This window comes from Pinus tabuliformis, chromosome 3_1 (genome assembly GCF_031772625.1).
Source record: "Pinus tabuliformis cultivar Carrire ecotype Pingquan chromosome 3_1, CPIR1, whole genome shotgun sequence".
NCBI lineage: Eukaryota > Viridiplantae > Streptophyta > Pinopsida > Pinales > Pinaceae > Pinus > Pinus tabuliformis.
In genome coordinates, this window is record NC_142301.1 from 553,297,029 (window position 1) to 553,369,117 (window position 72,089).

Here is a 72,089-nt window from a genome sequence, read left to right on the forward strand (position 1 = left end):
GTCTCCAGAGTAGTCACTTTCGTTCCTTTTCGAATCTTTAAAAGTAAAATTATCATCTGAGCACTTGTCATTTCAGGCTCGTTAAAAATCGAAGGCAACTAGAGTCATCTTTTTCTTTTTCTTGACTCTTTAAAACTAAAAAAGCAAAGTTGTGCCCAAGTGTAGTTAAAATTAATTGACCACAAATAACATACTTTTTCCTTAGTTAAGTTTTAAGTTGATTAAGTAATCCACAATCATTGAAGAAAGTCAATCCAAACCCCGTCGTTCACGGAGAATAGCGAGTCAACCGTCTTTTCCTCCCGAAGCGACACTAATTCAAACAAAGCAGTTTCGTTTAACTGAGTCTAGTACATCGAGAACTCCTAGTTCTTCATCTGGTTTGTTTGAGACATTTGTTTCAATAGCTTCAGAGACTCCAGTTACTCCAATTATTTTTGGTACATCCATTTTTAAAGAGGAAGTTCCACAGTTACCTAAGGAAATTAGTATTGATCCTAGTGTAACAGTAACCGAGGTTGTCCAACAACAAATTGATCCTCAATTTGAAATTGTTCAACCAGAAAATTCTTCTGAACTTGAAATAACTCCATCAGGAGTTGGTCCAGAATTTATCCTGGTTCAAACCGAAGTTACATCTAAACCAGAAGTTGTTCAGGAACCTCCCTTTGAAACTGTGTTCATTTACCTGAACATCTGGACTTCCAATTTCATCATTCAGAAGTTGTTACCCCTCTGACATCAGTCACTATAGAAACTACACCTTCATCAACACCAACAATATTTTATAGACTTGACAGTCAAGCTCTTCCACCTGATTTGATTGCCATAGAAGAGATAGTAGAGTATACCACACCTGGCACCCCGTTTCATTTTGGAACTAGGATTAATATTTATCCTGCTACTCCTGATTACTTTGTCTCATCTAATCCTACCTCACTGTAGGTTCCCGTCGAATATTTAGGACAACTTTTGGGCCAGTTAACTATGGCTGAACAACCGTCAACATCCAAGAATGTATCATTTGATGTAGCTACAGCATAATATTTTGTTGTCACTCCTTTGATGTTTTATACCACACCTGAGTCACACCTATATGGTGAATCGTCTGTCCCGGTTGGTTACCAATCATTGTCTGGAACCCACTCAAGGGTTGCTTCTACACCATGATCAACACCCATTAACTCATCTAGAATTCTACCTGGTTTTTCTCACATGGGAACTCAACAATTTGATCCCACACATCAGTATGAATTTGGGCAATCTAGTCATCAAAGACTGGTGTATCCATTAAACACTAGATTGCCACCATATGGAAAGCAATATGCTTATTCACTATTTCCTCCCTTTTCTGGGGAACAACCATATGGTAATTTCCCATAGTATTCAAGTCAAACTCGAGTTAAAGTTTGTCAATGACAACCAATACTACCAGATCAACCAAAGCTTGTGTATCCAACACAACCAATGAAAATTGTCTCCAATATTCCTACTATACCTGTTGTTACTACTGTGTCCCAGTCACAAGCTCAGTCTGTTGTATCTCAACCAGTACAAACTGATCCTTCTTCCTTGCAACCAAAAGTTTCAAGGAAAGAGGTTTAAGTTTCTCAAGTTGTTATACAACAACCACTTGTTTCTAGAGCTCAACAATAGCCTCAAGTTAGTATACCTTTGTCTAGAATGACCCAGGCATACACTGGTATAGTTGATCCATAGCTTGGTCAATCTTTCATTACTGGGCAGCAACAGTTGGTTCAACAACCATGGTTGTCGCAATTTCAACAACCTTAATTCCAACAGTCCCAACCCCAGTTTGGACTTGGTTCACAAGCTCAAACTAGTTTTGGTCAATATCAAGCTTACCAAGGACCTAGGCAAAAAGGTTTTGGAGGTTATGGACAACCACAATTCCAATCAGGTTATCAACAACCACCTTATACTGGTTTTTTCCAACAACCTTACCAAGGTTACCAAATGCAGATCCCTTATGCTGGTATGCAAAGACCTATTGCACAGATGATTCCATCCTATCCTGGGTATGCTCCACCTGACTTAAATAGATAGTTTCCATTCGTAGAAACTTTAGAATTACCAGACTTAAACTGACTCACTAATGATCCAATTGCATATGCACCTTGGTGGCCGGTGATTCCACATAAATTGCCATCTGACATTCCAAAGTTTAATGGAAATCCAGGAGAAGACCCATCGAATCATGTTATGAATTTTCATTTATGGTGTTCATCCAATACCTTAAATGATGATTCAATCAGACTTCATATTTCCAAAGAATGCTTACTGGTCTAGCTACTAAATGGTATATTGAATTACCTAGAGCTTCTTTCGATAACTTCACCATTCTAGCCACTACCTTTTTGACCCACTTGCGGTTACCTATCAGGCACAAGACTAGAAAAGAACTCTTGACCAATTTTAAACACACTACCTCCATGCATATATCAAACAATATTCATGAGTGGCGCGGCATCGTTGTCGAATGGTTAAGACATATGTTCCTGATCAGCTTTTAGCTGAGTGGTTCATAAAGTCCTTGCTGCCATAAATCACCGAGGATGTGGAAAAAGGAGGAGTTATCATGGAAAAGCAAGTTATTGCTCATGCTAAATATTTGGATTTGATTTACACGCAACCAGGAACGCTCTATGATAAAATTCCTAATGCACCTAGACCAGCCTTCACTATTCCACCACCTCCAAAATCAAGTAGGGACTCTCATGCTGGCAGTGGTGTGATTGGTTCCTCAAGCACACAGATGGCAAGAGGACCATATGGTCAAACCGTTGCTATTTCGAATCAAAATGCAAATCAATCAAAAAACACTCTTGCCTCGGAGATTAATGTTGTGTCATCTGACAAAGGCAAAAAACCAAAGCAACTAGGAGGTAAGAAAAAGGGAAAGAATATAAAAAAGAAACAGGAGAATTCCACTCCTGAAAAATCATTTGAATCCCCTACTATAGCTAGGAAACCTTGTTATCCATGTCCAATATGTAATGATGAGCATTTTACAAGAGATTGTCCACATCGATTTGAGGTCTCTAAACTTCTAAAGGCTTCGAATACCTCAACAATGTTGACAGATATGTTTCCAACGCTGGAAACACATTTGGTTGCAACTAATAATGCTTCCACATCCCAAGTACTCATGTTGTCTATCAAAAACATGAAAAATGATGTTTTGGTGTCAACAAGGAATAAATACTATGGAAATTCATCATCGTCGAACAACCAAGCTACTAATCAACCTAGTACTTCGACCTCGACTTCGCGAGAAGTTGTTCCACCAATTATACCTAAATTAACAATAAAGCCACCGAAGGGAGTTGTGCACAAATTGACATTCAACCCTCATGCTCGAGCAGCTCAAAACTATAACATAGTAGAACATCTAGCTCAATCACCTCTCGCTATGTCGACACTTAAGGTGTTGCAAAACTGTCTCTCCCAGAAACAAGCTTTATTGTCAGCAATAGGTGGAATCGATCCTATGGATTATAATCTTGTATTTTTTAACCATACGGGATATACACCACAGCTACCAGTGAAATTAGCTTTTTTGATACAAGTAAAATCTCTCAATAAAAATGTTCATCGAACTATTATTGATGAGGGGCCATCTACTTGCATTATGTCCATGAGCTGCTAGAAAACTCTTGGTTCACTACCCTTGTCATGATCAACGTCTACATTAAAAGCTTTCGATGGAAGAACATACACTCCATATGGGATTTTGAGTAACCTGCAAGTTGAATTAGGGGGGAAAAAATAAATGTTGAGGTCGAGGTCATTGACAGACTCCTTGATTACAACATTTTACTAGGAAGCCCTTGGGTATATGCTATGGCTGCCGTTGCTTCCACATACTTTCAAACGATTGCATTTCCCTTCAAGGGTGGAACCACTGTCATTGATCAGCTAGCCTTCTTTGCCAATAGTCCACAGGCCATGGGAAGCATTCCATTGATACACAGAAACTCACAGTCACTTCAAAATGTTAGAGTAGGTCTCCTAAAAGATCCTTCCTTGATGGGCACTTTTACCCTCCCGTCACCATCTGGTTTCGCGGAAGTGGCAAGAATGGAGACCTGCAATATGATTTCTTCTACATCATCTAAGTTTATGAATAATTCTAACTACTTTGAAAGTGATGATTATGGTGAGGTGATGCCGCCAAGCCCCATTCAATCATTATAGCAATAAATCTATTCGACTTGTGTGGAAAAACCTAATCCGCACTCAACAATTGTATGAGTAGATAGGTACTTAGAATATGGCACCTCTTCGGATCCTTTTTCGTGTATACATTATATGGATGAAGGAATCATCCAATCAATGATGATAGGAGAGACGGCGTGGGAAGATTATCATCATCGTTCCCACCTTCGAGATGACAATGAAGACTATTCAAATGAACTCAACCACCCATCAATCATTGATTTCTTGTAGAATTCTGTAAATGTTGTACATTCTGGGCGTAATCTGCCTAACATAAAAGAAATAGTTTCTATAAATATTTTGACCAAGCCTAACATTGTAGAAAATATTCATGTTGGAAAATCTTGTTCTCCATTGGAACTAGATAATTACTGTGCTCTTTTCTACGAATTTTGAGATGTCTTTGCATGGTCTTATGAGGAGATGCCAGGCATTGACTCAAGCATTATTGAACATGAGATTAAAATTTACCTTAATGTCAAACCAGTACGACAACGTCTTCGACCTATTCATCCTAAGAAATCCGCTACCATTAAAGTAGAGGTTTATAAACTTTTGCTTATTGGCTTCATTTTCCCTATACCTCTTACTGATTGGGTATCTAATTTTGTTCCAGTGATGAAAAAACAAGGGACAATTCGAGTGTGCGTTGATTATAGAGATGTAAACCAAGCATGTCCAAAGGAAAACTATCCTACACCTTTTATCAACCGGATTATTGACGAATGTTATGGATGCGAAATGTTTTCGTTCATGGATGGATTTTCTGGTTACAATCAAATCAATATCCGCCCACAAGACCAATAAAAAACTGCATTTATATGTCCGTGGGGCACATTCGCATATCGAAGGCTACCCTTTGGTTTGAAGAATGAAAAGGACACATTTTAGAGGGTGATGAATTATGCCTTCCATGACATCAAACATATTTTTCAACCCTATCTTGATGATATGCCTGCTCATTCGCGAAAACGGACTGATCACCCGCAACATTTGAGAGCAATATTTTAACGTTGTCGACACTACAAAATAAGACTCAATCCACACAAGCGTGTGTTTTGTGTTGGCTTTGTTTCAAAAGATGGAATTCGACTCGATCCCATAAAGGTTCAAGAAATTCTTTACATGCCTCCACCTTTAAATTTGTTACAGATACAGAGACTTCAAGGGAAGGCAAACTTTCTCAGGAGGTTGATTCCAAACTATGTTGAATTAGCTAAAGGTTATACATGTCTATTGAAGAAAGGGGTACCCTTCCATTGGGACCAAGTTGCGCAAGCTTCTTTTGATGCTCTCAACGATTCCCTAATTAAAGCATCATTAATCTATGCCCCAAACTATCAAAAATACTTTTACCTGTATCTCGCTGCTGCAGATACAACCATTGGTATGGTTTTAGTGCAAGAGGAAAGTGGAATTGAACATCCTATATATTATTTGAGTCAAAATATTAATGATACAGAAATTAAATATTCATATGCTGAAAAGTTAGCCTTGGCAGCCGTTCAAGCTGTGCAGAGATTTCGTCATTACATCCTCCTTCGCAAAACTACCATTGTATTAGATTGCAAGCCTATGACATATGTCTTGTCACGTCAATTGTTGGGGGGAAAATATTCTAAATGGATAGTTATCTTGCAAGAGTTTGATTTGGAGTTCATCAAATCCAAGTCAAAGAAATCTCTCGTCTTTACTGAGCTACTTTGCGATCTTCCCTCCTCCTCCAATGACTTAACATTAGAAGCATCAATCTTGGATGAGTCTCTATTTCTGATTTCATCAAGTGATCCATGGTATGGAGATATACTAGTTTATCTCCAGACCCATGTTTTTTTGCCTAATACCTCTAGCTTTGAACAGTGACATACTCGATACCAAGCCAAAGATTATCTGATCATTGGTGATACACTTTATCGGCGTGGTGTCGATATGATCTTACGTAGGTGCCTTACTCATGAGGGGGCCGAAAAATATTTGAATGAATGCCATTCAGGTGCTTTTGGGGGGAATTTATCTGGTTATGCAACTACACAAAAAATTCTACGAGCTGGTTACTTCTGGCCATATGTATTCAAAGATTACATACTTGCTGTCAGAAGGTGCCATGCTTGTCAAATTTTTTATCATAAAACCAGATTACCACTTGCACCACTGCATCTAGTCATTGTTGTTGGCCCATTTGCAAAATGGGGCATTGATTTTATGACATGTAACCCCACCTTGGATGGGGGGCATGGGTATATTATAGTCGCTATTGACTATTTTACCAAATGGGTCGAGGCGATGCCTACGTTGAACAACAGTGGCGAAATGGTTGCTCTTTTTTCTTTTTTAACCATGTGGTTTCTAGGTTTGTTGTGCCGCAAGCTATAGTTACAGATCATGGGTCGCATTTTTTCAATCACATGATGATCGAGTTAACTACCAAATTAGGGTTGTCTCACGATAGTTCTACTCCATATTATCCACAAGCTAACGGACAAGTTGAAGCAATCAACAAAGTCCTTAAGTGCATGTTGCAAAGAATGATTGGAGTCCATAAACAGAATTGGCATTTAATCCTGTACTTAGCTCTATGGGCATATCAGACCTCAATGAGAAATGTGATTGGATTTACGCCTTTTCAGTTGGTGTATGGTTTGGAAGTAGTCTTACCAATCCAATGTGGAATCTCGTCCCTCAAACTCGCAATTGACCTGCGACTTGATACTTTTGAAGAAGAAGCACATTTCTTGGAATTAATCCATCTGGATGAAACTCATCGTGATGGCACATTGGCTAATGAAGCACATAAGAAATGCATCAAGGCACAATATGACAAGAATGTTAAACATCATGTCTTCTCAGAAGGTGACCTGGTCTTGCTTTACGATCAAGATTCTGACAATCTAGGAGCAGGGAAGTTTGAACCATTATGGATAGGCCCTTATATTGTTAAATGTGTGTTGACAAAAGGAGCCTACAAGTTAGTCTATTATGATGGGATTCCATTGTCGTAGCCCCAAAATGGGTTGTATCTTAAATGTTACTATGCTTAATTAAGTGTAGTAAACCTCATTGTACATATGCTTTGATTGCATTTTTGTTTGTTAGTTTTCTTTTAGATTTGATTTGGTTAGGTAATCCTATTCACATTTGTTGTAGATGTTGAACTTTTCAAAACCATTTGTTGGGTATGCCGATGGGGCTAGTCGTAGTACGCAGAACTTATCTTATGCAGCGTGGGCCATTTTCGCTCCAAGAAGTGAGTTAGTGAGTCTCAGGGGGATGTATTGGTCGATCGACAAACAATATCATTGAGTATAGTGCATTTATTGAACTCCTCTCTGATGCCATTTCACATGGCATACACCGAATCATTGTTAGGCTAGATTCACAACTTGTCATTCTACAGCTTACTAGCGTCTATTCCGTTTGAAACCCATCTATTCATCACATGTTCCTAAGAGTTCAAATTTTGTAAAGACATTTGAATTCATTTAATATCAACATATTTCTAGAAATTTAAACACATTAACTGGCTCTCTAGCAAACTATGTGTTAAATAGACATTTGCAACATATGTAAAGAAAGCATTTTTTCAAATCACATCATCATTTGAATAGGATTTCATCACTTAACCTCAATATAACTCTGAAATTCAAATAGATAGTTGTATAAAAGTTTTTACAAATAGTTTGTGTCCAAAACAAAATGAGTCATCTGACCCAAAAACTCAAAAATGAATGCAGAAAATAACCTATACTAGTGCTGCTAATGATTACAGGACACAGCCTGTGCTGTCATATGTAGGAGTCTCATCCAATGACTCGGCACGCCAGTGGTATGGCGCTACAATCTCATGGGTAACTCATCAATCTGGACATCCAGAATATCGAGGGTTAAACCCTCTATGTGATCTTGTAATTGAGCCAAGGTCTCTGCTATGTGCAAATCTATGAGGACTGCCCTCCTGATAGCTCTCTCCACTGGCGCATATGCTTCCTATGGGCGTACCACAGGCCAAATGGATCCAACATCTACATACATATATGAGTTTATTTAGTCTTGGTAACAATAAAAAAACACAAAACAAAGTGAAAACTTAAAAGGAAAAGTGTGGTCGAATCAATTTACTGATAGCACTCCACTATGCCCCAACTGGAAATACGAGATGTGGATCACCAAAAAAGTCCATCCTAGGATATGGATATTCCATGAAGGCCATCTCCTGACAGTCAAACCACTCGAAGAAAGTGGAGGAAAATGAGATCAGTGACTGGCTAGCATGCCTAGCCATAAGATCTACCCACCGCTACATCTATGGGTCTCTAGGTCTAGGTACCCCCAGAGAAATGTGTTGTGGTTGCATAAGTGGGATTCTTTCCAAGGCAAAGGAAATCAAGATAGACCCATAACTAAAATTTTTTGTCTTTCTAGCCTTCACCTTGGTTAGTTGTTCTCTCATAGATGGAAAAATTGCCTCACACCAGCTGAATACCTTTGGTTCCAGGCATTCTAAGTCACATTGCATATAAGATCTATTTGCTAAATGTAAACCCACACTTCCAGCCAATCTAGCAAGGGTAAATAGGATTGTTCTCAAAGTTCAATCACTAACATCTCAGATATGAATCTTTCCATATCTGCTGGGTTGAGATCCTTCTTGACAGAATTGATGAATATAATCTCTCATTGACTCACCTCCTTTGGTGAATTCTGATAGTGAAATAAGGGCACCCCGCCTCGATAAACCCATCAGAAAGTAAACATCCTCAATGGTAAAGGGGATCACTTTACCCCTAATGTGAAAAACCTTGTCAGTAGGGTCCCAAGCACGAACAAGATATTGTAGTAGTTCCATTTGTTGCCGCATGTTGGATAAGCGAAATAACTTCAACAACCCACAGTTATTTAAGGCATCGACTGTTCCCTAGTCATTTAAAGCAATCATGTCTTGTTACTCATGTTATCATTCTCACCATACAATGACCATTTTTATCTAATGAATATCTAAAACACAATCACTAGATAAATTAGGATCCAACTTGGGTAAAAATCCGTTAAAAATTTGGGGAAAACAACTATTTAATTTTAGTTTATGCACCCATCGCACTCACCCTTTAGAGACAGTGCTATGCATTGCATGCTACCTATTAGAAGCCTGAAATGCATCACACTTTTCGATAGGGAAAGGGTGCATTGATCCTAAAAATACAAGATGAAACCCTGGGGGCCTGAAAAACTAAGAAATTTTACTCAAAATTGAAAAAGAATGGAATAGAATGAAAGAGCACAGGGATAGCTCCTACCTAGTCCTGGCGGCATGAGAAATGATCCACAAAATCATTTGCAATCAGCTGGTGAAGTTTGGGGTAAAAAACTTCTCCAGAGCTCCAAATCTAATGGTAAAAATGAAATGGTTAAAATGAATTACCAAAACTTGTTTTTTATATTTACTTTTACATGTAAATCAAGTAAATGTTGGTTTTTATTCATTTTTTATCCATGAACATGTATTTTTAATCATCTTTGGTGGAGTTTTGAGCAGGATGAATGACTGGAAACAGAATCCGATGTACTAAATGGCGAATTGAGCATCTTTGACCACAAAGAAAACTTTTTGTTTTCTTTTAGAGCTTTGATGAAAAATTAAAAGAAACCATAGAGTCCTCTTTAAACTCTTTTCAGACTCTCTAAATAAGAAAATATTGTCGAGCACTTGTCTATTCCAGCTCATTAAAGTATTGGAAACAACATCTCTCTTATATTATTTTATCCTTTTTCAGACCTGAAGGATTATTTTACAAAAAAGAAATTATAGAGTTTTCTTTTCGTCCCTTTTCAAACTCTCTAAACATGAAAACGACTGAGTTATCTTTGTCATTAAACTCATTAAAATATCATAATAGCGACAAACTTGTCCATGTAGACAAGACTGATTTTTACTGTCATTAGACTAGTTAAAACATCAAATAACGATGGGTTTGCCCGAAGGGTAAATTATAGAACAAGCATATGCTATCCTCCTCAAGCTTGATAAAAAATAAAGAGGTACTGGTCAACAATGACTGGGGAAAATGAGAAAAGTCTTGAAAACTTATGGTAGCGAGTCACTCTTGAACAGGACACTTTCACTTCATCTCCGTGAAAAAGTTGGGTTGGGTCATTCCGTTTGATGTTCATCATACCGTTGGTCTATCATACCATACATCACTTGTGTTTTGGGTTAACGCTACCAATTCATCTCAATGTCGTTGATATGTCCAAGAGAAGTCATCCAGTTAAAACTTCATCCATTGCAATACCGTAAACCTTCATTTTCATGACCGCCATTCCTGAACTTTGTGTCGTCGATTGATTCTTATCTCCAAAATCATTTACTTCGTTTCATGTTGTAGATGTAGGATACATCAAGGCCCTCGTACGATGATTTGCTTCTTGTCGACATCAGCTCATCATCCAAGAAGTTGACTTAGAAACACCCTTTCAGTGCTTTGAAGCTTGCATACATCAATGGCAAGTTTCTCGCTTCTGGCAACAGGTTGACATCAATGGCCTTCGACCGAAGATTTTGCATGGTGTTCAACATCAAATCATTTATTCACAACATGAAAAATGTATTGAAGTACCTTGAGGATCATTATTATCATCGGTGATCCCTCTCGCATCTGTTAACAGCTTACATTATTGGCTGGTAATCAGGTGATGTCTCTCCATGTTTGACCTCAAAACATCTATTCACATGGTTAGACTTGTACATTGAGTGAGCATTGAATGAGATTGAAGACCCCGCATCTAGTTTCATCCATCTGGGTTGCGATATATTCAGGAGTACCAAATCAAATGTATAAAGGATTTACACAGATGGTCATCCTAATCATGGATAACAAATCTATATCTGTAGAATCATAAGTCTATATCTATAGATGACCATCTGATCTATGTACATGTAATGAAACTTTATAAGCTAAGCATGGGAATTCCTCCCTCAGCTAATTCATAAGAAAAATTAGATTATCATGATATATTGTATTGTAATTTATGTAGGTCACCTTCCATTTCGAAACTTCTAATCCTAATTATAAAGCATTTCACCCGACATAGATATTTACGACCTCATGCTTTAGGGGGCAACTGTTATAGATTTATTTGGGCACATCAACCCCAACTTACATGTCGATGTTATTAGGGTTCATCAACCCCTAATATAGTTGTTTCATGCCCTAAAGAACTTAGCCATCTAAACGCCTCACTCACAAAGAAGTTCCATCACAAAATTCATCTAAAAAGTGTCTCTAAAGAGATCATTGTAGGAAGCCCTTCATTAGGCTGCAATGCATTACAGGTGCCACACTGACTAAGTGCTATGCATCGCACTTAGGCCCTCTTTAGCCTATGATGAGTGAGCTTGGGAAAATTTCCAGGAGAGTTTGAAGAATCAATTATTCATGGAAACCTATAGAAGCTTCTCAAGTGCCACCTTCCCTCTGAGTTCACCCAAGGATGACAGAAGGAATTAGGAAACATCAACCTCCTATCTCCCTCTTTCATGGAACCAATTCCTAAAAATAGAAAGGCATTAATAATCATCATTGATTACCCAACTTCCTTCACTAATCTACAAATGGATCAGTCATCCAAGGGATTTAGAGGATGAATAATTTTTGAGATGTAAGGAGGTGCTGATGGTTTTAGTATTGAGGCTAAGTATTGTGGTAATGTTGGAATTTCTTGCTATTCATGAGGTGAAGAAGGTTTGAAGCTGGAAGGATGGCACTGCATCGAAATCATGGGTTATAATACTTCTTTATATTAATAAAGCTTTTCAATCTTTTTCCCCTATGTTTGTGTAATCTGTCAATGCATTCATATGTTTATCATACTTTCGATTTTATGTTATTTATGAATTATGGATCATTATGCTTTGACAGATCTTTGTTTCTGTAGTTGTGCATGTACTCTCCAAGCATGTTAAGTAAAGGGAGGAGCAACGATATCAGTTAAAGGAGAGAGGGATCAAGCGAGGAATCAAGTAGAAGTTGCAGGTTGGCTCCTTAAAATCTTTCTCTTATCTATCGTTTATAGGAAAAATAGTGAATTGTTTTAACTATTGTTTCTAGGTTAGCTACCAAACCTAGAGGGTTATAATTTCTTATAAATACTAATTATTGCGAAAACACTCATGACGCGAATGCCACAAATCTAGGAAAAAGTGACACTTGAAGGAACATTTCTAAAATGATCTTTGCATGTAACCTTCGACTGCTAAAAATAGCTCCCTAAAATCTAGGGATGTTGTCTTCATGCTTCCCTTTTCTATTTTAGGAAAAAGAAGCCCATGCATGCAAGTCAAGTTTTCTTGGTCCTGGGTGGAACTGGCCAACCCGATGGCAGATACAATAGCCTGCTTGCCTGAGGGAGAAATTTGTGAATTTCTCAAAAGGAGCTGGGTTGGCTTCCCATGGGGATTGTGAAATTTTTGGGAGGAGTAGTCATGTTGGGCCAGATTGTGTAGTTTTCACTGGGAAGGTTTCCAGTCAAGATTGTGCAATTTCTGGAGGGAAGACTGGTTCCCCTCCAGAATTATGCAAGTTCTTGAGGGAGTTGCTCAGCTTATAGCTAGACCAAGTCTGGAGAACCAGCCTGTGAGGGGTGTGAAATAATCTACCATACAAGCTAGAAATCTACTAGAAAACCATTGAGGCTCATGTACTTGACAGTGAAAAACATGTTGCTGAGGATCATTGGTAGGGAGGCTGCAAAAAGAAGCTAAGGAAAATTTTTTGAGGGTAGTTGTAGCCTCTACAACACGTTGTGAACATGATGTAATATTAGTTACAAGAAATATGAAAACATAAATTTAGTGACTATCTCGTGATAAGTATGTGGAAAAATAATATTTCTTGAGTTGTTCATTAAGAAATAATCAGCTTTATTATTTTTCAAAATTTTAAATGTGATATAGTATGAATTTTATATTATTTAACTCATATAAATTATTAAAAAGAGTTAAATTTAAACCAGTACAATAACAAATAAATAACCAAAATAGCACCAAAATGTTACATCTTTATTACTAGAAAAAGCTTCACTTGCCTCTTTAAGGGAGAACTTCCAATAAAGTAAATCCCCAACTACAAGTAACTTCGCACACCTTATTTTACAGTTCTTGATCCTCGTCTTTAGAGAGAGAAATTTCTAATTTATACTACTTGAAAATATCATCACTTTAGTAATAAATTAATTTTTTATAAAAATAGGAATTTTTAAGTTATATTAAATACAAATTAATTATAAAAAATTATGACTTGAGTTTTTAAAATATAACAATAGACTGAATTTTACAAACAAATATTAAATTATTTAAATTTTATTTCTGAATAATTTATTATTATTAATATATTCTATTAAAAATTGGATGAGCTACATGATTTCATCTTATTAAGAACTATCTAAATTATTTTACCTTTAATTATTTTTTCCTTGTGAGTATTGAAATATTTTACTAATTATGTTAGAATGAATATGAATGAACTATGTAAGCAATAGAAAAATATTTATCATAATTTTACAATCATAGTTTCAACCATACTAAACATTGTAATTTATAAAAATATCTTTGCAATTTTTTTTTTAAAGTAAGTAATTTTGCATGCAATTTCATATATAAAGTTTTGATATAAGTTCACCACTACATAATCTAAAATACATATTATTTCATAAAAATAAACATGATGATGATAACCATCTCACAAACATAAACATCATGTAATATACACATTCAAATTCAGTACCATCATCTAATTATATACACCTCTAATACATATAAATGTCATTATCTTGCACACAAAGATAATAATATAATTAATAATACTGCATCATCATCGTGATCACATCTAACAAAACACAAACACTGTAATCTAAAATCATCACCATAGATATCTTCAAATTAATATACATCTCATGTCATATAATTGATATTACATACACATATATTTGCAAACACATTAAATGAGCATATCTAACATGACCTAACAATATACACATCAACAACAACATATAAATTAAGTACATAAATGTGAACAAGACAAATGCACCATTAATCTCTCTCTCTCTCTCTCTCTCTCTCTCTCTCTCTCTATATATATATATATATATATATATATATATATATATATATATATATATATATATATCTGTGTGTGTGTATATATATACATATGTATATATATACATATATATATGTATGTATATATATATATGTGTGTGTGTGTGTGTGTGTGTGTGTGTGTGTGTGTGTGTGTGTGTGTGTGTGTATATATATATACAATCAAGTCAAATAACTACAATCAAATATTTGATACAACAGATGTAGTAGTTCCAACCTGGTATGTAGTAGAAAACAATGGATGGTCAACTACTATCTCAATGTCTATCAAACTCTGAGGTGGTTGGTTTGCAACAAAATACAATCGATGGTTAGCTAATTCCTAAACTTCTGTCAAACTATGAGGTGTAGGAGGAGGTGGCTAGTTTGTTTTGTCAGGAGAAACATAAGGCACATCCTCTAGTTATCACATCTCATCATTAGGAAACTAAGGAGGAGGTGTATTACCAAAAGGATCATCTAAATTATGGTTCCCATTATATAATGAAGTAGTACTATGAGAATCATCATGGTCAACACCTTCATCATGATGATCATGATCACCACTCTCATCATCATGATCATGATCACTATCCTCATCATCATGATCACGAATCTCATCTAATGTATTTGTCATCACATTTTCTTCTTCCCTCATCACTACCAATAGCCTACGAGCTCCAATGATATGATGCATAAGAGAAAAAATCTCTCATGGACAGTGCCTGTAGAGATCTATGAAACTAGGATCTATGGTGATATCAAAAGCCCTTGTAGGGAGGACTCCCTCCTCCACCAAAACACTGACCAATCTATCATAGTCATTCATCTAAAATCATAGACTAGCCCTATGGCCATGGACACCCATGATCCCTTGAGGATGTGCCTCAACCTCTTGAGCCTCATCCATCTCCTCATCTCCTGCATCTTGTGGGGGAGGAGGCATGTCCCCATCGAATGTGCCAATGTCTAAAAAATATAGAGTCCATAACAATAATTAGATAATTTCATTAAAAAATTTAATAAAACAAGTTAAAGAACATGCTAGAATAATTTTTTATTAAAATAAATTAAAACAATAAAATGGATCTGGATTAATTTAAAGAAAACACTAATATTACTCTCTCAAATCAATACCTGGATATGAAAATGCTAGCGAGGCAAACACATGGCCATCCTCACTCAACAGTAGCATGAGTTCCTAGGTGGAAATCCTAGTTTGATACTTATACATGCCCCTCTTGGGCATGATCTGCCCCCACATGTGAATCCATACCTCAGTCATCAGCCAAGGAGGGTGACAATCAAATGTAGGCCTCATCTCTCGGAACCTCTCAAAAATCAAACCAAAAAGATATGAATTGAAAGGGAATATGGCTGACACATGTATCACCACACGACATATATTGAAATCCATAAGAAACTCCCTCAATTAATGGCTGGCCACCTCATACAAAATAACACCTGAATCAAAGAATTGATGTAACACAAAAGAGGGTAACTAATGAGCTGAAAATCACTACTAAAGTGTGCAATGGAGTCAACAATAATGAGAGGCACCTAACCTCCTATGTACCAAAATAAAAAATGAGTAGTTCCCTACCATGCAACTGAAACTTTATCTAACGGACTACATGAGGCCCAACATATATCTAAGAGTAGGTAAGCTGACTCTCAACTACAACCCCATGCAGGACATCAGGGGAATCAGGAAAATACTACCCTCTCCTACATAGGCTAGTGATAAAGTACGTGTTCTCCTTAGAGGGCCTATACCACACCCAAGGTCCAACATGGAGACCTTGCTCCTAGAAACTCCATCAATGGATTAGAGCATCAAGAACACAGAGTGTGCCTTCAATAATGAAGACTCCTCATAGTACTTGAGGAGGCATATATTCCTTAAGAGCGCCTGGGTTGTTGTAGTAATAGGGTGAGTGTATAAATCCATCTCCTTCTCTCTGGCCTCCCATGTTTGGACCACATTGTATTGGTCTTCCATTTACTCCTATTGTTGCTACTTCTCCCTCTGTTGACGTCTTTGTTGATGTCTCTGCTACATAATTGACATATAAAATACATCAACCCCACACACACACACACACACACACACATATATATCATTTACTAATTTAAAAATTAATTTATATATATGGAAATATAAGTTTCAATTAATAAAAAAATACTTGGTGCCCCAAAAAATAGATATGCATTATCTTTGGTGTGTTGTGTGTTATCACTCGTCCAGATCTCCAAGGCTGAAGAAGAGTCCAACTGAAGTAACCAAAAACCAACCTTTTAACTTGCTAGCTAGCCCTACTAGGCTTGAGAGGTGTCTCTCCAAAGAATCACAGCCAAGAGGTCTAGATGGATTAGGGTTTTAGGCTAGGTATATAGTGTAGAAGGGTTTGTTTGTTTGAAATTGGGTTGTTAGATGAGGATTAGGTCAAGAGGCTAGGTGAAGGAAAATAATATTAGGGTTACAGTACATTCAATGGGGAAAGGTAGTTAGGTAGGTTAGTAAATTTGGTTTTCTTGAGATGAGATGAATTAGACAGGTGAGGAGCTAGTAAGAGCATGAAATATGAATACTTCCTAAACTAAAGAAAATGAACAGACTATGAAAACTTCCCCAAAACAGAGCGTGTGAGATGATTTATTTTTATCAACTTGAAAGACATCATACAATATAAATGAAATGGAATATGGACCAAAAATAAATTCACACAAATGAAACTGAAGAAAGAAACAATGCTAGACAACCATATCATAGGTATCCCAAGGAAATAGCTGCAACTCATCTATTAAAACTGGCCAAATTCTGATACAGTAATGTCTCTTGATCAATCTAACAACATCCAACTGAGTCCAACCTTTCAAAAGACTGAAAAATACAAGATATAGGCCTCAAAACAAACTCCTCCTAGCCTCAGGGGTGAAATCCATGAGAGGAGGAGCAGTTGCACCAAAATCTGAACTGATAGCTAGAGTGGAGGGTGGTCAAAGTGACTCATCCCTAATTACAATGAAACTGATTCATTACACCTCATAGAGTGTATTTACCTAATGCATTTACTATGGGTAATAGTAAAATTACCATAATTACATTTGCATTATGAATTTCATGAGTAAAAAATTGATTTCAGAATATGAAAATCAAATCTAGAGAAAAACAATGAAAAATCAGGCAACTTGTCGAATGCGCCATCTCTTTGTCAAACACGCCCTCTCTGTGTCAAATGCGTCATCCATCTTGAATGATGATTTTGACTGCCTTCTCGATGTCTAAATTGAGATCAGAATAGGTCATTGGAAATACTATCCTGTATGTTTCCATATCTACCTTTAGTTTGCAAAATGGACTTGATTTGACCCCCTAGAAGTTGATTATCCCAAGACTGGTCAAACGCGTAGCATAACACACAAACGTGCAGTGTAACACTGAAATGCGCCCTCCATGTTGAAGCTTGACTTTGAGTTCCATAGTGGCATCCAAATTAAGATTTTTATCTATCTTTGGAAATATCTCTCTCTAGGCTACATAATGGACCTATCAAGCACTGAAAATGATCAAGTTTTGCCCCTCAAAAATTAATTCTCCCAAGACTGGTAAAAACGTGCAGAATGAGGGTGAAAAAATGAAGTGTGCTCATGAAAGAAACATTTGGAGGCCTTTTGCAACTCCCAATTGTTCTCATGATAGGCCATTCAAAATCTCTCTCTATCTCATTATCATTTGACTTATCAAGAAACTCATTTGGACACTCCAGCTAAGAGAAAAAATGATTTTTCCAAGGTCACTGCAGAAATGCAGAAAACCTCTTGTAGCAAATGCATTTTTGACATTTCACCAAATCCATGACACCATGTAAAAATATGAAGGAGGTTTTTCATACTTGGCCTATTATGGAAAAAACAATCTCTCACTCTTGTCAAATTCAACTCTGTTTGGTCAGAAACATAGTTTGAAGAAAAACTAGCCTTATGTGTGGTAACTGATTTGTCCCTTGGAATGGATTTTGAAAAATAATTGAGACATGATGTTTATGAGTTGGAATGGCCTCATACTCTCTAAAATTACCTCCCTTATGCCTCCTCTACTCAGATGTCTCTGATTTCATAGCAAACCCTAGCTCAATGGGAGAAGAAATTAGGGTTTAGTGTAGGAAAAACAAGGGATTTGGGAAATTTATAGGAATGAAGGGAAATAAAGGGGATAGGAGGCTTATAAATTCTTAGGAAAATTTTTGGAGGTAGGGACAGATGTTAGGAAGTAGGGGAAACTATAATTTCAAGTATTGAGTGAGGGGAAGGGGTCCAAAAGGGAACAACACGGGCCTAGTCTATAAAAGTGTCAAAAGCGTATCAATAGGGTAGGGTTTGTAGGAAAATGATGATTGCGAGGGATGGGAGTGATGGGAAGTGTTTAAGAAGGTATATTAAAGATAGGGGAAGGCATAAGAGCATCAAGATACAAGTTGTTTTGATGATTTAACCATGGAGGTCATGAAACATGAGAGAAATGCCCTCAAAACCGCAGGAGAGTGAAATGAGAGGAATGGGCATAGGAAAAGGTTAAGGGAGGTAGATGGAGAGTAGAAGTGTGAGATATTGATGGATAATAGTGAAAATGAGCCTTTCCTTGGTATTTCATGGTCTTTATACCTTGTTTAAATTTTCAAAATTGATCTTCGGACCCACTTTCTTCTTTTGTCATTCACCTTACTCTTGGAAACTATACCTTTACATTTGAATTTTTCTTTGAAAAAATGATCACTTGATATACATTGAGAACAATTTGACCTTTGAATTTTTGGTCCTTTGGCATTTTGGAACTCTGAATTAGTAGCTTGGAAATCAAGTTCTTATTACATTTGGAAGACATAAAATTACATAGTGAAAAATAAATTTACATCTCTGTTTTTTGGAATAAAATTACAACTCAGAATGAAACTCATATATGAAATCAAAATTATAAATTTGGAAAAAATCTTCACATGTTTACAAATCCTCTTTAAATGAAAAATGGATATTATTTTGTTCACTCTCATACTTTTGCTGGCCTTATGCAATAAAATGGTGTTTTATTGGACCTTAAAAGAATGAAACCCAGAGACCTAATGAAAACCTTGAGCGAGTAGACTTCATGGTGACTTGAATGACATAAAGACATGATGAAATGAGCTTTCATGATTGAAGTATGCTTAGTAAGACATAAAGGTGGGCTAGCAAGTATAGATTTTTTAGGGAGAGTGAGGCTTTTGACTAGGGCTGCCATCAGTGAGTAAAGTTTTCAATGAGGACCTAGGTGGAATGACAAAAATTTCTGAGTGGGACCCTAATATGATATGAAAAGAGAATTTTTGATCACTGATGGCAAGATGAAAATAATGACACTAACATTGTTAAACACAACTGCACCGGCATTTGTTCACACATACGTATCACACACCATTGCTGGTTTTCAGATTAAAATTTTCATTCTGATGCATCACACTTATGCACTAGTGCACACATATAACCTTTTCGCAATAGTATAAAATGTTCAAGTTATCAAATGCACCAAGCTATAAATATATTTTAAAATATTATCTTTGAGGTGCGTTTGGTAAATATAAATGCACCAAGTGCAAGCTAAAAAAAATTCACACTAACGTACAATTTATAGCTTTCATGTTAGGTTTTCATTTACGAAATGCACCGCAACAATAATGGTGTGTTATGTTCATGAAACGAATGATGGTGCACCCTGTAAATTTACAGGGTGACCACTATCAGTACAAGGCAAATATATCGAGTGCACTCAACAGGAATTAGAACAGAAATCAAAATTTTAAGCTAATTTGCAATTCTAATCTACAAAAGAATTAAATTAGATAGATACATAGACATTACCTAAACATTTTCTCATCGGGGAGGCATTGTTGACATGTAAAGGATAATTTTTTTTCTTTTAAAAACAGTTTGAAAAAATTGGAAAGTCAAGTAGTGAACGCAGTACGTAAGGATGGTGAGTAGGAGAAGCACCGATGTCATGACACTTGCATGAGGTAAAAGTGGTAATAGCTCTTCATAGATCTCCACCACTATAGATGGTAAAAATGAAATTTATGCCTAACAGGTTCATTTTTATGTAAGCCTCCTCCGATGCATTATTATAAGATAATCGGTGTTGAATATATCCAAGAGCACCGCTTTTTTTCTCAAATTAAAAAAAAATACGCTGGTACTTTTGTTAAGATGCCCTCGGAATTTCTAATATAGGTATCTTACAGGTTCCTTGTTTGACTATAGCACCTCTCTTTTATTAAAAGATAAAAAATTTCTATTGATTCTCTTTACAATACGCCCCAGGGTGTTTTCATACATTTAGAACATCAGTGCATCACTGGAAAATTACATCACATTTTTTGAAATTTACAAACTATAACACCACTATTTCTTAGTATGAACCGAGGAATTTTACTACACAAAGGGCACCTGTTTAATGGGTTTATATCACATCGATAATTTTTAATTGTTAACCTTTTTATGGTGCTATGGATTATTCAAGCACTTATGCATTTTATTATTTAGAACACTGTGTTTTTCTTTTTATGAAAATATATTTTCCATGATGCACCATGTTTTATGCGAAAATGATGATTGTATGGATAGTAAATCACTAGTGTGTTTGTAGATATTAGATGCATTGTCCCAAAAACATCTGCTAAAACATGCACCCACACGCCTCCACTACAAACATATTTTTGGGCTATTTTTATAGGGGTTTCCACAAAAACGTCTGCTAGAAGGTATTTTTCTTATAGTGTTTGTGCATTTACTTATGATTTATTTATTTGTGACAATTATTGTTACAGATCCATTTGGGCACATCACTCCCATCATCTAGATCAGTGTTTTAGGGCTCATCAAATCCTAATTTCAGTTGCTACATGCCCTAAACAAGTCAACCTTTTTAATGCCTCCTTCCCAAATAGTTTCATGTCCTAAAAAGATCCTGAAATGACCTCTAGAGGGACTAGCATAGGTGGGCCCATGCGAGGGTGCTCTACAAAGCACTTAGCCCCACTATGACTTTCCCTAGGCGAGATTGAGTGAAATTCACATAGGGTTTGGGGAATATTCTTATCTTCTGGAGCCTTCTAGAAGATTCCAACATTTATCATCTCCTATGAGATTGAAAATGGATGCAAAATGAGTTAAGATACCTCTTTTCCTCTCATCCCTTCCTCCATGGAACTAATTCTAAGTATGGAAGGCCATTCAATACCTTCATTGATGACAAAACCTCCTCCATATTCCTATAAATTGAGCACTCATCTAAGTGTTCAAGGGGTTGTACTTTGATGAATTGTAAGGAGATAATGTTAGTTTGAGAATTGAGACTATTGTAAGTGTCGTTATGCTGCTGGATTGTCATGCTTATGATGTGATGTGGATGGAACCAAAGCTGAAGGAGTGACTTGATGGTTGTAATTCCTTCTTCTATTCAATAAAGTATTTGAAGCTTTTTCTCATATGTTTGTATTGATATATGATTCTTATATGTGTGAATGTATCTGATTCCATTTACTTGTACTCAATAGATATTTTTCTTTGATTAGTTATTTGTCTTTTGTTTCTATTTGCAGGTACTTCTCAAGCGTTTTAAGTACCGGAAGGAGTGACAAGATCGATACAAAGGAGACAAGATGAAAGATGAACTACAATTAGGTATTCTCATCTTCTTTGTCTTATCTATTGCTTATAGGAAAAGGCTAAAGTGCTTTAAACTGTTGTTCTAGATATGGCTACTTATCTAGGGAATTAGTATTTAGCCATAGATACCAAATTCTTCATAACAATTATGAAACCTTTAATTTCCAAATTTTTAATTAAATTTGTTTTAAGGACTTTATCCATCATCATAAATTCCTTTATTAATTACATATAGTCTAATCGCTATGGGTCTAGTACTCCACAATGATTATAAGGAAAGGCACCAACCATTGATCAAAGTGATGATTGAGTGGATCTCATTCATTTCATAATTGTAACATGCATGATTTTTAATCCACAAATGGGTCTATAGAAGAAGAAATTATCTTCAAGAAAATTAGACCAATGACATTCATTTCCACATGTTTCAACATGGAATGAAACCACCTAGATACTAACTCAAAACTGTAGATGGTATTTGTTTGGCACCAAATCTGCCTATCTTTTGCATACATTTTCACCTATCCTTTCATCTTTTTTGCACCAATAATATGGATTAATTGTGAAAAACTTACAAGGTAAATTCACTTCTAACATCTCTTTGGGATATTTAATTGATGAAGTATGGTCACGGGGTTTTTCCTATGCGAACAACTAAACTTTGCTATTTCTGCAGATTTTGGTGAATAGGCATTGTATTCGTAGCTCGCTGCAGTAGTCCCACATTTACAATAGTTTTTCTACAACGTTACGATAGCATAACCAACTCTCATATGCTCCCAAGCTTATTTCAAATCTTTATTGTTCTCTCTTTCTCAGCAATTAGTTGTTTTTCTAATAATTGTATATTTTTGGGCATTAGTTACCAGATTTGGGGAGATATGTCTTTCCCATGTATTTGTGTAAAAGGGGTTTTATTCCTGTACAAACGGGTTAGCTGTGTAGAGACAAACATTGTAACAGTTCTTCATATATTAATTGAATGCAAGAAAGTTTTTTTTTCTTCTCATAGCTGTGAGTTAACGCATCCCTGATCAGAGAGTTGGGCCCGCTCTCCTCATGAGGTGTTGCATATTTTCTTTATGTGTGCTATTTCTTTTGTTGTGTGTAATTTTCTTATTGTTGTTACAACTCTTTAATTAATTGCTATCAATTCCTTTTTAATTTCTGCAATTTATTTCTAATTACTATTATGGCGATGCTTTTATACTTTAGCTATGAATCCTTGGTTTTTGTTAGATTTTAACCTTTCCCCTGCATATACCTTGTGTGTTACCTTGAAAAATGTACACACCCACATTGATAAATTAATGTGGAAAAGAGTGGAATAATATATTCACACCTAGACGCCAACATTTTGGTGTCGTTGCCATGGAAGGATAACAAGGTGCAAGACATGATCTGCATTAACCAAAGGATCAATCTCTCATCTTAGGGAGGGAAGTGCTACCCTGCTCTAAGTCCTGAGCTTAGTATTTTGATTTATGTTACTTTTTATTGTTTTTGGGCCGAGTCATTTTGTTTTGGTTGATTGTTCTGAATTTTCTTGAGTTGTTAAAACCCAATCTCTCGTCTTGGGGAGGGAATGGTCCTTTGACACCCTGCTCCAGGTCCTGAGCCTTAGATTTCCTTTCATGCATTTTCTTTTCTTATCTGATCTCTCGTCCTAGGGAGGGAATGGTCTTTTGACACCCTGCTCCAGGTCCTGAGCCTTAGATTTCCTTTCAGTCATTTTCTTTTCTTGTCTGCTAAAACCCAACCTCTCGTCCTAGGGAGGGAATGGTCCTTTGACACCCTGCTCCAGGTCCTAAGCATAGTGATTTAATTTAGATGTTTCCCTCTTACCAATTTGCATGAACAAATATTTGAATAAAAGGGGCAGAGGAAAATCCCCAAAGAAAGGAGAACAGGATTTGGGAACGAACACTTACATCCAACAAACCATTGCAAAAAATCAGAGGCATATTCTCATGTTGCTGTGAGGGAAAGGACTCGAATGAAATCAGAGGGACAATCTGTTGAATAACTAGTGCTATCTATAGTACATCCTATTGATTTAACACAACAAACCCTTCCAGTAGTAGAAGAAGTATGCAACAGTGTACCTGATTAAGGAGTACCATTGTTGGTAACAAAGGAAGAAGAAGTTGCAAGCAGAATATCTAAGGAACCAACCCATTCCAGTAGGGAAGAAGAACCTAAAAGAAAGGGGTTTGAGTAATTAAGCCATTATGGCAGGGAGGAAGGAGCTGAAAGGGTATTCATATCACCACAGGATAGGGGGAGTGTTGTTAAGGAAACTCAAACTTCCGTGATAAGACCCCCTCCATCATTCCCTGTAGAACCTGCTGAAATTCCCAGTGACTATTGGAGAATATTTATGGCACCCCCAACCTCTACTATTGACTTCCTAATTGGGGATCTTGGGACTGGTGCACCAACGAAGCCCATTCCTTTGACAACTTTACCTAGCTTTCATGGGTTGACTTCTGAAGACCTCGACACATTCCTTTTTGAATTTGATATTGTGTGTCGGGGATATGACTACATAACCAATGAATAGAAACTGAAGATCTTCCATGCTACATTAAAAGGGACAGCCCTCTGATGGTTTATGGGTATAGGAGGAAAGACTATCTCCACATGGGATGGGATGAAAACCGATTTTCTAGAGAAGTATTAGGATTATTGCAAATATCGGGATATTAAGGAAGCACTTTTTAAGTTCATGTAGAAGGAAGATGAGAATATGGAGGATTGTGTGGAACATTTTAAGTACATGTTACAGAGGTCAAGTCATTTTAACTTGGATAAGGACACTTTGGAAATTATCCTTCTCTAGGCTTTTCAAGAAGACTCTCTGGAACTGTTAAACATATTAGGAAAGGGAGATTTATCAAAAGAGGAATTTGGTACCATATATGAGTTGCGCATACAGTGCTTGAGGGGAGTTGCAAGGAATAAACAAGGAATTTAGTCAACAAAAGTATCTAGCAGAGGTTTCACAAAAGTGGAAATTGGAAATCTATTGGATAACTTAAGGACTGATATCTTGAGTACCCTGTCCACACAGATGGACACACTACAAGTAAAGCAGAAATAGATGGAAATGGAAAAGCCTATGGCTATATTTTATTCGAAGTGCAGAAAGAAACATCCACCCAAAGAATGTCCATTGAACTCCATGAAAGAATGTGCAATCTGTGAGCTGAGTCATGCAATAATTTCATGCCCCTCCTTGCCAGGATTGAAGGTGGTCTTTCAAGGGATAGGAAAAGAGGTGGATCAACTATACTTCATGGGATCCAAAAATCCATGGAAACCTTGGCCACCAACCATAAATCAAGGTATGTTTCAGGATCCATCTCAATATTTTAACAATTTTAATATGGGTCCTCAGTCCATGCCTTATTCACCTATGTGGCCTCAATACCAATATCTACCATGGCAACAATGGGCTCCTCAAACTTGTTCAAATCCTTCATACGCCCCAGACTGGCATGGACCCTCTCCTCCTAGACAGTTTCCTCAATCAATACCATAATAGAAACTTTAGTTGCCCTATAACACACCTCTTGGTAATCCGCCTATTCATCATCAACTTCCTATCTAACCCAATCCAAATCCTAACAATAAAGGGGCTCAACAAGCTGACACTCTCAACATGCGTTCCTATAGTATCTTTACCGCAGAAATTTATGAGATCGACTTGAGATCCTGGTGGGTAGTAGATGCTCAACCCTCACATATTATTATTTAACAAGTTAACAGTGAGGTTAAAAGACCAGAAATAGTTGAAGAGAAATCAAACCAAGCTACCAACAATCAAACACCTCCTCAACTGCTGATTACTCAAGAACACCGAGTTGACCCACCCTATCCTAAAAGGTTAGCCTTGAGTAAATAGATCCCTCAAGCTGAGTTTGACTTGTTAGGGGAGTTACAAAATATGTTTGTTAAGATTCCCCTATTACAAGCTATGAGGGATGTACCTATATATGAAAAAAATCTTAGGGAATATTGTGCTAAAAAGCCTAAAAATAAATCAAGAGACCCACTCACTATTCATGTGATGGGAAAGTTATCAAATTTTTTGTTGGGAAAGGCTATGCCTGTGAAATATGGGAATCCGAGGAACCCAATTCTAACTGTACAAATTAATGGAGTAGAAATTATGAATGTACTGGTAGATTTGGGTGCTACTATAAATGTCATCACTGCTAAGGCCATGCATGCATTGGGTCTTCGAAACCTCAAACATACACCTACTGTGTTGGAATTAGCAGATATATCTACAGTCAAACTAGTAGGAAAGTTAGAAGACATTACAATCTTAGTTGATTCATGCCATTATCCTATGGATTTCCTAGTGTTACAAACATAATCCCCAGCTGTTGGCCACCCCTTGATTCCAGGAAGACCATGGTTGGAAACTACATACACTTATATTGGGTGCCATTATAGAAATATGGTTATCTCAAATGGGCAGGTTACTAAAAATCTTTTGTTATACCCTCCTACAGAACCTATCCCATCAGTGAAACCATCTTGTCATAAGAAACCTCTACCAAAGGAAGAGTCTGAGTCTGAAGATGAAGAATTAAGACAATTTATTACTATTGGGTAGGCCCTTCACCTGAAAATAGAAACTAAGTATGATGCAATTAATACCTTCATTAGTGACCTCTGTTCTATTTCAGATTCAAACCAATGAATTCTAGAATCTTTCTTGAGCTGTGAAACACAAGAGAGTATTGAAACAACAGATGGATTTGAAGAACTACCTATAATTGTGTCCCATGACATCATTTCTATAGAGATAGAGCCAGGAAAGACCTTGAATATTAACGCAAATCTGTCAGAACCCCAGACAAAACAACTTCTAGATGTTCTCCAAAATCACAAAGAAACCTTTGCCTTGGACTAGACAGACATGAAGGGGATTCCTGGTAATCTATGTACCCATCATATCTATGTAGGTTTTAAACTTGTACAGAAATTACCTGCATACGAATTCTAAAACACAGAAAATAAACAATGTGAGAGCATAACACATAAAACACATATACACAGAGATTTTCCCCTAGATTCCAAAACCAGGACTACCAGCTTGATTTTTCATTATGTTCCTTTCAATGTTACAATACATATTTATACATGTCAAAGCATCCAATACCATGGACCGAAAACCATCGCATCCAAAACCATGTGCGGAAAATCATGCACAAAACCATAGGTAGGTATGCCCAACCCAATATAGGGTCCAAAAACAAAATTTTTCGAGGCGTTGCCCCGGACCCCATAGAGTGTGGTTACCTACACCCCTCAAACACCTTGTGACTCCCCCTACAACATAATTGGTGCAATGAAGGGGGGGCTCTGCCCCCCTTCTAACCCCCCGGTTAACTATGTGGGCTAGTCGTGGAAAGAATATAACACATCCAACATTATCCCACTTGTTTTTTTCTTCCCACAGGGGGCCACAAGAGAGCTTAGTCATTTATCCAGCCATACAATGCCCATTATTTCTCTATAAGAAGAGAACTTCTCAGAGCTCACAGATTTTGTCAATGCATCTGTAGTATTCTTCAAAGTGTCCACCTTTACCAACAACACCTTTTTGTCTTCTATCATATCCCTCACAGAGTGATACTGAACATCAATGTGCTTTGTCTTTGAATGATCTGCACGGTTCTTTGCCAACAAAATTGCACCTTGGCTATCACAGTCTATCCTCATATCTCCCTGTACTAACCCCATACTTGAACACAATCTTTGCAACCAAACTACTTCCTTGCTTGCATGAGTGGCTGCCATGTATTCTGCCTTTGTAGTTGACAGTGCCACTACAAATTGTTTCTTACTCATCCAACTGACTGCACCTCCAAATAGGTTAAACACATACCCACTTGTAGATATTCTCTGATCCAGATATCCAACCCAGTCTGCATCTACAAAGCCACTAATATCCAACACTCTGTCCAATCCTGGTCTTCCTTGGTAGCACAAACCATAATCACTAGTGTCACACAAATACCTAAAAACCCGCTTCACTACTATCAAGTGCTCCTTCCCTAGTTTTGACATAAGCCTGCCCAATACTCCCACTGCATGTGCAATGTTTGGTCTAGTATAGACCATTGCATACATTAGGCTACCAACTACACTTGCATATGGAAAACGGGACATGTCATCTTCCTCTTCTCGTGTCTTGGGACATTGTTCAACAGATAACTTTACACCTACAGGAATAGGAACCTTCACCGATTTACTATCCTGCATATTAAACCTCTGCATTATTTTCTAGACATACTTCCTCTAGTTTAACCAGAGCTTCCTCTTCGTACGATCTCTTTTAATTTCCATGCCTAAAATATAGTTTGCAGCAACAATATATTTCATGTCGAATTTGGAGGATAAATGGGTTTTCAAATCCTCAACAATTTCTTTGTCATTTCCAATGAGCAATATATCATCCACATACAAGACCAGGGAAATAACATGGTCACCAATTAATTTAAAATACACACAATGATGTGATTTGCTTCTAGTGAAGCCAAGTCCCCATATAAATGTATCAAATTTCTGATACCACATCTTTGGTGACTATTTTAACCCATACAGAGACTTCTTTAACTTGCATAACAGTTCTTTCTTACCCTTCACTGCAAAGCCTTTAGGTTGCTTCATGTAGATCTCCTCTTCCAGATCCCTATGAAGAAATGTTGTCTTCACATCCATCTATTCTACCTCAAAATCAAAAGCAACATCAATAGATAAAAGTAATCTAATAGAAGTTACCTTGGAAACAAGAGAAAAAATATCACCAAAATCAATTCCCAGCACTTGGGAATAACCTTTTCCTACCAACCGAGCTTTGTATTTCTCCACCTTTCCTTCGGCATTTGTCTTCTTCTCGAACACCCATTTGCTGCCAATGGGTTTCCTTCTAGTCAACAACTCAACCAGATCCCAAGCCTCATTTTTGTGCAAAGATGCCATTTCATTAACCATGGCCTCTTTCCAAAGTTTTCCATCCTTTGAACCTACTACTTCCTTCAAAGTTCTGGGATCATCATCACTAATAGATAAAGCAAAATTTGAATAGAAAGAAGATGGACTATACCTTTCTGGCTGCCTTATTTCTCAAACTTATCTTCTCACACCCAGAGTTTGTGGATCTTCATCTTCTGATTCCCCCTCTACTATAGAGTCTGATTCTTCCTCCTTTAGCTCAAACTCTATCTTCTCAAGTTCCTTTGGTTGGACTTCATGTTTAATAACATCTTTCACCTCTTTGAACACCACATCTCAGCTGTACACAACCTTCCTTGTTACTGGGTTCCAAAGCTTATAACCCTTTACCATCCATATACCCAATAAAGATGCACTTTTCATATTTACTATCCAACTTGGTTCATTTCTCGTTTGGAAAATGTACATATGCATCACATCCAAATACCCTCAGATGTAAAATAGATGGTTTCTCACCAGTCCATACCTCTTGTGGAGTCTTATCCTCCAACACCGATGAAGGTGATCTATTGACCAGGTAACATGCTATCTCCACCACCTCTACCCAGAATTCCTGTCGTAACTCGGCACCACTAAGCATGCTTCTTTCCCTATCCATCAACATCTTTTTCATTCTCTCTGCAACTCCATTTTGCTGAGGTGTATATGGAGTAGTCTTCTACTGTGGTATACCACACTTCTTACAAAATTCTTCAACTTCCTTATTGGAAAAACTATTCACCACTATCTGTCCTCAGCACCTTTATCTTCTTCTATGTCTGGTTTTCCACGAGAGCCTTAAATTCTTTAAACCTGTCAAAGACTTCAAATTTCTTCTTAAGGAAATATATCCATGTATTCCTTGAGAAGTCATCTATCAATGATACATAGTACATAGACTTACCCAGTGATGGAACCTTCACAGGTCCAAACACATCATTGTGCACAAGCTCTAATATCTATTTCTCCCTCTTACCACCAGAGGGGAAACTCACCCAATTCTACTTCCCATTTACACATTTTCACTTAAACCAAAATGTAGAGAGTTATTACTCATACCTTCTACCATATCTTTATCATGAAGTACTCGAAGGCCCTTCTCTCCCATATGTCCAAGCCTTTGATGCCACATCATGGTCTTCTCTCCAGAGACCACTAAATTTTCTGCTTCACTTTTAGGAACCACAGAACTATTGCACCCATCAACAACAGTGCTACCTTGAAGCTTGTATAGAGTTCCAATCTAAACTCCCCGCATCAATACTAGTACCCCCCAAACCATCTTACAAGTACCCTTCTTGAACACTGTTTTTACACCTGAATCATCCAGCTTGCTTACGGAAATCATATTTCTGGCTAATGCAGAAATATGCAGAATGCCCAGAAGTGTTCTAACCCTTCCAACTTGCAACTTCAACTTTACTTTTCCACGACCAATGATTCTAGCCTACCTGTCATCCCCCAAGAAGACATCACCACCATCATATTTCTCATACTCGCAAAACCACTCTCTATGGGGAGCGAAGTGAAGGGATGCACCTGAGTCAATCAACCATGCCTCATGATCTACATGTGTACTTGAAGAAGCCAAGTACACATCCCCACCTTCATCTGAGGTGGTTTTTGCCTCTGCAGAAGGAGCATCATCAGATCCCTTTCCTTTATTAGGAGCTTTAGATTTACAGTCCCTTTTGTAGTGCCCTTCCTTTCCACATTTCCAACACACCACCTTTACATGTTTTCTTGGATATTTAGATCTCCCCCTAGATTTAGATCTCCCACTCGATGACTTATTTTTGTTTCTATTCTGGGACTGTCCTTGTACAGACAAGTCATCACCATTCTGGCTCTCCATATTTTTCTGTCTCATCTCCTTTGTCAGCAAGGATGCGACTATTTCATCAAACTGCAAGGCAGTTGTATTGCTACCTATTGCAATAACTAGACTATGCCACGAATTTGGTAGAGAACAAAACAAACTGATGCACATATCTTCATCTAAAATTTTAATATCAACAGATAATAACTGACTTACCACAATATTAAATGCGTTCAGATGCTCTGTCACTGAGTATCCATTTTTCATCCTCAGGTTATACAACTTTTCTTGCAGGAACAGTTTATTCACCAGAAATTTACATTGGTACAAAGTCCCTAACTTGTCCCATAAATCCTTAGTCGTAGCTTCCCCTGATACATTCAGCAATACTGAATATGAGACACACAATCATATTGTACTCTTTGCCTTCTGATCTAACTTCTTATATTCTTCATCGGACACTCTCGTTGGTTTACTACCCGGATCTATCATGATCCTCTGATCTTTATCCACTAATAGATCCTCCATCTTGAGTTTCCACAACTCAAAAATCTGACCATTAAATTTCTTGATCTCTTTCTTTCCACTGCTCGCCATCTTCTTTCACCACCAAAATCGATCTCGTAGATCTCCCACTAAACAAGGTCTACCACAGGATTGAGTGAAACCCCTCAGGAACAAATGTGTCCCCTTTACACCAAAACAACTCTGATACCAAATGTAAGTTTTAACCCCTTACAAAAATTACCTACATACGAATTCTAAAACATAGAAAATAAACAATGTAAGAGCATAACACTTAAAACACATATACATAGAGATTTTCCCTTAGATCCAAAAACCAGGACTACCAGCTTGATTTTTCATTATGTTCCTTTCAATGTTACACTACATATTTATACATGCCGAAGCATCCAATACCATGGACTGAAAACCATTGTGCCCAAAACCATGGAACGAAAACCATTGCATCCAAAACCATGTGCAAAAAATCATGCACAAAACCATAGGTAGGTCTGCTCAACGTAATATAGGGTCCAAAAACAAATTTTTCCGGGGTGCTACCTCGAACCCCATAGAGTGGAGTTACCTGCACCCCTTAAACCCCCTGTGACTCCCCCCGCTACGCATTCGGTGCAACAAAGGGGGGGCTCCACCCCCTTCTAACCCCCCAGTTAAGTACGTGGGCTAGTCCTGGAAAGAATATAACACAACCCAACAATATACATCAAAGAGGATTGTCATCTTGTGAGACAACCTAGAGGAGAATGAACCCCCACTTTGAAAAACATTGTCAACGAATAACTTCAAACGCTGTTGGATGTAGGATTCATTTACCCCATATTGGAGAGCCAATGGGTTTCCCCATTGGTGATTGTTCCCAAGAAAAATGTTAAATGGTGGATATTTGTAGATTATAGAGAATTAAACAAGGAAACACAAAAAGACCATTTCCCTATACCATTCATTGACCAAGTCTTGGATTCTTTGGCTCGAAATAATTTATTCTCCTTCTTGGACAGGTTTAGTGCATATAACCAAATCCAGATAACTCCCAAGGATTGGGATAAAACAACTTTCACATGCACTTGGAGAACTTTCACGTACCGAATCCTTCCATTTTGTCTCTGTAATGCATCGGCAACATTCCAAAGGGAAATTTTAGGGATTTTCTCTGATCTGGTAGATGACAGTGTTGAAATCTATATGGATGATTTTACTCCATACAAGAACTCATTTGAAGCAGGGCTCAAAAATATGGAAAAATTTCTTGAAAGATGTAAACAGACACATGTCTCTTTGAGTACAATGAAGTGCCACATGATGACGAAGGAAGGAATAGCTCAGGGAAATTTTCTTTCAGCTATTGGAATTGAGATGGATCCAGCTAAGGTAGAGGTAATAGTGTACTTTCCAATACCCAAAACACCCACATAGGTACATATATCGGTTGCGTTGGTTATTATAGGTGCTTTATAGAAAATTTTTCTAAGATAGCACGTCCACTTTTTCAATTGCTAACAAAAGATGCATATTTTGTGTGGACGGATGACTATAATGCAACATTTTTTAAGATCAAGGAACTTGTCTATAGAGCTTTGATCCTTTGAGGGCTAGACTAGACATTACCATTTCATATCCATGCTGATGCCTCTCAAACAACAGTTGGGGCAGTTTTGGGATAGCAAGTAGACAAGGTTCCATATACAGTTTACTATGTTAGTATGAACTTGACTCCTGTTGAGTTAAACTACACAGTGACTGAAAAATAATTTCTTGTTGTCATCTACACCATCAACAAGTTCTGACATTATATTATCAGGTATCCTACCTTTGTACACACTGATCATGCAACAATCAAGTATCTGATGAATAAACTCATTACTCCTAGTCGTATTACAAGATGGTTGTGGTTACTTCAAGAATTTGACATCACCATAGTAGATAAACTAGGAAAGGATAATGTGTTTGCTCATTTTCTGTCTAGACTAGATAATAATGATGAAAGTACACCCATAGAAGATAGTTTTAGAGATCAACATCTTTTTGCACTTTTTACAAACACTCTGTGGTATGCAGATATTGCTAACTATCTTGCTATAGGGAAGGTTCCTCGTCACTTGTCATACAGGGAACAATAGAGAATTATTCATCATAGTACCTGATATTCATGGATGGCACAGTACCGTTTTCAAATAAGGGTTGATCAACAGATTCGACACTGTGTATCTGAGGATGACATTTATGACATATTGAAGGCTGCCCATGATGGCCCTTGTGGAGGGAATTTTGTAGATAAAAGAATAGGCCACAAGGTATTGCAAATGGGATATTATTAGCCTTCTATTTTTCAGTATGCTCAAGATTATGTCTGAGGATGCAACAATTGTCAACGCATGGAGCAACCTGGAAGCTATGATGAAATTCCATTATAGCCCCAGGTAGTCCTCAAGCCTTTTGAGATGTGGGAAATTGACTTTTTTGGAGCTTTTAACCCACCTTCTCATCAAAAGATTCAAATTATAGTCTGCGTTGATTATGTGACTAAGTGGGTGGAAGCCAGAGTTGCTGCAAAAGTAATGGAATAGGTGGTTTCATATTTTCCTTTTGAAGAGATTTTTTCTTGGTAAGGTACTCCAAGGGAGATTGTTTCAGATGGATGGGTGCAGTTCACATCCCACATGATAGCAAAGCTGATTCAGAAATATGGAGTCAAACACAGGGTGATGTCTCCATACCACCCCCAGGCAAATGGATAGGTAAAAAATATAAAGAAGGTATTGGAAATATCTTGGCAAAGACTATAGCAAGCCATCATTGGGATTGGTCTCAGAAACTTCATGAAGCTCTCTGGGCATACAGGACAACATGGCGGAACACAACCGATTTTTCACCATTTGAGTTAGTCTATGGGAAATCCCCCTTGTTTCTGATAGAATTTTAGGTCAGCATGCTCATAATAGCTTTGGAAGTAGGATTGGACTTACGAGAGCCCCAGAAACGTCGGTTGTAACAACTAAATGAGTTGGATGAAATCCATTCAGTGGTTGTTCAGAAAACTACTCGTATCCAACAGTAGAAAATGAAATGGCATGATAAATTTATCAAGAATAAGGTGTTTCATAAAGGAGATTGGGCACTACTCTATGACTCCCACTTTAAATATTTTAAAGGGAAGCTTCACACTCGCTAGATGGGACCCTATGAAGTGGACACTATGTTTGACAATGGAATAGTCAGATTGGTTACAATAGATGATACTTGTTCTTCCTTCTTAGTGAATGGACACCGTCTAAAATTATACCACCGTCCAACTTCTAGGGATGCCTTCATCAAAAATCTATCTCATAAATCTGGTTTGGTGGTTGTTGGTGCAGAGAATGCTTCCTCTTCATCCTCTTAAGAATAATATATATATATCTATATCTATATATATATATATATATATATATATATATATATATATATATGTTGTTACTAATTGTTTGTCTTTTTGCAGGAAATACTATCCAAATACATTGATGTGGAGCTGAATTTTGTTTTATGTAATAGCTACTCTTGTTACTCCTAGAAAATTTTCTAAGTGTCAAATGTTATTACTCCTTGGGTAATGTTACTCCACCACTGCTGTTACTCTCAAAAAAAAATCTAAGTGTAGGACGCTATTACTCCATGGGTGTTGTGACTTCACCATTGCTGTTACTACGCCACTGCGGTTACACCTGGAAAATTTTCTAAGTGTCAGATGATGTTACTCTGCCACTATTGTTACTCCACCAGTGTTATTACTCCTGTAAAATTTCCTAAGTGTCGGATGTTGTTACTCCTTGTGTGTTTTTACTCTGCTGCTATTGTTACTCTACCACTATTGTTACTCATCCAGTGTTGTTACTCTGCCAACGCTGTTACTCCTGGAAAATTTTCTAAGTGTCGGATTTTATTACTCTGTCGCGGTTGTTACTCCACCATTGTTGTTACTCCACTGCTACTACTACTCCATTGATTAGTCTACCATTAATCCACCATCATGTAGGTCACCAGGTATGTCTCCATTGACTTTTATGGATTCAATTAAAATATTCCATCGACGAGACATTTATGTGTCGTGGAAAACTACATTTAAGTTGGGAGGGTGCCATCATAAGTGAACGACAACATATTTAAAAACCACATTAATGACATATCACATATCATTATTAAACCTTGTGCGAATGGTACACTCATAAATCCTGTCATTTTGTATAATCATTTCGATGCATTGGAATTTGAATTACGTACATTCAATAACCAATTAGTATTTTCCAATTCATACGAATTAATTACCATAATGATTCGCCATAATCCTTTGCGTTTTTTGAAAAATCATTGGCCGCTTTCACTGCCTTTTACCCCACATTCCACCATGTTGTTACCATTATTGTTGAATTGGTTGTTGTTACTCTCTCCCCAACAGTTGACTGCATCCAAGTGCTGTTACTATTTCTACAACAATGGGTGGGTTGGTTGTGCATCACGAGCCGGAGGATACCACCCTAGTTCGTAACAATAGAGAAGTGTGGCATATTTTTGTTAATGCACACTGGGACATCTACTTTAAAATATTGCAGGGATTTAACAAGGACATTATAGTGCAATTCACACTCAATTTGAATGATAACTGCTCTCGGGTCAGAGGGATAGAAATCCCTATTATGGAGGAAGTTATTGCAGAAGTCAGTGGATTGCCTCAGCAAGGATAGAGCTAGTTCTCACAGAGAGATCCCCTCCTGGAGTTCCCAAAATCATTTTTGCAGGCTGGCGAGAACATCATTCAAAAAGGTTGTGGGTATGACCAGAATTCTTTATCGCATCCGTGGGGTGATGTAGAATATTTTGTTATGAAATACATAACTTACAAAGTATGGTTTTCCATAGTGTTTAGGTACCAATTCAGGGTGTTAACTCATCTTCGATTTCCACAGGCATAAGTCTTTTCTCTGAACATGCCCTTCTTTTTGCTGAAAAGCCTCCAATTGATGGTGTAGTCTACTCAATGTTCATGACAGATTTCAGCAGTCATCACTAATCATGGGCTAGTTCGATTATTGGTCATGCATGCATTGACCTGATTTCAAATTCCTTGGGCGATATTTCAAGAATCAATAGAAGAGGAAGTAGCAGTTGTTATAGCTACTAGAGAAGAAGAGCCAGAGAGAATGGAGGAGGAACCAACAAAGGAAGAATATATAGACCAAGAAGAGCTTGAAGAGATGGAAATGGAAGAGGAAGAACCAGAGCAAGAAAAGGAGCTTGAAGCAGAAGAGACAGTCAGTGCTACAACTGAGGCTGTTACACAAGAACCAACCTTGGCTGTGGAACCAATGGAGGAGGAGGAACCAGAGAAAGAAAAGGAGCTTGAAATGAAACAGATAATCAGTGCTATAGACAATGTTGTTACACAAGAACCAACCTTGACTGTGGAACCAATGGAGGAAGAAATCATGGACACGATGGATGGCATTTATACAGTGATACAAGAATCCACTTTCATTAATGGACTGCAAGGGGAAACAATTCCATCATAACCTGTTCAAGGAGTATTGCATATGCGTGGTGGTGCCACACAAGAACCATCATCAACCCATCCAGTCCTAGAGAATTTGGAAATAATGAGCCCTGAGGTTGACACTACCCCACAAGAACCCATGTCAACCGTGGGACAATAGTTAACATAGGAAAGAACCTCGAGCCAAAGCTGAATCATGGCTGATGAAGGGAAGGAACTTGAGGTAGTAGTGTTACAGGGAAAAGTGTCTATATAGAACTGCTCTATCCCACTAAGGTGTGACAGCTACCTTAGAAACAAACAGAGAAAAGCTACTTTCGTTTTTCCTTTATGAATTATAGATAGAGAGGAACAGAAAGACCAACCTTTGTCTTGCGCTAATCTCTTGATTTGATTCCCCTCTTCTTTGATAGTCTTCAGCTACCTGCTCCCTTGCACGCCCAACTTCACAAAGTACCTGTAAGATCACAGAAGCATAGCAATATACAAAGACATGGATCTATAATCATAAACAATCTAGGATCATATGTAAATTGACCATACAAATGTAGCAAGCATCAATGACAAAAAAGCATGGAGGAAAACTTGAATAGCTTTTATTGATAAACAAGAAAAGAGCCAAGAGGAGTTACAACCAGTTGTTCTGACCCAGCATCAACCTCCTAGCAAAGAAGCCCCTCTTCACCTCAAACAAAGCTTAGATCACCCAACAATCTGATGTTTGTCTCAAGAAACCAACATCAATCCCTTACAATATGAAAAATTCCAGCCTCTGGATCTCTGGGATGAGGGATCCATATATAGATGTTTGTAATGGAGATGAGTCAGCTCATGATTTTATTAGTGTCTTCCCTTTGATAGTTCTTGCTTCCGCTTGGAGATTGATGGTCTCTTACTCATCCTTGGTCGAATTCAGTGAGGCAAGTGTCACAGGAGAAGATTCTGGAAGCTTCCATTGCCTCTCCACCTCGCAGAATGACATTGCCATTTGTCATTTCTCGCACATCGCACCCCACAGAAGGGATTTTTGAAATGAAACACACCCACACAATGTATTTAGGTGAGATGCAACGCACTTAGCCAGTGGAGCAGCTGAAATGATCCTGTTTTGACCAATGCTGAGCATTTTTTCATGGAGAACTTCTGGGAGAAGTTGTAATCTGTTGACCTTGTTCCTTTAGGGGTTAGAACAACACTTTTAGGGACTTAGGAGCCCTTGGTTTATGGACATTTCATGCTTGGGGTTGTAGGGCCCAAAAATGTCTATAACAGTTGCCCCCTAAAGCATGAGGTCGTTAATCTTTTGATGTCGGGTGAAATGCTTTATTATGAGGATTTGAAGTTCTTTCAATGCTGGGAGGAGACCTGTAATAAGATACAATACAATACATTATCTTCATAATATTTTCATGATCTAGTTGAGGCGGGCATTCCCATGCTCAGCTTTATAAATTCACTTTCATGTACATAGGACAGACAATCGTCTGAGTGTAGACTGATGATTCTAATAGAGCCATCATCCTCTTGGTTGGATGATTATCTGTGCAGCAATGATGTACATTTGATGTCTTTATTTCCCTGAATATATATCGTAGCCCGGATGGATGAAACTAGATCCAGGGTCTTCAATCTCGTTCGATCTTCACTCAAAGTACAATTCGATCCATTTGAAAGTTGTTCTGGAGTCGAACATGGAAAGACATCGCTTGATTACCAACCAATGATGTTAGTTGTTAACAGGCGCGAGAGGAATCACCGATAATGATAATGACCCTCAAGGTACTGCAGTACAATTCATGTGGTGTGAATAAAGGACTTGGCATTGAACACCACGCAAAATCTTTCGGTCGAAGGCCATTGATGTAAACCTGTCGCCGGAAGTGAGAAACTTGCCATTGAGGCATGCAAGCTTCAAAGTACTGAATGGGGTGTTCCTAGATCAACTTCTTGGATAATGAGCTGATGTCGACTAGAAGCGATCCGTCACAACTGGCCTTAATGAATCCCACATCAATGACACGGAACAGAGCAAATGATTTTAATGGAGGTGAAAATGATCTAGTGATATAAGGTTCAGGGTGGCGGTCATGAAAGAATGGAGTATAAATGTATGGTAGTGGGTGAGACACAGGTGAATTCTCTGAATGACTTCTCTTGAACATATCGGCGACACTGATGTGATGGATTGGTAGCATTAAACCCAAATGTGGATGGTATGATGGGACCATGGTGATGTGACCGGTGAATGAAACAACCTAACCCAACTCGGACACGGAGTGGAAGTGTCATGTTAAAGAGCGACTTGCTACCAACAAAGTTTCTTCAAGTTTTTTTCCCAATTTTTCCCCAGTCATTGCTGACCAGTACCTCTTTATTTTTGTCAAGCTTGAGGAGGATAACATACGCTTGTTCTATAATTTGCCCTTCGGGCAAACCCATCGCTATGTTTTAACGAGCCTAGCGATAGTGAAACTCGTTCTCGTCTATAGACAAGTTTGTCGCTATCAAAATTTTAACGAGTTTAATGACAAAGATAACTCGGTCCTTTTCAATTTTAGAGAGTCTAAAAAAGAACATAAAGGTAACTCCAAAATTCCTTTTTCGTCATCTAATCCCTTAAGTCTGAAAAAGTATAAAACAATACAGAAGGGATGAATTTTCGATACTTTTAACGAGCCGAACAAAACAAGTGCTCGATCTTTTTGTGTAATAATCTCTCAGGTCCAAAAAGATTAAAATCTAGAGGGGAGATAGCACTTCCGGTCCCTTTAACGAGCTGGAGAGGCCAATGGCTCGGCAATCTTTTCATATTTTACGAGTCAGTTGAAAAGAGCTCAAAGGAGGCTCGTCTTTTGAGGAACGAGTGATAAAAAGGGTAGCAGCTGATTCTAGGTAAGGTTTGGAATTTTCCAATCACGGCAATGTTACAAGGATGGCTAGTGAGATCACTCTTCACAGCTGTTCCTCAAAATGGGTAAACAATCAAATGGGGGTGAATGATCGGCCAATGCAAAAGTGGAGGTGACAGTGCAAACACGACCAAGGCTTTAATGGCTGAAGCACTACATTCACGATGGTTATTTACTGGTGAATAGTTCATTTTTTAATGATCTTAAACGCGTGGGGAAACATTTTCTCATGGCTTATGTTTATTTTTTAACGAGATTGAACTATGTGCTAAAACTACTCGAGGCGGGTTTATTTTTTAACGAGCTTGAACCTTGCAGTAACACTGCTCGTGATAAGTTTTCATTCCCCCAGCATAATAATGCAAATCAAGGTGCATGCCCCCCAAGCTTCATTGCATTCAATTCGGTGGTTGGAATGAAGGTTTACCTTTGAGATTTGGAAAGGGGATTTGTTTCATTTTTTAATGAGGTTGACATAGTAAAAGAACTATCCTCATGAGTCCTTGTTTCTTTTTTTAACAAGGTCGACAAGAGATAAAAACTGTCCTCGGAGTCCATCGTATTTACAATATTTGATAGAAAATCAAAAACTGATGGATGATTAAGGTTGCTGGAATAATCTTCGTGGTAATCTGGAAGATGGGAGTGATGGTGGTAATCTTTCCATGGTGCCTCTCCTATCATCATTGATTGAATGATTCCTTCATCTGTAGAATGTACATGTGACCAAGGATCTGAAGAGGTGCCAGATTCCTTAGACCTATCTATCCAAACACTCGATGAGCGTTGATTTGGGTTTGCCCCCCAAGCCGAGAAAATTGATTGCTACAATATTTCTAAAATGGCGATGATCCATGCTGACAAAATGTTTAGGAATCTTCCGAATCCATTAGATATAGAAGATTTCATATTGCAGGTTTCCACTGTGGCCACTTCCGCCAAATTGCTTGGAGGCGGTAGGGAAAAAGTACCCATTAAGGCAGGGTTTTTTAGGAGGCCTACTCCAATATTTTGAAGTGAATGATTGCTTCCATGGATAATTGGAATGCTTCCCGTAACTTGTGAACTGTTGGGGAGAAATGTTTGTTGGTCGACGATTGTAATTCTTCCTTGAAAGGGAAATGCAATCTTCCTGAAGTAGGTCGACACAACTGCGGCCATGGCATATATCCAGGGCCTTCCCAGTAGGATGTTGTAATCGAGGTTTTCATGGATAACCTCAACATCAATTTCTACTGTTTTGCCCCCCGGTTCAACTTGCAAGTTACTTAAAATCCCGTATGGAGTGTATGATCGTCCATCAAATGTTTTTAATGTCGTTGATGATCTCGACAAGGGTGGTGAGGCTAAATTTTTCCAGCAACTCATCGACATAATACATGTAGATGCCCCCTCATCAATAATTGTTCGATGAACAGTTTTGTTGAGGGCTTTCACTTGAATAAGGAAAGCCAGTTGAGCCTGTAATTGAGGGTCATATCCTTTATGATCAAAGGCCACAAGATTGGAATCCATTGGGTCAATCCCACCTATTGCTAATAATAAAGCCTGCTTTTGGGAGTGGAAATTTTGCGGTACCTCAAGTGTCGACATAGCGAACGGCGATTGGGCCAGGTCCTGTACTATATTATAATTCTCTGCTACTTTGGCATGAGGATTAAATGTCGATTTCTGTACTACTCCCTTTGGCAGATTTATCATTGGCTCAGGAATGATGGGCAGCGCAACTTCTGTCGAAGTTGTTGTCGAACTACTATGTTGATCTTTATCCTTGTTGTTCGACAGTTGTGGATTCCCATAATCTTTGTTCCTTGTCGATATCAAAGCATCATTTTGTTGTTTTGAAACCGACAACATTAGCACTTGAGATGGGGAAGCATTTCCACTTTCAACTAGATTTTTTCCTGGATTTGGAAACGGATCAGTTAACACTGCGGAGGTTTTCGAATTCTTGAAGAAGTTTTTAAGCTCAGCTCTGTGTGGACAATTTGCGGTCCAATGATCCTCATCGCATATAAGGCATGGATTTTTTGGTTTCCTATCTCCAGGAGGGTTTGCAGAAGATTTTTCAAAAGATTCTTCCTGTTTCTTCTTCTTCCCTTTGCCTTTCTTCTTGCCCCCTGGTTGTTTGGTTTCTTTGCCTTTATCTGTCGATACGGAATTTACTTCTGAGGCAAGAAGTTCATCTTTTTCATTTTGACCTGAAATATTATGGGCCTTTTTGGATGTAGCCTTTGTCGATTTCGTGTTTGTTGTGCCAATCACGCCATCGCCGGCATGAGAGTCATTGTTTGATTTAGGAGGAGGAGGAATTGAGAATTCCGGTCTAGGGGCGTCAGGTATTTTATCGTAGAGCGTGCCAGATTGAGTGTAAATCAAGTCCAAATATTGCGCACGAGCGATAACTTGCTCTTCTGTTACAACTCCCCCCTTTGCCACATCTTCCGTGATGGAAGGTAGTAATGACTTGATAAACCATTCAGCTAAGAGCTGATCGGGAACATACGTTTTTACCATTCTATGACGACGTCGCCACTCATGTATATGATCAGATATGTGAGTGGCCGTCGTTTGTTTGAAATTGGTAAGAAGTTCTGTTCCCGTTTCGTACCTTATCGGTAACTGAAAATGGGTTAAAAAGGTTGTGGCTAGGGTGCTGAAGTTATCGAATGAAGCTCTAGGAAATTCGATATACCATTTTGTTGTCGGACCAGTTAACGTCCTCTGGAAAAGGTGAAGCCTAATCGAATCATCGTTTAGGGTGTTTGATGAACACCACAGATGAAATGTCATCACATGATTCGATGGGTCTTCACCCAGATTTCCATTAAATTTAGGAATATCTGACGGAAGTTTATGCGAAATCACTGGCCACCAAGGGGCATAAGGAATTCGATCATTCGTCAGCCGGTTTAGATCTGGTAATTCTAGAGTTGCTACAAAGGGCAACTGTTGATTCAGGTTAGGCGAAGCATACCCAGGATAAGATGGAATCACCTGAGCAGTGGGTCTTTGCATACCAGCATAATGTATTTGATGCTGGCAACTTTGACAAGGTTGATGGGCATAACCATCATGATATGGTTGTTGATAACCGCTTTGGAAATGCAGTTGCCCATTACTTACAAAGACTTGTTGCTCAGGTCCTTGATATGATTGCTGGAATGGCGGTTGTTGATATTGAATCAGCCATGGTTGTTGGACCATTTGTTGTTGCCCAATACTGGATGGTTGACCAAGATGAGAAGCCATAGTACTTATTTGAGCCTGAGTCACTCCAGATAAGGAGGCACTAACCTGAGGTTGTGATTGAGTTGTTGAGACAAGAGGCTGTTGTATTGCAACCTGAGAAACTTGGGGTTGACATACAACAGGTAGCGCTTGTATTTGCGATGTAGTCACCATAGCAGGTATAGTGGGAATATTCGACACAGGGTGGACTAGTTGCATTGAATATACAACCCTTGGTTGTTGAGGCAGTATTGGTACCCAACCGCTGGATGTAATTCCAGTTTGACCTGAACTTTATTGTAAAATCCCATATGGTTGTTCTCTGGGAGGGAACAATGAAAAGGCATACTGCCCTCCATATGGTGGCAATCCAGTACTTAAAGGGTAGATTGGCCTTTGAATACACATTGGATCAATTTGTTGAGTTTCAACATAAGACATACCAGATGATAATCCGGATGAAGAAATAGGAACTAACCATGTCGTCAAAACAGTCCCTGATTGGACTCCGGCTTGTTGTTGATAACTTGCCGGGACAGATGGTATATCGGCGAACATCGTTGGAGTAGCAGCAGGAGGCTCTGCCGCTGCTGCGTCAGATGACAAATTCCTGGATGTCGACGGTTGTTCGAAACGTCGATGGAAAATAATCCTTATGCGATGGATCCGGAAGAGAATCTAAACAATGATGTAACTCGCAGAAACCTCAAAGACAAGATATCTAGTCTATCCAAAAGATTACCTAGCGATTCTACAGGAGCTTCCACTGGCGGTAGACTAACTTCTGATGAAGAAGGATACAGAGTGATCCCGACTCCAAATTGCAATGGAGTACTAGTTGGAGGATCTTCCACAATCCCTTCTATGGCAATCAGACCAGGTGGAAGGGGTAGACCGTTAGGTCCGTAGAATATTTCTGGTGTCGAAGAAGGTATGGAATTGGTAGCGACAGATGTTTGAGGAGCAAGACTCTCCGAACTGGTTGTAAATGGAACTGGTTCGGTAACACAAGTGTTTACTCTCAGACTAGGATCGGTACTACTGTCCTTCTATGGTTGCTGAACTTCTTCTGTAGAGGCAGGGATTCCAGAAATGTTTGGAGTAACCGGAGTCTCTGATGTTGTTGGAACACTTGTTCTAACTTTAACAGGAGATTTGGAACCGATTAAACGAGTTCACTTTGTCCGTACTATCTTCGACTCCGGAGACAAAGACGATTGACTCGTAAGCCTCCACGAATGACGGGGTTTCAATTGAATTTCTTCCACGATTGCGGATTACTCGATCAACTAAAATAAAGGGGAAGTATGTTTCCAAATTAAATGAATTTTAGACGCTTTGACACAACTTGTTTTTTCAATTTTTAAGAGTCAAGAAAAAACAAAAGATGACTCTATTCTCCTTCAATTTTTAATGAGCCTGAAGTGACAAGTGCTCAGATGGACCTTTTCTGTTAAGGAGTCTGAAAAGGAACGAAAGGGACTTCTCTGGAAATCTAGGTAGAGGTATTACCAAACCAATCACAAAACTGCAGAATACTTTTTATGGTACAACAGTCAATCTTCCCGAATGCTGTGTTCAGTGCATTGCGATCGATAGGGCGGCAGACACGGCTTCCTATGGATAAAGGATTAAGCCTATTGGGGTCTCCCAAAATATACTCGACGGTACGTGGGAGCACAAGTCTGTACTGGCACTTATCGTTTCAAAGTGGAGGAATCACCCAACCATCAGTGAGAACAACAGTTACCAGGTTTTATGACGCTGGAATACGTCTCTAGCCTAGACTTCTAAATGTTGTGCGTTAAGTTCCAAAGCATTGTTAGATTCATTGAATTTATTTTAAGTTGATATTGTTTATGAAGTTTGCCTTTTAGGTTCACCGCAAGATGTAGATGTAATTTCTAAAATGCAATCTAAGATGATAAACAAACTTTTTATCTTCTTTGTGCAATGAAAATCCTAGCTACTAAGGAAAAGAAAGACAAAATCTTTTCACAAAGAGTAAAGAGCACACTCTAAATGCACTTTCCTAAATCAAGCCAATCAGACTGTCTATATGCAAATGCACATGCATGTATTTGTTTTCGACTTTCTTAGTATATGAATGCTAAAAAGAAAGTTGATGCACAAATCTGAATTTATTTTCAAGCGACAAATATCAACAAGTTTATTTTTGAAATAAAAAAAGGAGATGATCACAACACCTCACGATTTTGAAATGAATACTCGTTCTTGACACTAGAAAATTACAAATTCAAACCAAAAACAATAGTAATAGGATAACTGACCATCAACAGCAATCAAACTTTTTCCTGCGATTGAAATCGACACTTGCGACAGTTTCGAATCAAAGGACGACAGTACGATTATGTTACTTTTGCAAAGGAGAACTGAAAATAACTCAACAAACACACAAAAACATCTACAGTTCTTTTGTAAAAAGGAGGCGGAATAACAACAAGGAAAAGGGGTTTCAAATAGACATATACTAATCACAGGCAGCAAAATTCAGGAATAGAACTGGAAAGAATGAATCACAGAAGCCAAAACTCCACGGAGCTAGTCTGATCAGCGCACCTGTAACACAGAGAATTTGAAATGCAGCGCAGCTTGTCCACTCGGGAAGTGTGCTGAAATTCAAATTCTCTGAACAGTACCTGCGTTGGGCCAGAAACGAGACTCTGTTCGGGTTTTGGGTCATAGTTTGCAGTTCAGTTCCTGGGTTTTGGCCGAGCAAAAAGCAATCAGTAATGCAACAATCAGGAGTAGATCTAAGGAGGATCTAAGAGCTATCACAAGGGAAATCAGATAGTTTGTGAATCAGTTGTTTAAATCATAAACAGATCCAGTAGATGGATTGAAGTAGCAGTTATCTACTTTTCATTTGTTATGGCAAATGCAGTTCGAATGCTACCTGTAAGTTTATGAAATAGACAACAAAGAATGACAAACAAACAAACTAATTCTTCCCCAGTGGAGTCGCCATTTTGTTATAGGGAAAAGTGTCTATATAGAACTACTCTATCCCACTAAGGTGTGACAGCTGCCTTAGAAACAAATAGAGAAAAGCTACTTTTGTTTTTCCTTTATGAATTATAGATAGAGAGGAACAGAAAGACCAACCTCTGTCTTGCGCTAATCTCCTGATTTGATTCCCCTCTTCTTTGATAGTCTTCAACTACCTGCTCCCTTGCACGCCCAGCTTCACAAAGTACCTGTAAGATCACAGAAGCATAGCACTATACAAAGACATGGATCTATAATCATAAACAATCTAGGATCATATGTAAATTGACCATACAAATGTAGCAAGCATCAATGACACAAAAGCATGGAGGAAAACTTGAATAGCTTTTATTGATAAACAAGAAAAGAGCCAAGAGGAGATACAACCAGTTGTTCTGACCCAGCATCAACCTCCCAGCAAAGAAGCCCCTCTTCACCTCAAACAAAGCTTAGATCACCCAACAATCTGATGTTTGTCTCAAGAAACCAACAACAATTCCTTACAATATGCAAAATTCCAGCCTCTGGATCTCTGGGATGAGGGATTGATATATAGATGTTTGTAATGGAGATGAGTCAGCTCATGATTTGATTAGTGTCTTCCCTCTGATAGTTCTTGCTTCCACTTGGAGATTGATGGTATCTTACTCATCCTTGGTCGAATTCAGTGAGGCAAGTGTCACAGGAGAAGATTCTGGAAGCTTCCATTGCCTCTCCACCTTGCGGAATGACACTACCATTTGTCATTTCTCGCCCATCGCACCCCACAGAAGGGATTTTTGAAATGCAACGCACCCACACAGTGTATTTAGGTGAGAGGCAACGCACTTAGCCAGTGGAGCAGCTAAAATAATCCTGTTTTGACCAATTCTGAGCAGTTTTTCATGGAGAGCTTCTCGGAGAAGTTGTAATCTGTTGACCTTGTTCCTTTAGGGGTTAGAAAAACACTTTTAGGGACTTAAGAGCCCTTGTTTTATGTACATTTCATGCTTGGGGTTGTAGGGCCCAAAAATGTCTATAACAAGTAGACAGGGCTAGTATAGACTAGGAAGAAAAGATGTTCCGTTCTCATTTTAGTTCCGCCATATCAAGAGGAGCAAGAGTGTCCCATTCTCCTCGACACTCAGAAAAGGAGTTTGCTATCATTTGGGAGCGGGATCCCCCAAGGGTAGTTTTGGGGCTAAAAGCCCATGTTTAAGTCAATTTTTGTAATATAATTATAAGGACTCATCATTTTATGGTCGCGGAGTGTGAAGGTATTATGTGTCAAAAGTGGTAGTTCGCTCTTAGTTTTGTAAAGTAATGTCAGCTATAAGAGACCTACCCATGGTCCGTGCTGTTATCGGGAAAACTAGTTTCGATTCAGAGCTTCTAGACCCACTAAGACGGGTAGCTATCTTAGAAACAAACAAACTAAAGTCACTTGTGTTTTCCTTTATGAGAGATAGATGAGAAAGAAGCAGAGAGTACCAAACTCAGTCTTTCACTTGGATCCTTTCTTGTTTCCTTTCCCCTTTGACAGAAATCCACCACTCTTTCCTCATTTGTCCCACTTCAAAGAACACCTGTGGAGTAAAAGCATCATGATACCATCAAAGAATAGAGATCTATAACCATAAACAATATAGGATCAGATATATATTAACCATACAAGTGCATATAACAAGACAAGATTCAGAGATACACAAACATATGGAGGAAAACTCAAATAGCTTTATTGATAGAAGTAGTAGAAGAGAGGATTACAACCCATTGGTCTAAACTAGCACCATCCTCCTAGCATGAAAGTCCTCTTCACCTCATGAAAATATTAGATCACCCAACAATGTTGCACAGAGAAACCAACAACACTTCCTTAAAAAAATACAAAATTCCAGCCTCTAGATCTCTAGGATGAGGGATCCATGTATAGATGTTTGCAGGTGGGTGAGTCAGCTTCTGGGATTTTGATTAGTGTCATCTCTCTAATAGTTCTTGGTTCCACTTGGAGATTTCATGATCTCTTACTCATCCCTGGGTGAATTTAGAGAGGCAAGTGTCACAGGAGAAGTTTCTGGAAGATTCCATGATCATCCACCTTGCAAACTGTCTCTGCCATTTGTCTACTCTCGCCCATCGCACCCTATAGAAGGGCTTTGCAGTATGCATCGCACCCCCCATGTGCATTAGGTGAGATGCATCTCCCCCTGACCATGGAGTAGGTGAGATGGTCGAACTTTGACTAGTTCTGAGTAGTTTTTCATGGAGAACTTCTGGGAGATGACATATTTGATTGGGGTTGTAGTGCCCAAATATGTCTATAACAGTTTCCCCCTAAAGCATGAGGTCGTAAATCTTCTAATGTCGGGTGAAATTCTTTATCATGAGGATCCGAGGTTTTTCGAACTGGAAGGTGACCTGTAATAAGATATAATACAATACATTATCTTCATAATATTTTCATGATCCAGCTGAGGTGGGAATTCCCATGCTCAGCTTTATAAATTCATTTTCATGTACATAGGACAAACAACTGTCTATATGGCAGACTGATGATTCTGATAGAGCCATCATCCCTTAGCTTGAATGATTATCTGTGTAGATATGATGTATGTTTGATGTCTTTATTTTCTTGAATATATTGCAGCTCAGATGGATGAAACTAGATCCAAGGTCTTCAAACTCACTCAATATTCACCCAAAGTACAAGTCGATCCATGTGAAAAGATGTTCTGGTGTCGAACATGGAAAGACATTGCCTAATTACCAGCCAGTGATGTAAGTTATTAACAGGCGTGAGAGGAATCACCTATAATGATGATGACCCTCAAGGTACTACAGTACAATTCACGTGGTGTGAATACATGAGTTGATGTCGAACACTACGCAAAAAATTTCGGTCAAAGGCCATTGATGTAAACCTATCGCCAGAAGTGAGAAACTTGCCGTTGAGGCATGCAAGCTTCAAAGTACTAAAAGGGTTGTTCCTAAGTCATCTTCTTGGATAATGAGTTGATGTCAACAAGAAGTGACCCATCGTACGAGGGCCTTAATGAATCCCACATCTACAACACAGAACGGAGCAAATGATTTTGTGGAGGTGAAAATGATTTGATGATACAAGGTTCAGGATGGCAGTCATGAAAGAATGAAGCGTGAAGGTATTGCAACAGATGAGACATAAGCTGGGTTGGTGAATTCTCTGAGCGACTTCTCTTGAACATATCGGCGACATTGAAATGGATTGGTAGCATTAACCCCAAAAATGGATGGTACGGGGGACCAATTGTGATATGACTGGTGAACAGAATAACCCAACCCGACTCAATCACAGTGATGGAGTGTGTTATCACTGACAAAATTTTAATGCTAAATGTTTTACATTTAGTTTGATGGTAAAACACCTAAATCCTTTAGCAGTTTCGCAGCGTAACCTGTTTTAATGATTTCGTAGCGAAAAGCACCGACTTTGCGCTGGTTGCGCTACGAAATTGGTGGAGCTATCCAGGATACTGTAGAATTAGAAACAAAACAAAATGATAAAAGCTACTAAAGCAATGCAAGACACGATGAAACTGTTGTTTGGCCACAATGTTAAGTTGAGGAGCAAGGACAGTGGAAATGTCATCAACAAAGAAAATATTTTAATTGCTAAGAATGATGAGAAAGGCAATGTAAGGAATGCAGTTGAAGCTACTTCAATGTTTGCTGGCTTTAAGATTGTCCCGGAAACTAACTATGACACACAAAATCTGGGTGAAACAGAGACTGCTTGTATTTCAAATAATGGACCTGTTGATGTCATTAGTATGAATGGTGGATTTGTTTCTTTCTTGAGTAAGTGGGAGCAGGTTCATGAATCTTGTTTTGATCTGCATTTCAGTAATGCAAGTGAGCGGGATTCATCACCAATGTTTGAAGTCCAAGGTTGGCTTTTTGCTGGGAAAATTCTCCGAAGCTATAGATATTTGTATTGTAGCATGGCTGTTTTGGCCAGATGAACGCTGGAGCAAAAAGTAAGCAGTCATCACGTGCTAGAAAAGGTTTTTAGTTAAAATCATCAAAAAATACAAATGTAAATGAGAACATTGCAAATGGGGAAATTACAAAGGGAATGAGGATCAAATTGCATGCAGGTCTAGGAGGTCACAGTACTGCTGCTTCCTGTATGGCGTTCTCAAGGTTTGGTGAGGCAGGCAAGTTTATTATTTCTGGCAGCAATGATGCATCTGTCAAGCTATGGAATTGGACAAGTCGGGTTGGAAGTAGCAGCAGGAGTGAAGGTCCTTTAAGTTTCAGCATCAACAACTTCTAAACAAAATTCTAATAGTCAACAAATAATCGATCATTTATCTCCGTCAGTGCCTTCTATAACATTGTCTGACACATCAAAAGTTTCAAATGCGAAATCTGCTGTTGGAGTTTCTCAGGTTCCCACCGAAACATTGAATGTAGACTTGTCAGTTATATCTCCAACTAAGAAGCGTGGCAAATAGAAACAACATGAGACTCTGAAGTTGATTGAAATGCGTGGGAATATGGAAAATAGGTTTAAAACAGAGAAGGAAAAGGTAATCTGGGAAGAGATTTCGGCATCTTTGTTCGAGCGTGGAGAATGCACGTAAACTGTTTGACAATATCAGCATTAGAATTTTCTCTTACGGAATGCAAGGATTAAATGCCATGTGTCAAGTGGTCTTTATAAGGATTTGATTGCCACAAGGCCGCCACTATTAGTGACACCGGGATAGAGATGTGGCACTTCTGATGGCCACCTGCATTAGTGAAATCACCAGAATCACAACGCCAGAGGCTACTTATAATGATGATGTGTTGAGCGATGTCTTTCATTTGATTGTTACAGCTTTCCGCGGTTTAGATAATGTAAATAGTCCCCTTGCAAACTGCTTACTATGCGATTATTTATGATATATATCAGTGTGCACCCCGGATGCTGCAGGGTGTTATTCCAAATAAGACACGGGAGGTGCGCCTACCACTGAAAATACATCTCCATGGATGCTCATCCATCGGCTATGGAGCAGCACAAGAATTGGGTCCGTTTCTGGTGAAACGAATGGGACAGGCTTTTCCCTGAACAGATATTCCTGGAACAGAGAAGCGGATTTGTTCTTTTTAGAATCTCCAGTTGGTGTGGGATTTTCATATACCAATACTACTTCTGATTTGCTGGCGCCGGATGATCAATTTACTGCTGAGGATTCATACGAATTCCTTCTGAGATGGTTACAGAGATTCCCACAGTATAAAACCCATGATTTCTACATAGGAGGAGAAAGCTATGCAGGCCATTATGTACCTCAGCTTGCAGAGCTTATCCATGACCGAAGCCACAAGCACTCAAAATACACTTCCATCAATTTGAAAGGCTTCATTGTGGGCAATCCTGAAACGGATGAGTTTCATGACTGAGAAGGAATAGTAGCTTATGCTTGGACCCATGCTAGTATTTCTGATCAAAAGTATAATCTGATCAAGAGCATTTGCAATTTCAAAGGGTACAACTGGACAGATGAAAGCCTGGGCATGGTTGAAGAACCCATGGCAATTGATGAGAGTGTTTCTACGGTTGACACTCCTGTGAGACTTGATTTGAATGTTTGCAAGGGTGGTGTGTCTATTTTAAATACGCAGATTGATGACAAGGTCCATGATATTGTTGTAGTTCGTGAGAGTGTCTCTAAGGTTGATGCCCCAGTAACTGGTAATGAGAGCGCTTGCAATGTAAAAGACACCGTAGCAATTAGTTTGGGTGTTTGTATGGTTGATTGTCATGTGGTTGTTGAACAGAGTGTCTGCAAGCTGGATGCTCTTGCAGCTGTTGATGCATGCACCAACATTGGGAAGTCTAAAGGTCAGAAGTCGCCAGTGATGATGTTTATGAAGAAGATGATGAACCTGTTTCTTATACCTGAAGGATGATGGATGGGCAAGCAGATGATGATTCCCAATATGAAGATGGAGAATACAGAGATCTAATTCTTGTTATTGGGATGAAGATATAATAGAAGAACTGGAATGCCCTCTGTTCCTCGTGATAAACTTGAAGTGAAATTATCAAGCTCTGTTAGCCCTTCAAGTTCTGGAGTTTTTCTCTTTGCTCGAATATATTAAAAGAAACTTGGAATGTGGCAGTGGGCATTAAACCCTGAACTGGATGAGGCATTACAATTTCTTCAATCATTGAGATCTGTGTTGCATGCCTTCAACAAAGATATTGCCAAGGCAGAGGATATTATTGCTGAGATGTTTTGTTTGACTATAGAGAGCAGATTACATTATTATCTGGTGTTTGTTTCCGACACTTTGGTGGTCTGTGTAAGTCTTATTTCAAAGCTGTGTTTTGTGCTTGCACAGCAGTTTCGTAGCGCGCTACGAAACTGCTGTAGCTGCATGTTGACAGATCAGCGAATCTTTCTGAAAGGTGTTGTATTCACACATGGAAAAATGGCCAGCACATCGAAGACGTGGCAGCCTATGCTACTTTGAGTTATTAAAGACTTGGGAACATGCTGCTACATTTTCGGAGAATGTTGGGAGACAGAGACCGTAAAAACAGAGCACATCTCTTGGTCAATTAATGAGCCATCCACGCAAATAGAATCCAAAGCTAGTTCGTTCAGTGTACTTTCCTTCAAGATACCTCAACCCAAGCAGCAAAAGGACATGTGTCAAGAGCCAGAAAAGCATCATGCTACGAGGAGCAAAGATTTTGGATTTTGATTAAATGAAAACCATTTGTAATTTCAGTTTAGCCATTATGTAATTAATAAATTAGTTATGCACTAGATAGGGATAGTCAATAGCCACCTTCGAGGCTCCCCTCATGCTGGAGGAGGAAGCTCGAGGTGGTTAAGCTTGTTTGCCTATATATGGATCAATCTTGGATGTAGAAAGGGTTGGAGATTTTATACAAAAACAGAGTTTATTTGGGCCAATGTAAAGACTTATTACAGTAATAGTAAAACAGTGGTTGTTTCTTCTCAAGATTCTCAATGGATTATATTGTTCAAATGTGATGGTGGTTTATTCTCTTAATGTTCTTTTACAGCCTTGTTAGAGCACAATCACTCAGAATTCATATCTTATGCTCTGACTTCCTGTGTGTTTGGCAAGCTGTGGTTTTTGTGAAGTATGTTTGAACATCTGATGCAAAGAGCCTTGACTTCCATGAAATGACTGAGCTTTGTTCACTAAATGTGTGAGACTCCATAGCCCAATGAAGACCAATTTGATATGTGTCCAACCAGCTTAAAATTCATCTACTGTTTAAAGAGATTAGCCATCTTTTCTTGTCCTTAATGCATATCAAAGATCTGTGAGAGAGCCCTCTCTGACTAAGGAGGCTAACCTTAGTCTAAAGCCTGGTCTGAAACAGTTACATGAGATCTTGCTAAGTAGCAGCCCTTAGTATTGATTTTGTGATAACAGAGTGAAAGTGTCATGTTCAAGAGTGACCTGCTACCAATAAAGTTTCTTCAATTTTTCTTCCCAATTTTTCCCCAGTCATTTCTAACCAATACCTCTTTATTTTTGTCAATCTTGAGGAGGATAACACATGCTTGTTCTATAATTTTCCCTTCGGGCAAACCCGTCGCTATGTTTTAATGAGCCTAGCGATAGTGAAACTCGCTCTTGTCTGCATGGACAATTTTGTCGCTATTGTTTTAACAAGTTTAACGACAAAGATAACTCGGTCCTTTTCAATTTTAGAGAATCTAAAAAGAGACAGAAAGGAAACTCTAGTATTCCTTTTGTTAGCACCTAAATTTGCCTTAGGCTGAAGGAAGGCAAAATTCAGGGTAACCACAAACCACGCTCAGTCTGGTAGCTAGCCCTACCAGAACAGGAGAGGGCTCTCTCCGGGTCACACTCAGGAAAATAAACAATAGGGTCTGAGATGACGCAAAAATGGATACTGATTTTAGGCTAGGTAAATAAATATGATGGAGGTATTTTGAAGAATGACTGAGTTTTCTGGGATGTGTGGGGCCAAGGAACAACATGAGCAGAGAATTTAACTCAAAGACGCAGGTTATTTCATGAGGCAAGATAGGCGGAAAGTCTAGCAATTAGATTTGAAATAATATGAAGTGGAGAGATTGTTTAAGAGTGTGAAAAGGGCATAAATACATGAATCCTTTTCAACAGAAGAAAACATAGAACGTGAAAACTATCCCAAGGCAGAGCAGTGCATTGAATTCTACCTTTTCTTACTTAGAAAGATTTCACTGGAAACAAATATGAATTAAAATATGGAACATAACGAAATACATATGAAACATAAAGAAAATACATTTGTTAAACTCACGCCATAGGAATCTCATGAACCAGAGCTGCAATCTTTCATTAATTCTCTGTCAAAATGTACAGTGAGTGACTCGGTTTCTCTCCCACAGTTTCCCAGAAATTCCAACCCTTTACAAAATGACTCTCAATAAAATAAATAAGCTTTGCCACGAGATGGTCGATCAACCCAGGAAGTGAAGAGCCAACCATCAATAGTTACATTTAATTTTCTATGAGGACCAATTAGAAAAAAGCAAATATGAGCGTAGATTTTTTTTGGGTGGTTGTTCGCCTTCATTTGGCCACTTGGATAGAAGCCAAAAATGTTTTTTAAACTTTTCCTTTGATGCCGAGAAAAATGTATTGTGAATGAGTAAGCCCACTTGGAGAAAATTTCAAATCGAAATTTCGCGAAGCGGAAATGATTTTGGCCTTTGGGTCTCTGTGTGCCGCGCCCAAAACTGTATGCGTCACGCCAGTTTGGAGCTGGCTTTGAGGCACCTTTTGAAGTCCAAATTGAGCCCAAGTGTTCTTGTTGGAAAGCCCTACCTGTCTGCTTTCTAACCCAAGTGCAATTTCTGAATTTGGTGCCAATTTTCCCCTCCAAAACCTCAATCTCCCAAGACTTCTTCCTGTGTGTCAAAATAGGGGCAGAGAGGTCATTTTTAGGGTGTTTTTGACCTCCCGAGGACTCAAAACTTGCCCAAATTTCTTGGCCATGAACCAAAAGTCATGATTTTCCATGAAAAATCCAAAACTATAAACTTGTTTTTCATTTGGAGCCTCCTATTGTAAGCACGCGCCACGTGGCGCGATGCATAGGGAGAAAAACCCTGTTTTTTGCACAAAAATACAAAAAATGCCCCAAATTTTTTGAAATTTGGGCTGGAGCTTCCTTATCAAGTGTGATGCTAGGTTAAAGAGGCTTCGGCCAATATCTAGAGTCGATAGATCTCCCTATGCCTCTTTTGCTTCTTGATTGCCTTCCTCAATTTTGCCTTCAAATTCCTGATTCGGTCCTTGCACACTTTGTTTTGTGCCATGTAGTGGAAAGCCATGTGTCTCAGCAATGCATGGTCCTTGTCAGCCTTGTCTAGCAGCCTCTCTAAGTGCATGTTAACTCTCGAGATTGGCCTCCCGATCCTCATTAATCTGTTGCTCCAATGACGTGAGATCAACTCTTCTCCTTTGTGCAGTTTGGCAATGCTCACGAATGCTTTGTAGCTCCATGATCGCTTGCTGATCCTCAAGCTGTTTGTTCCTCTACTCCATATATTTCATGTTCCATTTGGCTCTTTCCAAATCAAGGGACAAGGCTTGAATCTCTGTTTGCTGCTCCTGAATGATCTCTTTAAGCTGTGCACTTTGCAGATCTGTATATGTATCATCATCATGAAGGAGAACGAATTCGGTCTCTCGTTCACCTGATGGCTCACCTGAAGGCCCCTCATCCTGCATTGGATCCTTGCCTTTGTCTTGTTCCTGTGCTACTGATGGAGGAAGCGAGGCCCCTTCCACCCGGGGTGGAGATAACACTCGCTTTGCCGCTGTAAACAAACGTCTGGTGCCTTTCTGATATGTGATGAAAACTGAAAAACTAGGAGTCTCATGGCACTCATACCAATGAGAAGGTTCACCCTCATGCTTAACCTCTGATACTCCTCGTGAAGCTCTGAAGAAATCACGCGAGATGAAATCATCCCAAGTGATGCCCTTCAATCCAAGTTGATGAACCACCAAAATATTAATAAGAGCAAAATGACAGACATTGTTAAGTTGCTGCTGAGGTGTTCTGCACTCTATAAAGGTGGTCATCCTCTCTATGTTCCTGCAAATGAAATACGGAATGTTCATCATCCGTACCCTGGTGAAATGCATGAGCAACTTGATGTGGTAAGCATAAAGACGAGAGAACCATCCCTCACAACTGAAATATTTCATGATCAATCTCATTAGTGGAGCATATTCATCCTTCATATATCGGAACGGGAACACTCTCTTGAGGTGCCTTAAGAAACTGGTTTGATGTATGGCTCATAATGCTACCGGTCAATCTTCTGTTTCTTGTGCCATGGTTCACCAATGTTCGGTATACCGGTTGCTAATGAGACAGATTTTGGTGTAAGTGTGAAGGTGACACCAACCAAGATAGCTTGATCTCTGTGCAAGTGCAGCACAAAAAGACGAGCCAACTAATGATGAAATTGGACACTAGCCACCTTTTGACAAAACTCATAGCATGACTGATGCTGAAAACATGACATAGCAAGAGGGCATGCCTACAATTCTGTAAGGGTGGTCGGTTCTTCTCTAACATTTTTGCCACTTTTATGAGGCCTTCGGGGTGCCTATTCTTCCAAGGGAGAGTCACTTTGGGTTTCCACCTCATAGTCCGATGAATGCTCAGATGCCATGACTACTATACAAAATACCTTGAAGACAAGATGACTGTTGTGTATGAACTGTGCTTGAACTGCTCTTTTTAGTGTTGTGTTTCAATTTCTGCCACCAAGGGAAAAAACAAATGCAACAGGGACTGTTAGGGATTGTTAGGAAGGGGAAACAATATTGAGGAATGAGAATTATTGGGATAATTTTAATTAGGGAGAGGAGGGGTATTTTCTATATGGGAATAACGTTTAGGGTTTGGGATTAGTTATATAGGGTTGAGGATATTTTAATAAGGGCTAGGGTTTTGGTATGTTGAATGTAATGTAGGATTGATCAACTTGGTGGGGGGGTAGGAAATCAAGGGAGAATGGGGAAGGAGGAGAGTCCTTGGTGACAAAACTGTGAGCATTGAAACCCTGGCAGCAAATTTGTTTGTGTTGGGTATGAATTTTTGTTTCAACCTTTATCACCCTTACACCACCATCTCTTATCATAAAATCTAAAGCAATGTCAAAATAGAAGGCCCTACCTGACAACTCCACGCAAGGGATGAGAAATTTGAAAATATTTGACACAATTTCAGGCTCTGAACTGTGTATGCCATGCCACTCCACCTGTGTGCCACGCTCCAACTCTTAACACAGTCACGGCCTCTTCAAACTGCAGTTTGTTCCTCAACCTCCAAATTTGGCTTGGCTATAAGATTTCATGAATGTAACTTGACACAAATGGTTTATATAACTTGGGGAATATCTTGCAAGAGTTGGCTTTGATTTTTTCTTTCTCGAAAACCCATTTTGTAATGTTTTCACTTTGGCACTTTTTCACAATTAGTACAACTCTGCTTTTCACACTTCCTTTTGATTTCTTTGACCAAAATGATGAAATTTTTGGCAATTTTTTTGGAGGGGTAGCGGACATGGAATTTGACTAAGGAGACCAGGGCTGCGCTTGGAGAAATCCACTGAGAAACTTTTGAAAATTATTACAAATGACAAACTGTTGACTTTTCTTCAAAATAGAGTTTTGAAGAACAGTCGTAATCTATCAACATGACGATGAAAATCTTTGAATCACAACTTTATAAGAGCCTCCCTCTGACCTTGCTAGCTTTATTGGACATTGTTTGAAGACCAAATGACTAATCCTTAGACTTAATGATCGAAATGACTCTCTTCCATTAAAAGATCAAGCATTGACTGTAATGGACTTTAATACACATTGATGAAAAGACCTAAACCAGCAGGTGCAAGACATGAGGGGAATGAATGATAAGGCCCTTCCGTTAGATTATGGCATGCCCCTAGCGGAATGCAGCTGAGTGAACGGAGCGAGAAACCTAAAAATGAAATGCAGAAAGAGTTTTGATCTCTGACGGAGGACTGACAAGACCGACTCTAACACCTTTTTCATAATATAATCCCTTAAGTCCAAAAATGTATAAAACAATACGAAAGGGATGACTTTTCGATAGTTTTAATGAGACAAACAAGGAAAATGCTCGATATTTTTTTGTAATAATCCCTCAGGTCCAAAAAGATTAAAATGTAGAGGAGGGATGGCACTTCCAATCACTTTAATGAGCTGGAGAGGCTAATTTCTCGGCAATCTTTTCATATTTTACGAGTCAGATGAAAAGAGCTTAAAGGAGACTCGTTTTCTAAGGAATGAGTGATGTTTTCAGATAGCAGCTGGTTCCAGGTAAGATTTGGAACTTTTTTAATCACAACAATGTAAAGAAGGTAGCTAATAGGATCACTCGACGCAGTTGTTCCTCAAAAGTGGTAAACAATCAAATGGAGGCATATGATTGGCTAAAAAGGAGTGGAGGTGATGGTAAGAACACGACCAAGGCTCAAAAGCTGATAATAATGTGATCGCAATGGTTATTTACTAGAGGCAGGTTCATTTTTTAATGAGCTTAAACTCTAGTTGAACATATGTTCATTGCTAGGTTTATTTTTTAACGAGCTTGAACTTCGCATAAAACTGTTCGTACGAGTCGTATAATAAGGATGTCTCATCGATAGGTTCATTTTTTAGGGAGCTTACCCCATTCAAAACTTTGCTCCATAGCCTTTTACATGCAAGCTAGGAATGACCAACTACTGTCCTAGGGGTTAATGAACTACTGGGGTTAGGTAGGAAAACTCTTCCTTTACTTTGCCGGTACCATTTCGCCCTTGCAAAGGTGAATGGTTGATTAGACCAATCACCTAAATTAATCAGTTGAAGTTAGTAGAAACTACGAGGTTAAAGTTACGCTGATCACTTTCCACTTGCATATGAAAGGTTTGCATGCCCCCAAGTATAAAGAAAAGTAGAGCTTCCAGGTTACCATATGAAAGTTCTCGCATTTGCAAGATTGCTCCATCCGTGTCGCAGACAAAACACTTCCTTGGCGATGTCCATTGAAATAGACAAAGGTGAATGGTGCATCACCTCCACTTACATAACTTTGACAAGGGAATCTTATTCTAGTCTAATCCCATTTTCCTAAAGGGATGGGTGTGTCAAACTAGTCCTATATCCTTCGCGGAAACCTACCCTATACCTAAGGTTTTCCTGTTGAAGCAGACTAGGGTGCATGCCCCCTGGGTTTTAGTCACAATCACCGAATCACTCGCGCTCATCAAGTGGACGGACTGGAGATTGATGAGACATTCCTTGTGCGAAAATAATAGATACAGATGTCACTTGACTATTAGCTATGTGTGAGCCAGGAAATTAAAGCTGGGCTACGAGCTGGACCACTCTGCCTTCATGCGGAAAACACATCACTCGAAAGAGTGAGGAAATAATAACTCCCATGCTATAAATGTAGTCATGCCCAAGGAGTAGATTGTAATCTAAAGGTCCTTGGACTACCATTATGTTTAGATGAATGATTTTCCTTCTCAAAGTTATAGGCAAACTTGGAAGGATCCCTAACGGTCGACTCGTTCCTTTGTTGAAGCCTGTTAGATTTCGCATCTCAAGCAGAAGCGATGGCGAACTAAGCACTTTCCAAGCAGTTGAGGAAAGGATACTCACATAAGCCCCTTCATCTATGATAGTACCAACCATGATCATTTTGTAAGCTTGTACTATGATTTGGAATGGTACATTAGATGGTAGACAGGATCTGCCTAGTAGATTCCAGTCAAAGGAAGCGACTAGGTTGCTTGGAGGTGGGACTGAATAAATGGCCAGGTAAACCTTTAACGAACTTCCTTCCTATGGTAAAGAAACAGGTATGTTGCCCCCATGTTCATCAGAGTTTGTGTTTACGAAGAGAATTTGAATGGTGTCATTCTCACTCTCTTTGGTGACTGTATCATCTAAAGGTAGACCTTCTGAAGACAATACTGGGTCGACTGCCATCTCAACCTATTGACTGTGGTCCGTTGTGGACTCAGAGGGTTTATCTTCAATGATAGATGCTTCGACAAACCACAAAGGTGTTTCAGTTAGATTTTCAACTAGTGATGGACTCAGCAAGAGTTTCTTGTATCCAGGAGGAAGCCGTAGTAGTGAAGCAGGATGGTTATCCAAGACTCTTTTAGCTTCGTCTAGGAAGGGACAATGGTGGATGGCATGATTGCTTTCACACAGTCTACAAGGAAATTTATATCTTCCTTTCTGTCCATTGACTTCATTTTCACTAGTTGACGGTGTACTCTCAACATGATCATCAGAGGTTGACGACAGCATATTGTGCAAATGAGGATACCAGTCCCTTAAGATCCATGGGATTCAAGGACAATCTCGATGATAGTGGTCCCCGTTGCAAATGACACATGGAGATTTAGGTTTGGATGGTGCAGTGTGTGGATTTTCACTAGATGATGTATGGTTGCCCCTTTTTGCTATTGGCTCCTTCTACTTCTTCTCCTTCCCTTTCTTCTTCTTCTCAGTTACTTGGTTTTTAGTTTTACTAGCTTCACCAAGCGAAGAGGAAGAAGGAGAGGGAGAAACAAATGAATTAGAAGGTTGGGGGGAAACTGTAGTATCATTTGGTTGCTGATTTTATTTCTCAGGAATCACGGTGTTTTGAACAACAGAGGTCGAGAAAAGCCATACCAGTAAGCCAATTGTCAGTCCTGGAAGGGACAATGTGGCCATATGAGGTGCATCAACATCTCCCCAGGAGGAGAAGGGAGTAGGATTTCCCCCAAGGGGAAATCCTTGATTGGTAGACTCCATTTTCTTAACCTAAGACCAACGAGGGAATAGTGACGTTATTTCGATTAAAATAAATTTTATGACGCTTTGACACAACTTGCTTTTTCAATTTTTAAGAGTAGAGAAAAAGCTAAAGATGACTCTAGTCGCCTTCGATTTTTAATGAGCCTGAAGTGAGGAGTGCTCAAATGGACCTTTTCTTTTAAGGAGTCTGAAAAGGAACGAAAGTGACTACTTTGGAAATCTAGACAGAGGGATTATCAAACCAATCGCAAAACTGCATAATACTTTTTACAGTATAGCAGTCAATCTTCCCAAATGTTGTGTTCAGTGTATTGCGATCAATAGGGTGGCAGACACAGCTTCCTAAGGATAAAAGATATAGCATATTGTGGTCTCCCAATATATACTCAACGGTACATGGGAGCACAAGTCCATACTGGAACTTGTCATCTCAAAGAGGAGGAATCACCCAACCTACGATGAAAGCGATAGTTACCAGGCTTTATGACACCGGAATACGTCTCTAGTCTAGACTTCTAAATGTTGTGCGTTAGGTTCCAAAGCATTTTTATGTTCATTAAAATTTATTTTACAGTTGATCTTTCTTAAGAAGTTTGCCTTTAAGGTTCACTGTGTGATGTAGATATACAAATCCTAAATATGCAATCTAAGATGATAAACAGTCGTTTATTTCTCTTTTTGCAATGAAAATCCTAGCTACTAAGGAAAGAGAAGTGAAATTCTTTCAACATAGAGCAGAGAGCACACACTAGATGCATTGTCCTAAATCAAAATCAAAAAGCAGTCTAAATGCAAATGCACATGTATGTATTTGTTTTCTTCTTTCTTAATGTGTGAATGACAAAAAGAATATTAATTACAAATCTGAATTATCTTTTCAAAGCGACAGTACTAACAATTTTCTTTTCAAAAAATGAAAGGAAGACAAGGACGACACTTTGTGATTTTGAATTGAAAACTACTTTCGACACTTGAAATACTATTAATTAAAATCAAATAAAAGAGTAATAGTGTAATCGACTATCAAAAAGAGGAGTATTCTTTTCTTTGACTGAAAACAACACTTGCGACACTTCCAAATCAAAAGACAATAGTTTGATTAAGTTACTTTTTTGTAAAGGAGAACTGTAAACGGTGAAAAATACATAAAAACATTCACAATTCTTTGTACAATGGAGGCTGAATAATGTAAAGGAACGGAGTTTCAATACTGGTATACTGATCACAGACAGCAAAACTCCTAAATAAAGCTGAAGACAGTGAAGAAAAAACCAAAATCTGGAGGCAAAGACAGTCTTATCTAATCATCGCACCTGTAGCACAGGGAAACAAGGATGCATCTCACCTACTGCACATAGGAGGTGTGATGCATCGAGACTATCAAAAGGAGACAGTGCAATGGTCTAGGGATGAGACTTTAACTTGGTTTTTGTTCACAGTTTGCATCTTAGTTCAAGGATTTAGGCTAAGCTAATGATAGTCAGTAAATACAAAGCATAGGGGCTGATCTAATGAGGTTACTTAAGCTACCACCAGGGCACTTAGGATGTTTGCAAGTTGGTTGTTTAGTTTATAAACAAAACTCAGAGATGGACTGAAGTAGCATTGATCTAGTTTGCACTTGCATAACAAATGAAGTTCGAAGGCTAGCTGGCTTAACTTCAGGCTCCGTCTGTTGTTTATAAAGCAAACAAATATAAACAAGAAAACAAGCTATTCGCTCCCAAAAGGAGTCACCATTTTGTTATCGGGAAAAATAGTGTCCATTCTGAGCTGCTAGACCCACTAAGATAGGTAGCTATCTCAGAAAAAGACAAACTAAAGTCACTTGTGTTTTCCTTTATGAGAGATAGATGAGAAATAAGTAGAGAGTACCAACCTCAGTCTTTCGCTTGGCTCCTTGCTTGTTTCCTTTCCCCTTTGAAAAAAATCCACCACTATTTCCTCACTTGTCCCACTTAAAAGAACACTTGTGGAGTCGAAGCAACATGATACCATCAAAGCACAGAGATCTATAACCATAAAAATATAGGATTAGATATATATTTACCATACAAATGCGTATACCAAGACAAGATTCAGAGATACACAAACATATGGAGGAAAACTCAAATAGCTTATTGATAGAAGTAGTAGAAGAGAGGATTACAACCCATTGGTCTAACCCATTGCCATCCTCCCAGCATTAAAGCCCTCTTCACCTCATGAAAATCTTAAATCACCCAACAATGTTTCACAAAGAAACCAACAACACTTCCTTACAAAAATACAAAATTCCAGTCTCTGGATCTCTAGGATGAGGGATCCATATATAGATGTTTGCAGGTGGGTGAGTCAGATTTTGGGATTTTAGTTAGTGTCATATCTCCAATAGTTCTTGGTTCCACTTGGAGATTTCATGATCTCTTACTCATCCCTGGGCGAATTTAGAGAGGCAAGTGTCACAGGAGAACTTTCTGGAAGATTCCATGATCACCCACCTTACAAATTGTCTCTGCCATTTGTCTACTCTCACCCATCGCACCCTATAGGATGGATTTTCAGTATGCATCGCAACCCTTGCATGCATTAGGTGAGATGCGTCGCACCCTGACCATGGAGCAGGTGAGATGGTCCTGTTTTGACCAGTTCTGAGTAGTTTTCATGGAGAACTTCTGGGAGATGATGTACTCAGCTGACCTTGTTCCTTTAGGGTATGAAACAACACTTTTAGGGGCTTAGAAGCCCTGGCTTTATGGACATATGTGATTGGGATTGCAGTGCCCAAATATGTCTATAACACGCGCACAATGGGATTGTATAAAAAGAGCTAAGCTCTAAGTAGTTAGAGATAATCAATAGAGATAATGGAAGATAATTTAATAGAGTGATAGCTCTGAAGAAAAAGTCTTAGTCTTGTGTCATAGCATAGGTAGAGGCTCTATAGGGAAGTGCGTAGAGGCCTAGGGTAGAAGTCCACAGTTGAGTGCACAAAGGCCTAGGGTAGAAATCTACAGCTGAGTGCATGGACCCCTGCAACTGTGTGTGTAGGGCGGACAAAAGTTCTAACACTTTGAAGATATTAATAAAAGGATATATTCTGCAATTTCTATGTCTTTATTTTTTTGATGTGTTTGGATATCTTATGTATGAATTTCCTTTTTTATGCTTATATGATGCACGAATGAATGCAATTACGAATATCTGCTTACGTAGTGTTAACTTTAAGTATTTGATAAGATAAGCAAATCACTTAGACTAATTGGGGAATCTGCATGGCATGCTGCCATAGCAGTGTGAAAGTACTTGAGCAGTAGGCTAGGGCTGTGCGAAGGTCGATCGTACCCTTTTGCGGTGGTACGCAAGGATAGAATAGAGGGCTAGTCTTGCAAGCCCTAGAGAAAAGTGACCTATGCAAAGGGAGGGATAGAAGGAATCAAACGACATCACAACCATCTCAGTGTGCAGAATCTTGGTTCCAGCATCCCCCCATATTGCTTCGGGTGAGACTTCAGTCCGCGCTCCGCAGGCTGATGCCAAAAGGGCCAGTAGTGTAGGGATTTGTTTGCTTAATTAACATTGAACCTAGGTCAGGCCCCTTCAAGCCAAAAAATAGTTCCATTGCCAGGATGGGAATCTGCATAAGAGATGTGTGATGTCATATCACTAAAATCCAACTAAGAAGGAGATTAGAGATTGGTTGGATAGGAAGATCCACGAATTCGCAACATAGGAGAACAGGAACCTATGACTAACAAAGGAATAGCGGTTGGACAAATACCTGTATACAGAGATCCACGAGATCTTTTTCTGCTCTTCCCCTATTGAGCTACATGAGTGGATCGTGAAGCTAGCGAATAGCTAAGGAAAGTGGAAACTTGACAATCATATTGTGTGGACCCTGGATCTAGTGCGAAAGTTGGAAGCGTCGAAGGATAAGATCTCCTGCACTGTCTATCATTGGCTTGATCACATCATAGTAGGATTTGTGATTGAATTCATGGTCAACACCTTAGTTAACTACAGTGAGGTAGAGTGGAATTTTTTCAAAGGACCATGAGGTAAGTACGTAAAATCTTTGAATACCTAGATTAAAATGCTATTGTGCTAAAAATAGGTTATGCAACTACCTTGATGTTCGGGACTATGCGAAGCGGAAAAACTTGCAAGAAAAAAGGAAAAAAGGGTTCAGAGTACAGTCCCTTCATTTCACCTCTGCAAGGTGATGAAGAAGGGATAGCGAAGGTTTCTCCGCGAAGTGCTATTCAGTTAATAAGATAAGGATTCCCATGAATACCACCTCTACCCACACCAACACCAAATTCACCCATACCACCTCCGCTGTCACCGCAGTTCAATATGGAAAATATAGTGAAGCTACCTTTGTTGAAAGGCTTGGGAAATGAGGACCTGGACCAATTCTGGTTCATTGTAAGGGCTGTATGGGAAGCTAAAGGTGTTACAGATGATCATATAAAGAAGGCGATGCTGGTTAGTGCTCTACAAGATCATGCGCTAACCTGGTATATTAAGTACTCTAATGATAACCCTCATGCTGGAGTGGCAGACATCCAGGAAGCACTAAATAGAGAATTTAGTAGGCATAAATCTGAGGCACAATAGATTGTGGGATTCAAAGGAATCGTGGTGTAACTAGGTGAGACACCTTGGGAACTAGATCAGAGGTTGAAGTGTAGAATCTATGAAGCCAACAAGAATTTGACAGACGGACAACATCGTGAGTGGTTTGTAGCTTCTCTACTACCACACTTAAGGAGTGCACTGTCGTAGCAGAAGATAACAACATAGGCATAGGCCTTGGAGATTTCCATGAGGCTGCATGAAACCTCGATGCAAGATCCAAATCTAGGAGTTGTTATACAACAAATTGACCCCCTCATCAACTTAGAGGGGAAAGACATGATAGTTGAAGCAAAGACCAAGATCACATGCCTTGTTTCCACACTAACACTGGCTATGCACTGACAACCTACTTTATAAAGCTTCTCTCCAAGCCTAAGGGTGTGTTAGTGGCCTAACTAACTCAAGCTGCTAGTTCGGGAACAATGTTAGTGGATCCTAGTGAAGTTCTAAGGGTCAAAGGAACAAATTGACTCATAAATATCTAGATATTTGCTCCTAAATTCACTCAAGAAAAGCAAGGAAACATCTAAGTTTGACCTGTTTGGGGGATTTGTAATCCTAATGAAGGAGGCAAATGGGAAAGAGTTGAAAACCATGGCAACTTCATTTCTTTTACCCTAGGGAACTCATGGAGGAACTTGGCAAGCCTAACTCAATTGCTACATAAGCAAAGATAGGGCTATGGTGATAGGGGTCAGAGCATTTGAAAGGATAGCATACTTGATTATTGAGCATTGTCTCAAATCATAGGAAGTTGGTAAGAAGGGAGAGAGAGAGAGAGAAGTTGAATGGGTAAGGGAAGGCTAATGCAACAGATGGTTGTAATCACTCTTCCAACATTAATATAGAGTTGCAGTTGTACCGTCTATTCTGTGGTGTTGGTACTATCATTCATTCATTGGTTTGTCCAATACCTTTTGGCATGAGTAGCTTAGTTATGTGCAACTAGATGTTCTTTTATGTATTCATGTGCTAGTTATCAGAGTTGTATGTTGTGATTATGCTTGTCTTTTCTATGTGTAGGACTTGATCTGGAGCCGGCTCAGGGGACTTCCACCTAGCTGCATTGTTCTCCCCAACAGAGTCACCAATTGCTATAGGATAAAATGCACGGTGTATGGAGAATGAAGATACCCTCAAAGGTCTTCCCGGGACCTTCAACAGACTATAAGATTATCTGCAACCATCACAAAGTTACATGCATGTTCATAAACGATAACTAACTAAATAACAAGAAGAATAAGAAAAAGATCGCTCCTTCTGAGGAGCAGTCAACAAAGCAAAAAAACCAAAAACAGAAGGTCGTTGCACCTCCTGACAATGAAAAGCATAAACCTACTAGATTTCCTTGCAAAATCTATGCTGAAGACCACATGACATATCTATTTCCGCGTCTTCAAGAATGCATAGATTCAATTGCTAAAAAGGATACTGGTAGGACCACCGTTGTCTTGAATAATCCTTTCCCCACTCAGCAGCAAAAAAACCATATTGCAAACCAACCCTAACCCCCGCAAGGGGGCAACAGTGGTTCCAAACATCCTTTAACTGGTGAAGGATCCTCTACCATTTATACCTTTGAAATGGTAGATCTACAAGAAAGAGCCAAATCCTATGGAGCTCCTAGCACTCATGCATAGGAACCTTCCTCAAGTCAAAACCCACCATCGCCTAATGATTTTGATATCGAAAGGCCAGTTGCTGACCTTGTAATTCACCCCCCCAAAGGGGCACTTTGACACACAATGCACAATACATCTACACGTGCCACCCAAAACTACAACATTGTAGAAGACTTGGCACAAGCACCATCAACTATGTCGATGCTCGAAGTATTACAAACATGCCCAACACAAAGGAAACATTTCCTTTTGGCTATTGGTGGTAACAACCCACAGGATTCCATGCTTGCAATTTTCTACATGGAAAAGTGTAAACCTCCCCTTTCCCACCGACTTTCATTTCAAGTGCAAATTTTCTCGAAAGGTAAAGGTATACACCAAACTATCATCAATGAAGGTAATTCTACCTGTGTCATGTCGGCTTCATGTTGGCTCGCCCTGGGTTCTCCAACCGTATCCCTACCATCGAATTTCCTTAAATCTTTTGATAGCCACACTTTCATCCCAAAAGATTACCTAGCTAGCTACCCCATCACTTTGTATGGGAAAATGGTAACAGTGGACATAGAAGTCGTAGATAAAAAACTTGACTATAATCTCTTGCTGGGTCGCAGTTGGACATATGCCATGACGGCCATCGTATCTATTGTCTTTCACATCATCCTATTTCCATTGGATGGAAAGGTAGTTACAATAGATCAGTTGTCTTTCTGCACCCCTGATTACTCCCCGTTACCAAGCGGCTCTGTACCCCTAGTAGGTGGTGTGCCTGATTTTTACGTCAGTATAGGTACTGGTCTATTGAAGGCTTCTTCCATCATTGGTTATTTCCCACTTCAGCCACCCAAGGTTTCACAGACGGTCAACATGATTTCATCTATTCCTCATGAACAAACTGATCCATGGATCCTACCAGCTCCTTCAGACATTGACACATACGGAGAACAAATTCCACTGTCACCAGCTAAATTGGCCTACCAAGCCATTCAATCTGCATCTGCATCTCTAGTCACTTTGGTTATGGCCAACAGTACCACAGCGCCCCCCATAAACGCTCCTCCTTTCGATCTACTCAATCAAGTCCTACCTACAGATGAAGCTATTCGAGAAATCATGAGTCTAGAAGAGCGACGTTGGAAGGATTCGTACCATCACGTTTGATATCTGATTCAGACATGATGCCTCTTCAAATCCTATCCCCTGACATACTAGAAATAGTTTCCTCCCCTTATATGACCATCCAAACTTTGGAGGCAGAAGGAAACATGGGCAATATTTCGAAGACATTGCTCATCGATATTTCTGTCACGACAGGCATCATGGAAAACATCCAGATTGGAGCCGATTGCAATCCTGAGGAAATTGCAAGCTTCACATTCCTATTTAAGGATTTCCGCAATGTATTCCCCTGGTCTTATGAGGAAATTCCCGGCATAGATCCTTCTATTGTCTAGCATGGGATCAATATTATCGATACCACTGACCCTTGGTACGGGGACATTCTTGTCTACCTCCAAGCCCAACGGTTCCACCCCGAACTATCGATAGGTGACTATCGTCGCATTTGCAACCAAGAGTGACACTATCTAGTGATTAACGATACGTTATATCGTCACAGTGCAGATACAGTTCATCGGCGTTTCCTCACTCATAAACAAGCATAGCACATTTTAAATGACTGCCATGCTAGGGCATGTGGCGGTCATCTTTCTCACATATCTACCGCACAAAAAATCTTACATGCAGGCTATTACTAGCCGACCTTTTTCAAATATTGTGTTAAGGCCATCTAGTAATGCCATCCTTGTCAGGTATTCACAAAGAAAATGTGTGCTCCTCTAGCCCTACTGCACTCGGTGATCTCTGTTGGCCCCTTGGCTAAGTAGGGGATAGACTTCGTAACCTGTAATCCCGTTTCCTCTGCTAGACACAACTATATCATAGTAGCTATGGACTATTTTATGAAATGGGCCAAAGTCCTTCCTACCTATAGAGCCGATGGAGAAACTGCGGCACTATTCATGTTTAATCATGTTATCTGTCATTTGGGTGTACCCTACAGATTCATTACAGACCATGGATCTCACTTCCAGAAAAATATGACATCTAATTTAATGTCGCTGCTTGGTTTTTGTCAGGATCAAACATCCTCCTACTACCACCAAGCTAATGGTCAAGTGGAAGCCATCAATGGCATCTTAAAAACCATGATCCGTAGGTTGCTAGGAAACCATAAAACCAATTGTCACTGAATGTTATATTCAGTGCTATGGGTGTACCAAAATTCAGTAAAAACTACCATGGGCTTTACACCTTTTCAACTCGTTTACGACCTGGAAGCAATTCTACCCATCAAGTGTCAGATCCCTTCCCTGCAAATAGCTGTTGAACTCCTTCCCGGCACTATTGCCGAAGAATAATGCTTACTATACCTTAATCAACTGGATGAAACTTGTCGAGATGTTGAATTGGCACTCGAGGCTCACAAGTGCCGAGTAAAATCCCAATACGACAAAAAGGTTAAGCCTCGCTCTTACCAAGAGGGAGATCTTGTTTTGCTTTATGATCAAAAACATGACCTCTTGGGGGCAGGAACACTTCAAACCTTATGGCTAGGCCCCTATGTCATCAAGAAAGTCCTTTCAAAAGGGGCATATGAACTGCAATATTGGGAAGGAGTCCCGCTCGTAAAGCCCTAAAATGGGCTCTATTTGAAAAAGTATTATGCCTAGTATTTCACTAGGCATGTGCTTTGTAATTTTATATATTCATAAGTTTTGCTTCCCCTTTTTGGTGCGATTGGATTATTTTGATATTTAGTGGGGTACTTGTCTCATACATTCTTCTCATAGTGCAGATGTCTTCGTTACCCTTAGCATATGTAGGATACACGAATGGTGCCGGTAGTCACACATGGAACATTGCATCAGTTACTTGGGTCATATACACACCTGAGTCAGAACTATTTTGTTCCGGGGGAGTCTTTCTTGGTACCACCACTAACAATATTGCCGAGTACATGTCTGTAATTTCACTTCTCACAGAAGCATCATCAAGGGACTTCTCCAATCTGGTGGTCAGGTTAGACTCCCAACTATTTGTTATGTAATTGACAAATCGTTATCACATTTGTAATCCAACCTTGTTACATCATTAAGTAAGGGTATGGCTCCTAGAACGTCAATTTGAAATAATCACATATGAACACATTCTTAGAGAATTTAATGCAGTTGTTGATTCATTAGCTAAACTATGTATTAGATTGGAATTTGTCTCATTCTCTATAGAAGCATGCATGAAAAGTAAAAATTTATTGAGTTAAAAATTTTGCAAAAACATTTAAAAAACATTTATGCCATCAAAATACCAAAATATCTGTATATATATAGATCAAAATCCAGTCTTTTACATTGAAATATTCCAAAAATTGGATGTTTTAAGTACAAAATGGCTACTAAGCCCAGCTACAAACACTAATTGGCTAAGCAAAAACACCTGCTAAAAAGAGCTTATTGCTCCTAAAATGTTAAAATGGCTCTAGCTATCCTCCAAAGAGGAACCAAAAATAACTCAGGTACACCGACTGTGTGCCACTGCATATGAGCAGGAATCTCCCTCATAGGAAGCGGGCGACACCCATGCTCAAGCCCTCCAAATTCCTTAGAACCTCATGAAGACTATCGACATCACCCGTTCCAGCAGGTAGTTGGCCTCCTTGTCGCATATGGTGGGGTTCACCCGCAAGTCGTAATGTCACCACATCTATGTTAAGCATAAAACTTCATGTCAGTACTTATTTCACCTATAAAAACATTATATAAACATTCAAAAGCTAAAAAATACTTGAAGTACGGTTAAAAATCATTCTCACCTTGAGGACCCCAGTTGGTGCCTGGCAGTAGCATCAAGTCAGGGTCGTCAGTAAAGTCCATGCCCTCATAAACATAGTCATTAATCATCACAATTTGGCCATGAAGCCACTGGAATAAATCTTCCTCGAAGAAATGTCGAACCGGTCCTCCTCTTCTCCGAGGGTCGAGTGATGACCATCACGCCTGCCTCAACTCCCTCGGATCAAGGGGACCTAAGCTCATCCTTGGCTGCATAATAAGTACCCTCTCAAGAATGAATGAAAATATGATAGTACCATACCCAAAACATTGTTGGGTATGAGTCTTGCATGCCGTTAACTATGCCTTTAACTGGCAAAGCACTGCTTCACACCAGTTGAACATCTGTGGCTGGACACAATCAACTATAAAATTTCCCTCATAGTCCTGGACCTTATCCTCTGTATGGGGACTTTGTTGCTGACTAGTCCACTTTCAGGGATGCAGTAAGATTTCACCAGCTCTACAATAGGTCATGGATTTGGCCTACCCCTGGTGAGATTTTCCTATGCCCCACAGCATGAAAAACTAGTTAAAAAGTGTATGTCATCAGGGTCAATAACCAGCTCTTGATCTCCAATCCTAAACACTTGCTCGTGTTCATCCCATTGCTGGATAATCCATCTCAATAAATCATCCTGCCCTTTCATCAGCTCCAACTTTGCATACTTCAGTAAACTGTAGGAGCATAATGCAAGTATGCATGTTGGATCATTTTGCATCAATAATTCCTAGCTAGCATGGGCCCGTTCTCTCCATAGACTAGTCATTATGGCCTGAAACCTGCACAAAATAACCCTAAAAATAGTCAAAATGGGGCAAAATAGCTTCAACAATCCTTGCATGAGGTTTTAAACTATGCCCTTCAGCTCTAACGCTCCCCCCAGTGGTACACGGGGAGGATTAACACCCTCCAGTAGGTTGCAGAGAGCATTTAACACTCCCTATAGGCCATCCAGAGGGTGTTAGTGCGCAAACAGGGCTTTAGG

General features: G+C 39.0%; 1 pseudogene; it reads left to right on the forward strand.

Moving 5' to 3' along the window:
- The first annotated feature begins 50,190 nt into the window (after window positions 1-50,190).
- Window positions 50,191-51,509, forward strand: LOC149188200 (serine carboxypeptidase-like 26 pseudogene; annotated as a pseudogene).
- The last annotated feature ends 20,580 nt before the right edge of the window (window positions 51,510-72,089 follow it).